Source organism: Melopsittacus undulatus, chromosome 3, assembly GCF_012275295.1.
Source record: "Melopsittacus undulatus isolate bMelUnd1 chromosome 3, bMelUnd1.mat.Z, whole genome shotgun sequence".
NCBI classification, from domain to species: domain Eukaryota; kingdom Metazoa; phylum Chordata; class Aves; order Psittaciformes; family Psittaculidae; genus Melopsittacus; species Melopsittacus undulatus.
The window spans coordinates 46,552,603-46,618,046 of NC_047529.1; the positions used below are offsets into that span (position 1 = coordinate 46,552,603).

At 39.7% G+C, this 65,444-nt stretch overlaps 2 protein-coding genes across 4 annotated transcripts; one reads left to right on the forward strand and one right to left on the reverse strand.

Annotated features, from left to right (window-relative positions):
• The first annotated feature begins 37,423 nt into the window (after window positions 1-37,423).
• On the forward strand, window positions 37,424-49,733 carry IRAK1BP1 (interleukin 1 receptor associated kinase 1 binding protein 1). 3 transcript variants are annotated; one of them, XM_005153303.3, is made up of 4 exons: window positions 37,424-37,787; window positions 44,200-44,265; window positions 48,429-48,559; window positions 49,414-49,733. In XM_005153303.3, the coding sequence occupies exons 1-4, from the start codon at window positions 37,506-37,508 to the stop codon at window positions 49,682-49,684; spliced, it is 750 nt and encodes a 249-aa protein (XP_005153360.1). In that variant the 5' UTR covers window positions 37,424-37,505; the 3' UTR covers window positions 49,685-49,733. The 3 variants fall into 3 exon arrangements, with proteins under 3 accessions (XP_005153360.1, XP_033917158.1, XP_033917157.1); XM_034061267.1 differs by having other exon boundaries at window positions 37,424-37,685; XM_034061266.1 differs by lacking the exon at window positions 44,200-44,265.
• A 525-nt stretch (window positions 49,734-50,258) lies between these two features.
• On the reverse strand, window positions 50,259-60,515 carry LOC115947197 (uncharacterized). The gene is made up of 8 exons (XM_031052771.1): window positions 60,466-60,515; window positions 59,521-59,608; window positions 58,606-58,773; window positions 57,278-57,367; window positions 55,306-55,382; window positions 54,398-54,561; window positions 52,220-52,330; window positions 50,259-50,426 (listed from the first exon to the last, which is right to left on the reverse strand). The coding sequence occupies exons 3-8, from the start codon at window positions 58,728-58,730 to the stop codon at window positions 50,331-50,333; spliced, it is 663 nt and encodes a 220-aa protein (XP_030908631.1). The 5' UTR covers window positions 58,731-58,773; window positions 59,521-59,608; window positions 60,466-60,515; the 3' UTR covers window positions 50,259-50,330.
• Between the last annotated feature and the right edge of the window lie 4,929 nt (window positions 60,516-65,444).

Consider the following 65,444-nt stretch of genomic DNA (forward strand, 5'->3'; position numbering starts at 1 on the left):
GACCAGTTCTGTATCGCATTCTGTTTTCGGCAGGTTGAATCTAGAATAGCCCCAGTGATACTTTGCAGCAGATGAGTAATTCTCTTCTGCAGTGAGTCATGGTAAACCACGTCCAAACATAGAAGTCCCATTTCCACTCAGACAGAAATGTTGAATTCAGCCTTCATGGAGGGAGAGTGCAAGAAAAAGCCCTACTTTCACTGTGTGATTGCTGCAGTGATAAAAAAGGTGTCCATAAATGCTTCCTTCAGCAGCCTGAATCAGACTTAAGTGAAGGTATAAAAGGCTAGACACAAGCCCAAGTGGATCTCCTGGCTTTGTCTAGACAGGAACAAATGCGGTATTTATACCTGCGTCCTCAATGTACCCTAATGTAGGTACCTGCCTTGAACCAGGCTCAGCAGAAGCTAGAGATATCTACTTCTGAGACTCTAATCCCTAAATCTGTATGGATGAGATCTTGTAAATGAGATAAAAACACAAACCCTATTTAAGCAAATAAACAAATCCACTCCTACCGGTTCCATCCATATCCAACTGAAATTTACCATCTTGACCTTAAATTCAAGGCTTAAACAGCAATTTGAATACTGAACTCAATTAACTTTTCTTCTTGAGATATAATCCACTAAGAAGTGTCATTTGGTTCTGTGCAGCATGTGTGCCCTCAGAAAGAGTTTTCAACAGAGCTATCAAGCTTAGCAATACAGTTTTACCCCCTTTAAAGTACTTGATTGAAGCTTGTTCAATCCACAAGACTTGCACCTCCCTCAGTTCCCTGCTTGCCAGGACTGGCAGCACAGACCTTTTCAGGTCATTCTCCTGACCACAGCCTGCCCCACATAATCCTCAAAAACATTCCCAGGACAGGGAATTTATATTGTGCAGCCATGTTTCATTTACACACAACAGTCCTCCAGAAAACATGAGGCAACTTCTGGAAGAGTGAGCCTTTGTGTGGTTCAGTGTATGGCAAGTGTCTCAAGCTTTGTTTTCATCCTGCTCCCAGTTCTGTGGGGCTCTGGACTTCACCAGAAAAGGTTGCTATTAATGATTCAGCTCAGGGAACTCCAACTGATTTAAAGGAGAAAATATACCCTTTGAAAAAGATATGATGGGAATCTTCTCTTTCAAATCTCTCAAGACCTGCTTCTGCTGCGATATCCATCAACCAAATAATGATGCTTACATGTTAACAGCAGTCATGGACAATCCACATTACTTATTAAAGGTGTTTTCTAATGATTCAGAAATACCATGCTGGGCCCACAGATAATTTATATCATCTTGTGATATCAACTTCACCTTCCTTCCTTTCTTAATCCCTCTTTAAACCTATTTGTTATATTTTTTACAAGACCCTGTCCTCCTCTGGTGCTGGGGCAGCACGAGGTGCTAGTCAGATGGCACTAATCCTGCAACTGAAGTTCTGCACTGCTATCTGTGGGGTGTCTATAAATGCATACTTATATGCATGTCTAAATGCTAACAGGCAAGTGTGCATACATACATATTAATATATGTATATACACACACCTCCACACATACCTTCTCCATTCTCAGAAAAATTACCTGAAGCTTCCTACAGCTGAGCTTTCAAACACAAAACAATTGACACTTTATTTACATTTTAAAATCTTAAAAATTGAAAGCAAACATCAAAATTCTTTGATGGAAAGAATATGTTGATTGTAAGGGAAAAGTATTACTTCTATTAAATACATGTAATTACATTACTTGAGAAATGAAATACACTTAGACCAAATAAGATATTACATATGTCAGAACTCTCTTTAAGGAAAATGTTCAAACACAAAACTTGTAATACTTTTATTCCGTGTAAGTCAGACAAGGTAAAATGAAATGTGTCATCATTCTAAGTGAATTTTAAGAGTTGCAGAATCACTGCTTGTTTTACTACCTCCATATACATTGTAGAATTGCTTACAATATGAAAGATGTTTACCAATAAAGTGCTAGGTAAAGCATGACAAGCTAAGTCGAAAATGGTTTTAGTGCTAGGGACAGAGGGGGTTTATTGCTCTGGATGACAAACAGCCCTCTTTGAAATCAGTTAGAGGTTTGCCACCATGACCTCATCCAGGCCACTGTGCTGGAACACAGACCAGGATCTCAGTTTGATATCTGGCTTGAATACTTCAACAGTAACACTAGTGGCAAAACTAAACCCAAGCAACAGTGAAATGCCACCTCATTATCACGCTTGCCACATAAATCTTTCTGTATCCTGGCAAATTTGCATGAGCAGATACGTATTATGGATGGATTCTGGTCACGCCTATGCAGGTGACTCCAGTAAAGCCACTGGTGTATGAGATCAGCTTTATTGTTCACACAGCAAGCTCATGGTTCACTCATGAGTGCAATACATTGTTCCACAGGCTGGTCCCTACACAGAGCCTATTGCAGTCAAAACTACAAACGTCTCCATTTGGATGCCCAAATTCAGTGCTTCTTTAAGAGGTTGTTGATGACTTTTCTCCAGTGCTGAGTAACATCAGTTGAGATGTATGCTTTGGCCATGAACATAAAGGACAGCAGCATGGCCATTAAGACTGCGGGTGGCTTCTTGACAGTCTCCAGCTCTGAACACAGTACCACTTTCCCTCCCTACCTGAATGCCCCTTAAAGGTTTCACATCCATATGAATGTTAGATTATTTAATAAAAGCAGCTGCATGGAACTGAAAAAAAGTATGGTCTTGGGGTTACAACAGAGATTTAGAAAGCCTTTGGAACTACCTGCTCACAACCCCACACATGTTAGAGCAGCCTTCCTGTTCAACACTTCCAAAGACACCCTGGCATCCACAGACGTTGCCCACCCATAGGACTCTCAGCAACATACCAGCAACCAGAGGGAAGCAAAAGTGATGCAGTGGTTTGATAGTATATTGAAGTTTCCTCAACAAAACTGAATTCCCTAATGCCTGGAAAAAAACCCACAAGTGAGCTTCATGCTGTCCAAACAGCATGAAGTTGTCTCCTAGAGGAAATACCTCTGTTCTGCACTGCCCTTCAGATTCCCAAATAGCATTTCCTTTATCAGGTAACAAGGAGCATCCTCAAAATTCACTGTTATCACAGTCCATATGAGAGAATATACAGGTCTGAGACAAACAACGTGTCAAGCTGAGTTATGCTAAACAGAATGCTATACGATAAATTAGTATATTATACTAAAACCTTTGTTGCTAGAAAGCCTCCAGACATTTTACTATGTCTCAGAACTGATCTGAAGGTGAGGATTACTCATTACCTTCTGTAAATCAGGCTAACAAATCAGGTGTACACAGTAAAATGGCTTTTTTATTAGAAGCCCTCAACTGTCACATAGATTAAGCTGCTGCTCAGAGGACTGTAGTAGCCGCTGTGGCTGAGACATTCATTCTTAGCTCCTGTTTCAAGCCATTTGTGGAATTCTGGGAAACAGCATCAAAAGTACATGGCAGGAATCATTGCAATATACTCAAAGACAAATAAAAACTAGAACAGCTGCACAAAGTTGATATTTCAAAATATATAAAAGTTACAGAAATCAGGTGTTAGGGAGTTAAAGCCTGGGAAGAGGCTTGTAAAAGCTGCATAGAGAAAGGTCAAAGCTCACCTCTTTCCATATGCTTTTTTTCTAGTTGTCTGTTTCTTGGACCACGCAGCATGTTCGCCACCAAATCTCCTGGCTAAAACCTGAGCTGGCACCTTGGACCAATATAGTAGAAAAGCTCCTAAATAATATTTATACAAGCTTCTTAAGCCAGACTTGACATGCCTCCAGAATGACATGAACCAAGTGATATTCCAAAATATGTCTTGCAAAAGCACTATAACCAACAGAAATTACTTCAAAATTACATTATATGTGCCTCTAGATTTGTAACTTGATTCAGATTGAATTAGGTTCCACTGAAAATAGCTGAAAAGATTCATCCTTATCTGATGCATAAAGGACATTCATCCTTTATTTGCTAAATCAGAAGGAGAAAGAGCCATCTCCTGGTCACTTAGGAAGAAAGCCAGCCCTCAAGATTCTCCTTCTCTAGAGGGGAACTTGAGGGTATTAGGCTTTCATTTGGGAATCTGAGGGTGTTAGGGAGTCACACAGACTCCCACAAAATTCCCTCTGTATTATCTTGCAGTAAAGTCTATGTCCCCAGAGTTCATCTGCTTGCCAAAGGAGCGAGCCATAGGAAAAGGATTTATTTTATCCCCATTTAAACACTCATGCACAATTAAGTCTGTGCCATGCTCTGCTGCAACCAAGTACATGGGAAGAGCTGTGCAGTGCTCCCTGAGTACATATTGCCACAGGGGTGGTGAATGGTAAGCCAGGGTTGGGTTCACTAAAATTCCTTAAACTGGAAGAGGAATGAACCCAAAGTGCCATAAGCAAATCCCTGGGGTTCACCAGTCACCACTCTGGCTATCCTTTGTGTAGCTTATTTCACAAGGTATTAAAAGAAAAAACAAAAAGAGAGAGAGACCTATTCACTTGCAAAAGCTGATAAAGAAACCTAAAGGATACTAAAGTTTCTCTGCAGTTCTCAAAGCTATGAAGGAAACTAAAGTTTTTATGTAGGTTCCCTAAGAAAAGAAACGTAATAAATGCCTACTATTTGGTGCAATGCAGTGTACTCCAAGGGCAAGAACTTTTGTTCTTCAGAATTATTTTTATAATGTCATTTCTGCCAGGAATGATTTAAGAGCTTACAGATAAAGCAGTGAATTTCATCAGAAGCAGAGAGATCACCTCAAGTCTCCTTTGGCTTCTCGATTAATAAAATACCCTCCCCAGCCCTCTTCAGCATCTCACTAGAACTGAATCCCACTCAGAAGTGGGGCTTAAAAGGAAATTATTTGTGCCTCACTTTAAAGGCCTTCTTTTAAAACTTAAGAGAGTAAACATAAGAGCATTTAGCAGAAATGAGTTAGTTTCACTTTTAAAACTGTCTAAAACTTAGTCAACAATCTTAAACCATGTATATCCAATCTGCTCTTCTGAACAGCTATTACTACACAGCACCACTGTGCCTGCTGCAAATGAGAACAAATAGTACCTCATATTTTCAGAAAGTGAAGGCTGTCATAGTGTGTAAGGTGCGTGCATGTCAGAATTGCTTCTTGCCATTGCCAGGGGTTAACTGCTATTCCTACCTGCACTTAGGAATCCTCTCTCAAAAACTTATACTTCTTCCAATGCTAGATACAGCAGAGTATCATCTAAAAACTTCAATCGAGCCAATTACAAAGGGATTTCAACACAGATTTCCCTCTCTGGGTAGGACTGAGTCTTATCCATCAGACACTACCTTCTCCAGTATCTGTCAGTTCTTCTCTAGTAAATTCAAATAAGCAAAGGAAAACTGAAGTTAGGAAATAATTTGTAATTCACTCCTTCAGTCAACAGAAAGCAGATGCTAAAAGACCATGTGAATGGGATCCTTCCTCATTATAATCCTTCTGCATAGCTCCAATAAGGAAAAGGAATCCTAAATATTGCACGCTCCCAGCCATAAGTCGCCAGAAAAGCACTATGCTGAGTGGTCAGGGGCTGGGCTTGCAAAAGTCCTTTTGTCAGGTGCAAGGGTTCTACCGAAGTCCCTGGCATTCCTCGGGCACCACTCCAGCTATTCTTCATGTAGCTTATTTTGAATATTTTTTTTTCTATTCCACCAGGATCTTTTCACTTGGAGATGCTCGATCTGAAAAAATATATTGTACAAGTCTCCATAATCTCCACATTCCTCTTACTCTTACCTACAGAAAGCAGAGGAGTAGCATTGTTGGCTCTGATAAGGAAGGCCTCAGCTCACACAGCACTTACATCTCCTAAGAGATATGTTAAAGAAAGAGAAACTCAGACTGGCACATGTTCGGAGGATACTGCTTAGAGTACTGAAGAAATGGATATGTATCTTCTAAGGGGACACTATTACAAAATTGCTTATTCAGCTTTAAAAAAGCAAAGATGTCACATCTTGAGACAGGGCAAAATTGTGCTACAGACACATCAAGGAGAAAGCCCAAAAGAACTTTCCAAGCTCACAGACAGTGTTGGATGAGAAGAAAACGGCCAGTAAGAAATGAGATTTCCAGCTATCTGGAGACCAAAGTTTCGGAACACATTTCCAGGAACAAATACTAGGAACAAAACACAGCCCCCATTAAGTTTCCAAGATAGGGCTGAATGTGTTTGCAAAAGGTAATTATTTGCATACCTTCTCACAAGGAAATCTGCCTTAGTATTCTACCCACTCTTCCCAAGCTAGGAATAACATGCAAACATTTCTAGGCAATGAGAGCACCCAAAGGCTGTTCGAACAAATGTCCTTTTAGGAGAGCTATCTACATAGGGCATATTGATGGGCAAGGGATTAAATTAGTGCTCAATGCTGTATATCAGGAGTCCTTGATCATTTCTTCTTATCATGTAATTTACACATTACTACCGTAAATGCCATTTGTTTGACCATTGCAGTATCATTCTTTGATAAGCATGTGTCATTAATGCACACAAATAAGGAGCTTCCACCTGTCTGCTAGCAAACATAGCCAGAAATTATTTACAAAGGAGTCATACTCAGTCTGGTTCATACCATAATGGATCACCTGCTTAATTAGTGGACATCTTTCCTTCTACCATGCCAAGCAGGCAGAGAAAGATCCTACTGCAGAGCTTGTACTACTTACTGCATGCTGGGTAATAACACAAGAAGATCTCCTGCTATAAGACTAACATAGAGATGTGTGGAATTGTGTTTATGTGCTTCCTTCAAGCACCACCTTCTACTTACTTCTTTGTAAGTAGAAGGTTAGGGTTAGGGTTTTTAGGGTTAGGGTTTTTAGGGTTAGGGTTTTTAGGGTTAGGGTTTTTTACTGTTCTTTACAGGAGCTAAAACCCAACTCTTAGGAAAATCAAGGCTTGGGAGGCAAAAAGAAAGTCTAAGACAGTGACAAAAGCACTAGTAAAGCCTGAAAGCAGGACTAGCATACAGCTTGACAGAGCCACAGCCTGCCACTGATAAAAGATCTGAGTTACAGCAAACACGTGAGTTCTGTGGCACAGGCCAGCCTTTGGTCACCCAGTCAAAGGCAAAGAACAGGGTTAGTTCCACATAACCAACAGAATGGATATAAACATAAATATGTTAAGACACTTCGGTCAGACTAAAGGTCCATTTGTTCCTGTAGCCAGTCTCTGGCAGTGGCTATCAGCAGATGCTACTGCCAGGAAACATGGCACACAGAGAGCCCTGTTGACCACAACTCATCATCCCAGCAAGCAGGTGTTTGAAGCTCTGTGCCAGGGGACAGTTATAGCCTTTCTGCTCCAAATCCATTCAGTTTGCTCAATACATTTCTACTTTTACATCTGATACATCATATGGCAATGAGTTTCTGAGCTGCATCACAGGCTGTGTGAAAAAGTACTTTCTCTTGACTTCAAGCCAGATGTCTAATAGCACCATTACACTGCCCACACTGCACAGGCTGTGAGACAGAGAATAGTCATCCCCAAATGAACTGCAACACAAACATCTCAGTAGTCTCTTTTCCAGGCTAAAAGCCATAACTCATTTAATCTCTCCCTGTGCAGAAGCCGCTTCAGATTTCTGGTTAACGTTATTGTCCTTCTCTGTATCTTTTCTAACTCCAGTATACCTTTTTGAGATTAAGGGATCAGAAATGAGCTCCCTATTCAACATCCCATATAAGTAATCATGACAAAATGATATTTTTATCCTCATTCCTTTCCTTACAACTTCTAACATTACACTTGCCTTTCAATTTTCATTGTTCATTATAACAATTATTTTTTTCTTTTCAGAAAATTCTGCATAATAACTTCAATTTGTTACAGCTAATAGGAAAATTAGCAGTTTGCACACACATTTGGTGTTGTTTTGCACAGGTGCATTACATAAAGTATATGGGCCCCAGAGTTCATTTGCCATTTTTTATTTTACAGTCAATTAATATCAAGTAATCCTTCTAATGCTCCTTGCAGTTGATCTGAGTTTTAGCTGTTCTGAAATGTTTTGTGTCATCAAGCAGCAGTTGCCACCACATCACTCACCCCCCTTCTCAGATCATTTATGAATACACTAAACAGCACAGAATCTGGAGCTGTGGACACTCCTCTCTATTGTGAGACAAACATCATTTACTCCTACCCTGTGGCTTCTTTCATTAAACCAATTATGAATCCGTGACATCCTAATCTCATCAAGAGCCTTTTGTAAAAACTATTATTGAAAGCTTTTTGGAAATTTATTAATTGCATCACCATTATTCACATATGCTTCAAAGAGCTAGATGAGATTTGTGACATCAGTCAATGAAATCTCCCTTGACTCTTCTCCCTTGTGTTGTATTTCACCTGCTTACACTTTTTTATCATTTGTTACAGCTTCCACTGAATTGTCCAGCACGGAAGTCAGAGGTACTGCTCCACAGTTTCTCTGCAGCCCTTTGAAAAAAAAAGATTGGTGTTTCATTTGCCACTCCCCAACAATCCAAAATAAAAATAAAAATAAAATAAATTTTAAAAAAAAGAAACACATTTTAAACAATAGGTTTAAACAATAGTTTAAACAACTAATTGTTGAGCTAACTCAGCCCTGAATTCAGTGGTACATATTTGGTTCATGTTGCCTGATGTCATCAGTTTGATTCTTCTCTTTCCACTGACTTCTCTAAATCCACTTCTGGTGTCACTTCATATTGAAAGAGTGCTTCAGACACACCTCCTATAAAGGAAGAACAATTGGGACAATTATCTCAATTAATGTCAATGAAAATAATTCATTTTAAGATTAATTTCCCACTTTCACTGTGCTTCCTGTAAATCCCTTCTGTTGAGGCTGAGATATTGGCATCTTCATTTAAAATCAGTTACTTTAGCTCACATCTCTTCAGTTTTAGACTTCCCCTACCTTTAGAAAAATACTCATATTCATATGAACTTTTCCAGTACATGTGAACTTGATCAAGCTGCCTATTTCTGTGTCTCATGCTTAAATAGACTTTTTTTTTAATAACTAGCAATGAAAACAGACAGCTCTTTTGTCCACACACGATCAGTTATACTGTCTCGTGTTTTGCAGTATCCTATACATAAGTGTAGGAAATACTCCATCTCAGACGATCTAACAACCTCAATGAAGAAAGATAACATGACAAAGAATAAATTCAAGACAGCTAGCGCTTTTACTCTTCCGTAAATTAGTCGCTCCCCTCCAAAATAAACTGTATCTAAATTAGAAGGCTAGGCTCTATTATTTAGGCACAGTCTTAAATAAGGAAGGTTTATGTTTCTGATCTTGAGTTTATCAGAGGTGTCGTGGTTTAAACCAAATCCGCACAGTTCACTCACTCACTCCCCCCCTTGCTCCCCCAACTCCCGGAGAGTTAGAAAGGAGAATCCCCCACGGATTGAGATAAGAATGGTTTAATAGCTAAAGTGTAACATAAATAACTACTGACATTACTACTACAAATAATAATGATACAGCCAATAACAAGTGAATAACAACACCCCACCAGCCACAGACCCATAACTCACCCCACCCTGCCCAACCGAGCACCGAGCGATACCTCCTCCATCCCCCCAGAGCTCCAGCCCTTCTGGCTCTCTCCCAGTTACATCCTGGGTATGACGTGCTATGGTATGGAATACCTCTTTGGCTAGCCTGGGTCAGGTGTCCTGTCTCTCCTTCCTCCCAGCCTCCCCTCCTCCCTGCAGAGCATGAGCTCAGAAAAGGCCTTGAACAAAAAACACCCGAGCAGTAACTCAAAACATGCTCGCTATCAAGCAACTGTTCCCAGCCCGAAAGTCAAAACACAGCACTGCACCAGCTACAAGAAGGAGAAAAAATGACTGCTACAGCTCAAACCAGGACAAGAGGTCTCTGAAGACACAGCAAATGTTCAATATAATATTTATATTGCCGCATGCTGTGATTTGTCCTGTCTGAGAGACCCCAGGAAATATGTCTCTGCTTACTTGTAGTTATGAAAGTATTTAGGCTGCCATTTGTACAACAAACCAGTAGAAAGGAATGAAAGCACTAAACCATCCTTCTAAAACCACACAAAATACCCCGGCTGAAATTAAGACCACCATTTCAGTGCTCCCCTGCGGAAAGGAAACAACGTTATCTTCTCCAATGATACCTCCACAAGGTGTCAACATTGGATATTGCTTTAATGATGAAGCTGACACATATTTCTGTTTGCAGTTCAGCATCCCCAAATATTTGTCATCAGTATTTGCTTCTTGTTACTTCAAAGTAAATATTTTCTAGTAGCATTATGTCTAGATATAATGGCAGTCTTACCCAGGCCTTTTAAAAAAATATGATGATGAACTTCTCAGACATATTTACGAGTATCTATTGAGAAGCTTCTGACTCTAAACAGGCTTACATTGATATTTTATTTTATATACTGTTGTATGATATAAAGCATTTTTAATTAGGGCCACCTCACAAGAAGTCCATGTGGGAATGAGTTGATTTGGAGCTGCCTGACTGCTCTTAGGCTCCCTGCCTCAGGCACACAATCATCAAGCTGCATAACCACCTGGGCCACCACCCAGGTATTAACAACTCAAAACTACTGTTCTGCTCACACCCAGGTATCTGACAATAGCAGTGAAAAAACCCTCAAGTACAGACACACATATATTCACATATATCACTCTTACAGCCCAACAACCAACATGTTGCTTACAGGTTTGGCTTGCGCTAATGCCCTGCAGAAGATTTTCTCTATTATTAGAGAGAAAAGGTATCTCAAAAGCAAGCACTCTGGTCACCACTAATAGTGCATGCCTGCATGCTTCTTGAGCAGCTCACAGGAAAACCACCAGACAGCAATATGACACCAATGTGAATGTCAGCAAGCTTATCCAGAAAGAGAGCATGCACACGGCATCACTGGGACACAAGTTTAAGTGCTCACTTTGCCTGACTCACTACTAATCCTACTGGAACTACGTATGCAATTAAGGTCTAATTGTGGATAGTTTGATGAAGTTCTTAGACTTGTATACTTCTGGTCAAGTCATCAACTGATGTAAATTAACACAGCTTCAAATTAATTAGTTAAGTGATGCTGAAGGTCTGGCTCCTGCTATTTGTGTGTTTTAGAGGGAAGGTAATAGAGACAAAGAGATTTTGTATGAGAAAGTTGTCTCTCTACATATTAGAATTCTTGTCAGCAGACTAATAGGTAAAGTAGGCTGGTAAGTTGTAAATTATTTTTATTTTCACTAAGTTATTTTTATGGCTATTCAGGAAACTAATTAACCATGGGTCAAATGTCAAACGTCAAACTTTTATCTTGGTATTTGAAACTGATTAAAAAAAAGTAGAGAATTAGGCATGCAAATGGTGAGAATTTAAAAGTCATTGTAGAAGGACATTTAATATATTTCAGTTCTTAGTAAACAATCAAGAGATGATTTTCTGCTAATCTATTTGGGAAAAAATGTTGAGGTGCATCAAGTCTGAAGATGGTTTGAGGAATTAAAAAGGATGTATGTACATAAGCAGATAGTTAATTTCTAAGACAAAGAAGCACTGGAACACCCTGCTTTTAGCAAAAGCAAGCACTGTCACCAGTTGTCCTTAATATACCTGAAGAGCAGCTTGAGCAATTTAAAATGAGCTTCAGCTGAAAAGCAGGAGAAGCTCGTTTCCTTTCACAGAAAACATCCGTTTTAGTAGTCATTGTTAAAGCACAAGTCAACACTAGAGCACCTCTGCTATGAAGACAGGCTGAGTGAGTTGGATTTGTTCAGCCTGAAGAAGGGAAGGCTCAGGGGACACATTAAAGCAGCTTCCAGTACCTAAAGGGGGCCTAGAAGAAATCTGAAGAGGGACTTTTTACAAGGACATGTAGTGACAGGACAAGAGGGAATGGCTTTAAACTGAAGGAAGGGAGATTTAGATTAGATATTAGGAAGAAATTCTTTATGGTGCTGCACTGGAACAGGTTGCCCAGAGAAGTTGTGCATGCCCCATGCCTGGAAGTATTCAAGGCCAAATTGGACAGGGTTTTGAGCAACCTGGTCTAGTGCCCATGGCACAGGGGGATTGGAACTATATGATCTTTAAGGTCCCTTCCCCCGCAGATTGTTCCATGAGGCTATGAACATGGTCATCTGGGCTTGGCTTATTTTTTAATACAAAATAGCTATCCCAAGTAGTTTATTATATATATGATATAACAGTATTTTCAACTGCCATCACTTTGCTTTGTCTTTTCCTTTCTTCCAGAAACGGATATCTCCCTCTGAGACATAGAATACTACAGAAAAAGTTTTGTTTGGCTCCAAAAGGACAAATACAACAACATTGACTGCCATATCCCAAATACATCATTAGAGCTAATGCAAGCCCACTGCCAGGACACCCAAAACTCTTATCTGATACTATTAAGTCTTGCCAGTGTTCTTCAGCTGAGGACTTTCAGCATTGTCACTGGGGTAATAGCTGGACTTGATGATCTTAAAGGCCATTTACAACCTAGTTGATTCGATGATTCCATAAGATCTTCATATGGCCTGAGCTACAAAAGAGAGGAAAAGCCATAAACCAAGTGTTTGTTTCAAAGTACGCTGTGCAGGAGCTGCCAGAAATGCGTCACAGCACATGACAGTCCTGAAGTGCAGTGGAGAGAACATTTCTTCTTTCAGCCTTCTCAGCACATGAGTACACTTAAGGTTTTCCATTTTTATTTCCTTCCTCCCTCACTCCCTTTCTTCCTCTACTTCCCTCTGCTGTAAAATCTTTGTGGGCTGTACCACAAATATTGTGTATCTATTCAGAGAAACCCTTTGCAGCTGCAAGTGCTGATCTGGGAGAAGCAGCTGAGTGTGAAGCCAAGCAATAGTTCTTTTAGTAAATTTTCTCATCCCATTTGACACTTCTTCGGGCACAACAGCTTCAGAAGATGAAGGAGTCTTCAATACTAGCATTCATACAAAACATTTTGTTCCCCACTGACCTTAAGTCTTCTATGTCTGTGGAAGATGCATGGTATATAATAACAGCAGTGCTCGGGGAAGTTCAATCCAACCAGTCACAGTTTATATGCAGGTAAATGCATTTTATTAACTGTAAGCTTTCATTTTTTCTCATGGGTTCACAGATGCCTCACATGACATTTTTCTAAGGAGAAAATGGAACTGAATGATCTTTCAAGAAAAGAATCCCATAAAGCTCACAATTAATTCAACACCATAGCATGCAGAACCCAGGCCTGAAAGAAAACATCTTCAACATAAGATCAAAAACTACTACAAAAGGCTGCATTTTTAAAAAGAAACGTTCTCTTCAGGAATCAAACTGCTTCACAAGTTGACAATTTTCTGTGTTTATATCCAGTAGCTTCCCTTTGAAGAAACTTTTCACATGGAGATCTGATGGAATAACTCAACATTAAAAACCAGGAAAACTATTAATTATACTTATTATTTTGAGGGTTACAAAAATACAGTCACAGATAAATATCTCAAGTTGTGCACTAAAGAAATTAATAGTCCCTGTCTTATAGCTGATATATGAGAGAGCAAGGGAACAAAAATGTACAGGAAAGCAGTGCAATAATAAGGAAAATAAAATTCCATTAATTAGCATCCTGTTTCATGAGTCACGTATAAAGGAAGAGCAAGACAACCAAGTATTTCTAAAAGTTCCCTCTTAAACTGAAGTGTGGTTACATTTGGGCAGGGACATTTGAAACAGGATGCACACACGCTGTCAGCACCTGCCAAATGCAGCCTCATCATCTGGGAACAGCACAAGATGGAGAAGGAAGTAAAATTACAGATTTAATCGGTGTTGCCTACAAAACAAAAAGCACTGGTAAGTAAATCAGTGAGATGACTGAACCATATTAGTATAAACATACAGTCAGACAGTGAGGGATATCAGCAGAAGAAAATTCTTGGCTTTCGAACATTACCGTCATACTGCATGCAGCAGCTGTATTACTTAGCTAAACTTAAAATTGCAAACACATAGCAAACTTAAAGCTCAAGTTCTCCTTAAAATCAGACAAGAAGTGGTGTTTAGATTTTTCATTAGGCTACTACACAGAAGTGAATTTCATACAAAATTTATATCATATCTATATATCCATTTCTCCTGCATGTTTGTACCCAGTGCAGAGCACTTTGTGAATGATAGAGCTTCCCAAGCACACAGGTGCTCTGCAGCTAACTCACAACAGACATTCCTGTGTGGAATGTGTGATGAAATCATGGAGTTATTTCTTCAACATTAGTTAACAGCTCTCTGGTGCAAAACACGCACTTGTGGTAGGTTGCTCATAGTATCTGTCATACTGCTATGCCCTGCTCTGTGGATAAGCTAAAGTCATCAAGAGATCCATAGCAGCTATTTAAATGTTAAATGAGAAAAATTTCATATTCATCAGTTAAAAATACAAAGATTAAATTGTAAAGGAAGAGTCACTTTTTTGACAGATGAAAGAATTTGAAAACAATTGCTGAGACCCTTATTTTTGTCTCTAGCACCTCTGCCTTTAGTTCAGGGTTAGACTCACAAAATTTTACCTTTCTTTTTTAAGGGTGATGGTGCTTCAGAAAAAATAAGTTGTCTGGGGCTATTTCCATGACTCCTGTCATGGTTGGAACTTACCTTATTGGGATTAGCTGCCCAGAAAAGACATTGGAAATATGGGTGCTGCAAAACAGGATATACCTTTATTCAGTTCCAGTGGCATGACATATTCGCTGCTTGAAAGAAAGGGTTTGTTCAGTGACACTGCTGTAGTCTGATTATGTGACACCATGTGGTACAAGGAATAAACAGATATCAAAGACCGCACCATGAATGGACAAACAGCCAAAAGCTTCAGCAGAGATTCTCTGAAAAAAGTGGGACAAAAATATGGAAGAAACCTAAACAGCATGTATCTCCGAGTAATGTGTGCCAGAAAAACGAGGATTGTCAAAGAAGAGGTTTAGCTCTTTCAATCTCTAGCTGTGAAGTAGATGTGTTTCACAAGTTTTCAGTTAATTTGGGCAGATAAAACTACAGTGGGAAGGAACTCTGCCTTCCATGCAAAAATTATACCCGTGGCTGGCCCTAGCCTGGACATTCCAGTGGTGGACAAGCTGTTCTGCTCTTTTCCGAATCCCTGTTCTACAGAAACACCTTAATGATTAAGTAAGACACATGCAATTTTAGGCAAACTTTAAAAGAGACATAAATAGCAGCCTTCTTTTCCTTCTGCCCCTCTTCCTTCTCTTCCCTTTCACATGTGCCAGAGCATCTTTTCTTGTTGTCTGGGACACTCAGCTAGGCGGTGGGAGGTGGTTTGAATTCCTTCAGGTGGAGAAAGGAAGGGAATGGAATTGCATCCCATGCTGACCGCTCAGAATTACACAATAAAGACCATAGAGAAAGAAGATATTACTACTTTCTCTGGTTATGTCTGCTAGGACATGAGTGTTGCTCCACTTCTGAAGAAAATTTCTGGGGCAAACAACTTAGTCCAGCCTGTCTGAAGGGAAGGCTGCAGTCACAGGTTGGATGTCCATGGGTTCAGACGAGGATGAGGATGTAAGATGGAAGTTTATTCCCAGTTGCTCCTCACAGTGATTCATGACCATTTTTCCCTCCAAACGCTGACTGTGCATGCCTCATGAGGCATCCACTCCTCTGGGGCAGAGAACAGACACTGTCAGGCCCTCCACTGTGGATTCCTGTATGGCAGTAAGAGTCTTAAAGCTAGACTGTATACACACAGAAACTCATCTCTCTTGCTCCACATTTTTTGCTGAACCTAGGTTCATGTCACTGCATTGTTTCCTTGACATTGACACACAATGAGTATAGATAGCACACAGAAACCAATGACTGCTGCTGATGCCAAGTGGGGACAGAAAGGATTTCCATCACCACTAGGGCCAGGCAGTTTAACATTCTTTGAGCACTGTGTTTTCTTTCTTGAAAAATATTAGGATATTGACATTGAATTATCCTTGATTTGCATATAAATAAACTATATTGTGTGGTGATTTTTGCTTGTTTTCTTACATACTATTGTTGCCATAGTCTTTTGAGGTTTACCATCTGTGCCCAGAGCATTAAAGAACTCATGGGAATGCAACTTATCTTCATTTTTTTTGACATTTTTCATATACAAAGTTCCCTGCATAGTGACAGCATCAGTATTGTTAAAAAACAGCAGGAGAAAAACCCACTTAAACTGGCAATTTTCCATAGAGTAAGGCACATCCACAATATACCTGCCAGATAACTTGCTCTGTCCTTACCTGTAAAGAACATACCTACAGGAAGATTTTCCCTGTGGTCATGGCATGTCCCATTTCCTGAAATTCTGCTACATTCCTACAAAAGAGAAATATTCAAACTAAAACAGGGGAAGTTCAGCTTAGATATAAGGAAGAAATTCTTTACTGTTAGGGTGGTGAGGCACTGGAATGGGTTGCCCAGGGAGGTTGTGAATGCTCCATCCCTGGCAGTGTTCAAAGCCAGGTTGGATGAAGCCTTCTGTGATATGGTTTAGTGTGAGGTGTCCCTGCCCATGGCAGGGGGGCTGGAACTAGATGATCTTAAGGTCCTTTCCAACCCTAACCATTCCATGATTCTATGATAACGGCTTTCTTCACCTTAAATATATACACTGAATTTATATGAAGGGCTAACATTTCCAAAGGCTCTCCAGATGTGTGAAAGCCACCTGTACTTTCAGTTGCAACTTCCTGGTACACACAAGAAGAGTTACTGCTTACCACATTGTTCAGGCTGTGTAACTGCTCCTATACATACGTACTCATTTAATTTTCACACATGCAGGAGGAAGACTGGACAGACATTTATGTTCTCAGAACTGGGATCCTCCTTTGAGATCAATCATATTAAGGAACTCCCAGTGTGATTCACAGTGAACCCAAATGCTGATTCATAACAGACATAGAGTGCAATTTGTCTCCTGCCACTTCAGCTGTCCACAAGCTCAAAATTTTGGATAAGCAAGTCTTCTCCTATTTCCTCCATATTCAAATGAGTAGTTTTTGATACAGGAACTTTCTGCTCAGTGATTCATCAGCATCTCCTGTTTCAGGATGGTCTGAGACATTTTCTATCTCTCTGTCCATCGAATAAGAGCCTAGATCACTTTCTTACTGAAAAGCTATTAACATTAGGACAGATGAATCTTACACCCAGTTAAATCATTGTTCTTCAGTTCCGGTACTGGTTTTATGCCAGGAATGACACTATGACATAAATCCAAGGGAACTTGTGTAAAGTAACACTTCTCTGAGAGTGAAGAGTCCAACAATAATCTCTAGTCCAACAATATTTATGTACTTATAGCTAGAAAATAATTAGATAAAATGCATGACCAATGATATGAGAGACACCTTTCTCCTAAAATATGCTCTTACCACTACTCAACAGTGTCAGGTCCCTTTTTCCCTGTGTCCTTGGAAACTTCCACTCCTGGATACTCAATAGTCCAGCTGCAACGGGACAACTGCAGACAGCATTTGCCTAAAGTGGTTACTGGCCCAGCAGAAAGGCATTTTCCATTTTGCCTGGCTGAGAGAGCTGAATTGCTACAAAAAGGAAAAGCATCTCAATTACTCCCCAATAAAAACATGTGCTTCCTATCCAAAGGCTCATCATCTAAGTCTGAGAAACAGTTTTAGGCTTCAAATCCCACTGTCACCTAAGCATCTAAGCATCTAAACAACTAAGCAACTGAGACAGTTCTATTTCCACAGGCTCTTTCAATATATCACCGTGGGCTGTTTACTGCTAAAACCAATCCTAGATGCCCAAGGATCTCTATTAAATTCAGAAGGAAATTAAGTATTTACCATAAGCTTACAAATTGTACTTCCAGAGCAGGTGCTTGTGCTTGTTTCTGGGTCCAGTGTGAAACACGGTACAGAATTTGGGTGTCTGGTCTGTTCCTGAATTGCTGAATATCACTTCCCTAGGAGTCTAGAGACACCTTGTGTGGAGACCACAGATAGGTACTGATGAACCCTTTTACAGATTGTAAGTGCAAAATCCATTAAAGAAGCCATAGCAACCATATTTTCAACGGACTGCCTTTTGTAGTGAGATAAAACATTTCTTTAGCTGTGTTACTGTATAGGCAACCTACTAATCTTTAGGTTTATAAATAGGAATTTCCTTCAGCCGTGCTATAGAAAAAGTATAAGCATCCAAATTGAGATTGATTTGTTCACTGCCCTACTATAGACATACCATGTAAGCGAATTTCTTTGCTTTCTAACTCAGCATCACTATTAGAAAAGGAATTCAGATGGTCTGTTGACTGAAGGTCTATTGGCAGATGGAGGGAAAATAATTTTCCAGACAGCCTAAAGGCAAAGATTCATGACAGCAACCTACAGAACAGTTGTAATAAACCCTCTCAACAGCCAGGTGCTACACGGCTCATTGCAGTACAATCTAAGGGAGATTAACGCACAAAATAACTTTTAACATGGGTAATGCTTTAGAGGATCCTAATCCACCAGACACAAGGTTTTCCTCTGTCCTGCCTAGTGGGTATGTCTACAGCACAGTTCAGCACAGGACAGAATTAGACAGGATTGCTTGCTGTAAATCACACAGTCCCTTACCAAGACCTCCTTACGTGAGCTTTTTCTCACTTCTGGAAACTTGATATAACATCACCAGGGCACAGATCAAGAGTGATCAATAGAATAGTCCAGCACATAAATCTTTATTCAGACTTCTGAATCTGACAACCTACAAACAAATAGCGTAAAGTAACTGAAATTAGGCACCCACACTGGCATCGAGAATTCCCCACAGAGCAGCATTCCTCAGCCTACAGTCTGGAAAAGGTAAAGTATACATCACCAAAGAAAACGGGATGCTTTTGATATTATGCAGAGAACTGCATTTCAAGGGCCTTCTAGCACAAGGGAACACAGCTCCTCTAACCTTCAGAAAGTGAAGCATTCATTTATGCTGAAACCTTTCATCTGTGAAGCCACTGCTGGAGTTATATCAGGCATTCGAATAAGGACACAAAAGCACATAACCTCCCCATTCAATATTTGGGTGACTCTTGCAAATTGTATCAGCGAACTCACTTTTAGCTTTTGTAAACATCAAGACAATTGGTGTGTTATGGAAGAGTTTATAACTAATATTCAGATACTTGGCTTGCAACTTTTAATCCCAGCTATTAACCCTTATAAACCAGGGTTGTCTGTGTTAGTCTGAACCCAAAACTGAGCCAGCAAATTTGGTATTACATCCACCTCACCAGAACATTGCACCTGCATTAAAATAATGACCTATCATAAAAGAGGGCCTAAAATACTGAACAGATCAAAATTATATGCACAATATATTTTTTTAACTTACATATTCATAGAATCATAGAATAGTTAGGGTTGGAAAGGACCTTAAGATCATCTAGTTCCAACCCCCCTGCCATGGGCAGGGACACCTCACACTAAACCATATCACCCAAGGCTTCATCCGACCTGGCCTTGAACACTGCCAGGGATGGAATATTCACAGCTTCCCTGGGCAACCCATTCTAGTGCCTCACCACCCTCACAGTAAAGGACTCCTTCCTTATATTAAATCTAAACTTCCCCTGTTTAAGTTTTAACCCATTACCCCTTGTCCTATCACTACAGTGTGTCCTATCACTATACACACTATCACTATAGGCCCCCTTCAGATACTGGAAGGCTGCTATGAGGTCTCCACTCAGCCTTGTCTTCTCCAGGCTTAATAGCCCCAACTTTGTCAGCCTGTCTTCATACAGGAGATGCTCCAGCCCCTTGATCATCCTCATGTTTAATAACTTAGTTCATCTAATGAGACTAATGAACAGCACACTATTTAACATGTTTGTTGAGTTACTGGAGTTTACAAAAAACTTCTGGGATCAGTTCTATTTTATATAAAAAATTCAGTTGCACTTTCCTTTGTGCAGGGGATATCTGCCAGATCTCTGTTTGAATCACATGTTTATATTTGTGGGAATAGATATAACTGGTTTACATAAAAGTATTTCTAGATTCCTGTTTAAACCTAAGGAGGAAAATGTGTATGTAATTTGCAGAATTAAATTTCTGAAATGTGTTCTTCTTTTCCCTGTATTTTTCAGTCTCAGAAACCACATGGATTACAGGGAAGAGCCTGCTCAGCAAGACTAGTTAGTGCATTCTCTACTGCTGGCCTCAAAACCAACTTAAGAGAGAAGGGAAAAGATGATTTCTTCTTGATAACACATGACATAAATAGGACTTTAATTTTCCTCTGGCATTCTTGCCTTTGTTTGAATCATTGCTGTACACAGATATGTTTATAAGCAATGAAAAACAGTGTTAAGTTTATTCAAAACTAAATCCTACAGATTTGGAGGAATTAGTGCAGGGTTTCAGAAAGGATAATGAAAGACTGTTTTGATGAGTACCATCAAGATATTTCTGAAGACCAGAAATCTAGGCATTTTCATAAAACAACAAAACAGAAGAAAAAATTTACTTTCATCTATTTTAACATTAAAGCATTTCCACAAGAGCTTGAAATTCTGGCTAACATCATGGAGAATAGCACTGAAAAGAAACTAAATTTTTTTTCATATTTGGCAAATATTTTCCTGATAAGCATTTTAATTAATCAATACTAATATTTTAAAATATTTTACAGTACACAGTGGACTGTTTTATTATTTTATATATTTTGCTTTCTGATTTTGCTGACAGCTCGTATTAACTTCAGTAAGAAACATGTGTGTAAAACCATATGAAAGGGCTTACTGTATTTTTGTAAATACCCATAAGTGCAGAATCAAACATTAAACACGTAACTAAAAAGTAATATTTCTATTTGTTACAGAGCTGACCTTTTCTTAATAGATAGTATAGACAGGATTCACCTCAATTTGCTACAACAAAAGTGACTTTAATGTACATATCTGATTCTAGTGAAGAATCTGGCTCCATATGTATTTAAAGAGCTGTCAACTTCAACCTACGTTATATCCCACCATAACGTTCATAGTCTTTCATGAACAGATATATTTTATTTGCAGTTATTTCTTCTCTTTTCTTGCCATGCAGTAACAAACACTTCATTTTCTCTCAGTGAAAAAAAGAAGGAAAAAAGTAGAGAAACCAAAGTCTGTATCTGAAGTTATGATCATTTCCAAAAAAGATCATGTGTGTCTTATTACAGATTACTCCATTCACACAACTAATTTCTTGAGACTACTTTTTTTTGCAATGAACTAAAATGTAGCACTTGAAAGAAGAGATAGAGTCCACTAAAAATAATAGTTTCTATACTAATATACTTATTTCAAAACTGAGTACAAAATCATAAATTAATTCAATATCCAAGCCTACATTTTCAAAAGCAGCTAAAGATTAACTACCTTTGTAGACCAAATATATATTCAATTAAATTTAGAAGATTAAATATCGTTGACGGTCAATGAGATTGAGGGTCCAGTACAAAGGTCTGGTTCTTAAAAGTGCAGTATTCTGGAGAAACCCACTCTGTAGCCACACATACTTTTAGGAGGGAAATAAATTTAAGAATCCATCTACTAGTAAAAAGTATCTCCTTTGAAAAGGCAAGAAAAATGACCTCACACCAACTCAGTAACCAAGCTGTCTGAACAAATTAGGTGCCAGTTTTTCTCCTCTATGGCAGTACATAGATAGAACCTTTTGTTCTGAAGTACTTTCCTTCTGTGTGAAGGACACAGCTATTCTCTGTTCTTTATAATAAAATGAGAAAAGAGATTAAATTATTTCTGTATATATTCTCCTGAATAAATGTTGGGCCAGATTGCCCAAAAATACACAGTAAATACAAGTCAACTTTGTCTGTCTTTGATTTCAACAAGAATGCGTTATCTGGATGACACCTTTAATCCAGTCTTAAGAGCAGCAGCTCAGATACAAGAAAACCATATTTGAATTAATATTCATGCTAACTTTTTAGAAGAAGTGGAAGGAGTAATAGGAGATATTTAAACTATTCAGGAGGAAAATAGAGCTGTAGTTGAACTCTGAGCTGTATTCTCACTGCAGGTAATTTGACTAAGAAGTTTATTCAACCGGAATTATTATCCCTGAATCAGAAAATCCTGATTTTTCAGAGAAAGGGGAACTTATTTCCAGTAAAATGATTAGATATCAGTTTCTTAGCTTAGATTTTCCAGAGGAAAGCACAGTTAAGATGTACCAGAGCATCAGAAGGATGCCTTTTCAAGCCAGCAGACCTACCTGCAATACTGTCTTAATGGCTAGAAGAAAGAGGAGAGAGCAAGAAAGAGCAGTAGCAACAGCCACTTCTACACATTCCCTTGAGAGGGGATTTTCTAACTTTATCATCTACAAGTCAGATGCCTAAATGTCAGTTAGTCCCCTGGGTCCTTTATAGTTGAAAGAAAGAAAGAGGCACCTCTAGGAGGCAATTCATCTCATCCTAAAGTAGGTATCTAAGACATATTAAATAAATTACTATTTCATTTCTTTCTTATCCTATGTTTAGGAAGGGAATATGACAAGTAACTTTTAGATGTCTGAGTTTGGTAATATGAATCCTGCCTTGTTGTCATTTTTCACTCCACTCCGAAACTCCACTTTGTGAATTTCTTCACCTTTGTAGTATTTGGTCTTGTTTGCCTTTCTTGGCACTGCTGCCAAGCTTCAGGATGCCTGACCTGACCTCACTCACTGAACCAAACCCACTGGAAGATCTTTGCTGTGGACAATTTTTGGATCAGACCTTAAGGGAAAACAGGACAAGCGCACTCATCAAGATTACTGAACAAGAAGTCAATCTACTTCAGGCTCTGCAGGAAAAGTACTTCCTTGAATCTTTAAGTTAGAGCCAATGTATTGATTAGCCCACTTCAGTCCAGCAGGTCAGCAGCTTTTTTGACCTTCTGTCATACATAACTTGATAAACTGCATCAAAATTGCACCATATGGTTGTCATTCACTTCTGGCCAGTAGAAAGTCCAATGAGAGGTGCAAGACTCTCTGAAACCCCCATTACAAGAGTGTGCCTGCAACAGTCTGATAAAAAATGGACTTTTAGCCTGATTTCTAGAATCCCCCCTGTTCTGGAACTAATCAGAATTTTATTAGATTTGGCCAACACATAAAAATGTAGTTGTTTAAACCTATACCCATGCTTGTTGTTGAGGGAAAATCATATGACTAAGTCATTTTATATTCCCCTCTCCTGACAAGAGGACCACGAACAGTCAAATATTTCTAGTATGATACAGCAGTATCCTAAAAAAGCAATTATACCAAAAGTTGCTTTCAGTGACAGCGTATGAAAATTTCCTCAGATTTTCCACCTTAGGATTAATGGCAAAAATTTTTGTGCTGTGCATCAGAATAGCTTGCATCATTCAGAATTATGGGGAAGAAGAACCAGAAGATAAAACAATCTGGGAAACATGCTGTCACCAAACATGAGCTGTAAATCACCGTACTGCACTGAATATTACAAAAATAGCAAAAAAATGGACCTGACTTGAGAACAACCATTCTCTCTGCATATATGAGAACATGCATATGTATAAAAAACTTGTTATACAGGTAATTATTATTTCCTTCTATTAACAGAATTCCTGTTGGAAGACAGCTTTTGTCAGAACACAAATCTGAGATTTGGAAACTTGTTTGTAAGTTGTGGTCAAAAGCAGCCCACACCTGAAGTGAATGCATAATGATGGGTAAACAGCAAAGTCCTCAGAACTCATGGAAGCCTACCCGAGAGCTTCCAACTCTGCAGATTCAAAAGGCTAAGAATAGGAATAAAAAGCACCACTGCATCTGAATTTGCAAGAACTTATCAAAATCATACTGGTAATAATAATAATAATAATAATAATAATAATAATAATAATAATATTGAGAACCCACCCACAGTTTACAGTAATTTCTGAACAAACTGGAGGAAAACAATTCACACTTTTAGTTCATTTACCTACCAATAAATATGCTCCTATCCATCTATCTATATGAAACTATGAGATAAACACACCAAGGTGAAATTCATTAAATCAACCTTTGATGTTCTTTACATAATTGAAACAAACCCCAGGGATCTTCATCAATTTCTCATCAGAATTAACAGGATGCAGGCACAGTAAAATGTACCATTATTATAATTTCATTATTATGCCGTGCCATGTGTTTAAGATTACAATGTAAAACATAAATATTCCAATCTCTCAGTCCAATATGGAATTTAGCACCACACAAAAATACTACCAAAAGGAACAGAAAGTAGTGACCTAATTCTAAAGGTACTTTGTCTATAAAACTAAACTGCTATACTATTCAGTTGCATTTTTAATATGAAGGCTAGTTATATCAGCGCAATATTGTGTCACTCTATGACATCTAGTTGAGTTTGCATCATGGAGTGGTCTCTCATCATATTAATTGGATTCCTTTTAGATAAAAAGTAATTGGAAGATGTCCTCCAGGACTTCAAATCCCATCCTGAAGTAAGTGTTCAATCTACAGGACCACATAAGGCTTAGTTTGAAGTACCTGTGCATAGTTCTGGGAAGTGGGTTCTCAGCACCAACTGCTCTGCTCCACAAATACAGCTAGTGGCTCCCACTACTTGCCTATGAAGATGCAGCCTGAAAAACTCCTTAGTGGAGCAGAGGTGGCATAACCAATCCCCAAAAGAGTGACAAGAACGCAATGCACAGACTGTGCTACTAGTGCCTCTCAGTTGATTGAATTATGCTTGGAAGCTAGGGCCTGCCTTCAAACTGCATTGAACAGGGGAAGATTTTTTTCTTAAGGTATTTTTTCTACTCTGTTTTAAGTAGCCACTTCATTTTTAATTAAATAAATATATAAATCCATTCTATTTTTATTCTCAAGAAACTGTTGGGAGTTTTTTGTTGTTGTTTTTTTGTTTGGGCTTTTATTTCTGTTTGGGTTTAGTTTTTTTAGTTTAAAAGCCCTTTTGCCCTTCAGGGAAGCTCACTACAGAGAAAAATCCCCAGCAGATTCATTCCAGAGCTCCGAGCTCTGTCCAGTTGCAGTTCCCATTACACAAAATTCTAAAGGAGCTTTCAACTAATGGATCATATGGTCAAATACTGATAGATTTATGACTGCAATCCTAAGGATCTAGGAGCTGAATCCCCCCTTTTTACCAGTGAAATGAGAGTATAATCCATGCTTTTCTGGATCGTTGTTACTCTTCCCACAGGACACTGCCATAATGCCTACTTACAGCCGTCTTACTGATACAGAGCCCCCAGCTAGTGCATCATGGTCTACAATGCAGAGAAGCTGTTTATGCCCCACATAATGAAACACTGTACTGAAAAGACACACAATAAAATGCCCACTTGAACTTCCCAAAAATATAATTATTAAAATATGCTGAAGTTTCATCAATTGAATTTTGCTTTTTATTTCCTGAAATGTTAAACCTTGACTGGAAAGAATCAGGTACTTATGAACTGCAGCAAAACAAGATCTTAACTTGCTAGTGATTACATTAACACAGATGCTGAAAATAAACATTTTGCTGAATGAAAGTCCTCATGAACTTATGCAAACATAAAAATTTCTTCCACATGTACATTTCCCTTCTAAAAGACAGCTTAGGCAACATGCCAGTCACTTTAGAAAATGTTTATTGCTCGTTGCTTTATGTTAATTTTACTTTGTTCACATAAAGACCTTTTTGGTAAGTGATACGCACATTTATAAGGCACTTTCAGACCCAAGGATGAAAAGCACTAACTAAAAATGCTATCATCATTTCCACTGCAAAGGATTCAGAAAACATGAATCTTTTTGTTTGAGAGGAACATAAAGTATACACAGAGGCTACAGAATGTAGTTTTAAAGAGTAATGTAAAGCCATCACTGAAAATTTCAACACAGATCTAATGAAATCATTGACACTGAGAAATTACACACCTATTATTTTGCAAGGAACCCATATATTCTCATTTTAAGCAATGCTTAAATTGGAGAAATCCTGCTGCAATCAGTCTCCAGAAATTTAGTCCTCTCTTTTTCTCCAGCTTTTTTTCATATAGTTATCACAAACAGTAATTATATTAATATTCAAACTCATTTCTTTGACTAAGAAAAGGCAGCTCTGTGTCTCCCTAGGTCATAAACCTGGACTGAAAGATTACAAGAAGACCCTAGAGCCTAGGCGCCACTAGAACACCTAATGTTCTAGTGTCCCCAGGGCTCACCAGCTGTACCCTCCCCAGGCCAAGCAAAGCTCCTGGGCTTTGGCTAGATTGTCAGCATGGGTCTAGGCCCACAAAAACCTGTCCTCCACACTGGAGTTTGATAGTGGATGATTTTAATAGCCTCTCGTTCACTAGGGAGGCTGTAAAGCTGACATTGAGGATGTAGTTGTTCCGACCTACTTTGTTCCTACCAGCACATGATGCCATATTTAATATGACTCTAAATTTGGAGTCATTTTCATATAGCACAGATAAAAAAGTATGAGCAGTGAATTTCAAATGCTTCCACACAGATGGCAATGCAGTGCAAAATACTATTCCATTTTTCCACACTCAGATGAGAAAGTATAAATGTCAAATAAACTGGAGATTCTCCTCTGAGGAAAAAAAAATGCAAAAAAAGTTAGAAACCAGTGCCTAGATGGAGCTTAGCAACCCCCATTTTGTCACTTGTTATACAATCATGTTAGTTGCAAGCCAGTGGGTTGATTCCCTGGAGTGTGTCACTCCACTATATTTTGCAATCTCTTACTGCCATCCTATGCCATTTTTTGTCACTGCACAAGCCATGACATACAAAAAAGTTGCTGAAAAAATGCTTTCTCACATATAGCATTTCCTTTCCTAAATGTTTGTCATCCTCATTATCATCCTACCCTCATTTCTACACCCCCAATTCTGCAAGAAAATATTGAATTTTGAATTCCCTTTGAAGTTGATGAGAACCGAGAACCCCCAGCACCTTTGAGGATTGTGTTAGAAAAGCTAATAACAAGCTCTCCCCTTTAAAACTATTTCTTCAGTTGCTCATTGCTTTTCAAACACGTGGCTTGATTCTCATTTGCACTGACTGACTCCACATTTCCATTCCAGTACTGCTTAGGGACCATAAAGTAAATGAAGATAGCCCTGTACTTTTCCTACTATAAAAAGATGCCTATAACTGGTGAAAATAGATTCAGAATATACATTATTCACTCAAAAATAATTTGCAAAACTTGTTGGTTTAAACAGCATTAAATGACAGAACACCAAAATGAGTGAGGCACAAGAAACAACGGTGGTCTATATTGACCTTTACCTTTAAAACTTTATTTCGTCTTTCAAAAACTACTCTAAATGACTTTACGCACTTCTGTGAGTGTCTTCTTTGTCAAATTTTTGGGGTTTTGGTAAAGAAACACTGCTGGGAACCTAACCTGCAAAGCATAAATATATAAGTGGGTTTTCTCCTTTTCTGGTCCCAACAGCTCTAACAAATGTTCTACTAGCCAAGATATTTCCCAGCACTATGTTTAAAAGTCACTCCATTTTAGTTCTGCTCTAGACCTTGATGATTAGAGGTTTGTACAGAAATTATATTGTGGCTGATATATTAGAGCAAATAGATTTGTTTCTTTCCTTTTCCCTTCTCCCATTCAGCTGTGGGTTTGTTGTTGTTGCTGCACTGATTATAATTAAAATAGAGCTCAGCTTCTCAGTACAGTCAATGTAAACAAACCTTCCAAAACAAAGCAAATTCTGCAATCACATTTTATACCACATAAACTCAATTTTCATAAAATGCACTGACTTCAACCATTCCCAGCTATTGTAATCCCAAAGCACAATGTTGCAAGACAAATAACATTGTTATTGGTCTTTTGGTATGTGCTACAGTAACTCCTTTTAAACACACTTCAGTGATCACTCTCAATGAGAGTGCAATCAAATGAGAGCTGCAAAGTATTTCATTGTTTGGCTTTCCCTAATCACAGATTCATAGAATCACAGAATCACAGAATGGTTTGGATTGGAAGGGACCTGAAAGATCATCCAGTTCCAATCCCCATGCCATGGGCACAGACACCTTCCATTAGACCAGGTTGCTCAAAGCCCCATCCAACCTGGCCTTGAACACTGCCTGGGACAGAGCAGCCAATGCTTGTCTGGGCAACCTGTGGCAGTGCCTCACCACCCTTTAGTGAAGAATTTTTCCTTAATATCTCATCTAAATTTACCCTCTTTCAGCTTAAAACCCTAATGATTATATACTATCATAGAACCTGGGGGAAAAAGCTCTGGTAGAGGCATAAAGTCATCTGATCCATTCACTGCTAGAGCAATTTCTTTATCTCACTTAATAAGCAAAATTATCTTCTTCTGTGCTCAGTTTCCTAATTCTAGTATTATCCAAAAAAGGACAACTTGATGTGTCTTAAACAAATAATATCCAAAAGTGTTCTCCACTCTTGGACATCATTTGGCTCTCGTCACAGCCCTCTGCTCTGTGGCATATTCCAATATGGGGAAATCCAAAGTTGTAAGTTACCACTTTCTGCTTATTTGCAAGGAGAAAGAGTGCAGAATCTAATCTTAAAAACTCTCAGAACATGCCGGATTGGTATAAACAGAACCATATGGTTAATCTTGCAATTATATTATTTCATTTGTATAACTCACTGTGGTCTGTATTTTTAAATGAGACCTAATTCACCATTTCAGGTGCAAAACAGGGTCCCTACCATAAAAAAAGAAATATTAGAGTCATACTCAAGGTCATGAAAAATACTGGTGCTTTTTCCACACGCACACACAAATCTAAACCTAGGTAATTAAAGATTGTATTACTACAAAAAAGAGGAAGAATAAATATAGAGAAAAGTGATGTACATTAACAAGGCAAACCTATTTTTCACTGATAACACTGGTCTCCTGAAAACAGCAGAGAAATACAGCTAGCAGATATGAAGTTCAGCTAATATTAAAATAGCAAAAACTCTTTCGTTTTTTAAACAAAAGGTAGTATCATAGAATCATAGAATAGTTTGAGTCAAAAGGGAACTTTAAAGGTCCAACCACCCTGCAATGAGCAGGGACATCTTCAACGAGATCAGGTTGCTCAGTCCTGTCCAACCTGACTTGGACGTTTCCAGGGACGGGGCATCTACCACCTCTCTGGGCAATGTGGTCCAGTGCCTCACCACCCTCATCAAATAATTTCTTCCTTGTATCTAGCCTAAATCTCCGTTCTTTTTGGTTTAGACTATTCTTCCTTGCCCTATCACTACAGGCCCTACTAAGAAGTCTGTCCCCATCTTTTTTATAAGCCTTCTTTATGTACTGAAAAGCAGCAATAAGATCTCCCCAGAGCTTCAGTTTCCAGGCTGAACAATCCCAGCTCTCTTTGCCTGATATGTTATATATAATACATTATTATGCACTCAGGGGACAGAGATTATTCAGAAGGGAATTCAGCTTCAAGCTAGATCCATAGACAGTTCAGAGGCCTGCAATAAAAATAATTTGCCAGCTTAACTTCAATACCAAGCAAACATCTATGCTTTAAACCACACCTGATGCTTTTGTAAGGCTGAAGAGTATTCTACACATCCCCAGGTATTTGTAAAGCGCCCAAGGTAATTTTAGGCAAAAAAAAAAAAATGTTTCATTGTACAGAGAAAAATACAGAAGTCTCTCTATTGCACTTCATAAAATATAATTTATTGTCTGAAAGAAAAGAACCCTCAAGTTTTTTTCTATGTATCTTGCAAGGCTTTTGGACTGATCCCTGTTGTTTGTTATTTTACATAAGTGTTTAAAAATATTAGTCCCTCAAGGTTACAAACTACAATGCCAGTCTGCTCCACTGCACTGCTACTCCACAACTGCTTGAAAGTTTCTTTACAAGTCACCTCTACTTCTGAATTAATTTAACACTTAATAGCAATATTTCAAATCTCCAGATTCATAGTCCAAGCATGCTCACATTCTCGAGATACAGCTTTCAGATAATAGACCCTGCTACCTTGCAAGAACTATTGCCCTGATACCATCTGCTTTGACAGCTCTTGTTCTGTCATCCCTTGTTCTGGCATTTGCTGCGTACTGTCCTACTGTCTCTGCAGGTCTTAGCTACCCCATTTTCTTTCTCTGGCACTTAGCCAGTTGCTATCAGGGAGCCTCCAGAGCACTTTAAAAGCATTTTTATAGGCAATTTTTCTGTGAACATTTTCTATTGACTGATCTTTGAACTGTGATTTGGCTTTTCTCCTGCAGTGTCACTTATATTTATACTAACCTATTCCTGTAGCCATTGCAGTGGCTATTCTAAAACTAGCTGTATCTCAGACAGTCCTGCAAAATTACTGATATAATTTCTTTAAATCTCAGTTACTAAGTGGTGCATTTTTGATGTGTGTTTACTTACCCATTCTCAAGTCATATTACACTGCTCCTTCTATTTCAAACCCTAGAAAAATCTCCACAAAACCAAACACCTTGCTGTTTTTTTTTTCTTTTAAAAAGATGAAGATCATCCAATGACCAGCCTAGATTCAGAGTTTTTAGCTTTTTCCTCACCAATTGCATAATAGCAAGATGCCGCTTGCATTGACAATTTGATAATGAAAGACTAAGGTCTGTGTATAGTCAAACGATGTATTTTTTTTGATGCAGGAGGTTCAAATTATAGGGTCAAGTCTAATAATGACTGCCTGGGTCATTTTATGAAAGCTAGCATTTGTTGCATATCATACCAAATTATTCTTGTGCTTCAAGACATTAAACTGTACCTTGCCCTGCTGAAAAATAAGCTGTTTTTTCTCCATGTCATAGTGTTGTGACATTGGGATAGGTTCAGTATAGTTAAATAAATAACATGTAAGGGAAAGAGTACTTTTAATTTAAAAAATCTAATTCAAGATTAAATAGACAATTTTTAAGTACTGATTTTTAAAAGTCATCTATTTTCCATTGTGTAATTTCCATTTCATTAACAGAAATGTGAGCAAGGAGCAATAGGACAGATAAAAGCTGCCCTGAGCCCACACACTTATGAGTTTAAGGCTTGTTGACACATCAGACCATACCCAGAAGCAAAAAATAGAGTCTAAGAACTGAGCTCCAGAACAAACCCACTTGGGATAAAAACTCCTTTCCTTTGCATTTTGAAGATGTGACAAAGGTCTCTGCAATCAGTTGTGAGAGAGGGCAGATGAGGAGATGGTGCACAAGGAACCTTGTCTGAAATTAGGTAACTGTGCCTGTGGAAAGAGGGAAACCAAATTCTCTTACAGCAGTGTTTCTTCATTGTTGCTGATTATAATTAAGTGCTGAATCAGTGCATTCCTTGAGTATTTGGCAGAAAAGGATATAAGCAAGTAAGGGACAGCTGAGGACAGCTAAGGCACAAGGAAGTGAAAAAACCTCTAATATCAGAAGGACTTTTTAGAAGTAGATAGCCTAAAATCGACCAAGGACTGCTTGAAAAAGAATAGACTTGTTAATTTCTAGCCTTGTCTAATCTGCATTTTCTGTTAATCTAGGTGTCATATAATTTCCCCTGGGGTTTTTTTTAGCAAGCAGAATAATCAACAAGTAGATGCCCAGGAACAGTAAGAGGCCCTCAGTAATATTAAAACTTTCCATCAAGATTACACAGTCTTCTAAAGTTCAGTCAGCTCACTTCTAAACTTTTGAAAGTTGTACGGCCTCTTTTACAGAGGCCACAACAGAGGCATTTCTTTTGGTCTTAAAATCCAGCATTCTGTAATTCTCCCCAATTATAGGGTTGCCTCCACAAAACTTGTTTAAAGTGTTCCTGCTGAACATGTAATTTCTGTAACTGCCAGGTTCCCAGTGGTGAAATTACGCTGCTTTGCTAAAAAGGAATATTTGTGGGCAGTTAACATTAAGATGTTTGGCAGTGCTTATATATGAAAAGCATATGCTTATGTTTCTTCACAATTATTGTGAACTTCTATGAAAATATGAAATTTCAGACATGAGAAATTATGTATTATTTCCTTCCACAATTCATGAAAGCTCAGATGACATTGTAAATAACATCAAATGAAGACTTAGTATAAAAATTGTTAGGCATGTAAATTTTAATTGAGCTACTTATAGTGTCTTAAATTACACTTTAATTATTAGATTCTGCAGGATTACTATCTTTAAGGTACAAATTTATTTATAATTTATTTTTTAAATATTGCTTCTTTTGACACATAAATTTTTTGCAACATTTATAATATTTATCTTATTATAAATAAGATTTATTGCTTACAAAGAATAATTCCAGGCCATTTTCTCACAAATGCAACACTGAAGACTGTTTCAAGGAGTCATTTAGCCTGTCATAGGATCATAGAATAGTTTGGGTTGGAAACGACTTTAAGATCATCCAGTTCCAACCCCCTTGTCATGGGCAAGGACAGCTCCCACTACACCAGGTTGCTCAAGGCCCCATCCAGCCTGGCCTTGAACACTGCCAGGGATGGAGCATTCACAACTTCCTTGGGTAAACTGTTCCAGTACCTCACACTCACAGTAAGGAATTTCTTCCTCATATCTATTCTAAATCTCCCCTGTTTATGTTTGAACCCATTAGCCCTTGTCCTATCACTAATGTCCCTGATGAATTTCCACAATGTTCATATCCTTGAACAGCGACTGTGTCTTTTTTCACTTTTAGATACTACTGAGCACAGGAGACTTTTCAGTGACATCTACCACAGAGAACAGATGTAAGTCATATTTATACTAGTCTTAACCTAACTTTCTCTCTGACAGCATTATTAATATCAGTATGCTCCATGATTTAGGGCTTCATCCAGTTGCAATCAAAGACAACCACAGTGTCATAACTGATTTCAGTAGCAATTCTATTAAGTTCCATACAGTTTTACAGAAATCATCAATAATGTTGTTCTGATGTTTTTGTGGGCTTCAGACAAATAGACTAAACTGACATCAAGGGCTAGCTACAGTCCAAGAACAATTTCATTGCTCACATTGCATGTTAAACTTGACTTAGAAAAACAGAGTAAAGAAATCTCCACTTTGATTAGCAGAACCAATTTAAAACTAGAAAAAATCAGATCACATTGAAGCACAGCCTGAGTCAGTTGTTTTGTACGGAGCTACTTCAAAAATCACTTTGTCTTGTCAAATCACTATCTGGTAGGAAGTCTGGGAGGAAAAGGAGTGACAGATGTCTTTTCTGAATCTGTGAGATGCTGAGCTGTTTAAAAGAAAGTAAAAATGTGACAAATCCATTTATATTTTCTAGCAATGCTGCCACGTCCTGTACTTGGGCTACAGATTCTACTCATAGAAGTATGTCTTCCAGTAAGGGACATCTGTAGCATAGATCCACTGAGCAACCTTCTGAGCTACAGAAATTGTTAACAACCCCTGGAAATTGTGTAGGCAAGGTCAGAGTGATAAGACTGGAGATACTGCTCTTTCACTATAGAGCTCTGTATCTTGTTAAAGGAAAAACCTTTGTTTGGCTTAAAAATTCACACCATGTCCCTTCTCCTGTGAGCCCTACTATGTTCCGCTCAAGTCTCAGTAAGTCTGTTACTTTCATTAGTCCATGAAGGAACTGAGGACACACATTTCTTTAAAATAGGAGATTTCACAGAAAGCACTTAAGTTCTGCATTGGATCCAGCTTATTTACTAAATTTTGATCTTGGAAATAAAACACCAGCAGAGAAATTTTGTTCTCTCTTTCTTCAACACGTGTTTCTTCTTAAAAGATAAACAATTCTCAAGCAAAAGTTTGGAACTCTTTAGCAATCATTATTTTTTAAGAATTCAGTAATTTAGACCTCTGACAAGTTAATTTCAAATTCTGAAGAAGAGTTTTCTATCTGCTCAGAATTAACCTTCTCAATTTTGACTCTCATATGGTTTTGAAAAGGTAACAAATCTGGCTTACAGAGTGATTGTCAATGCCATGCAAGAAGTGGGTGACTGACAAACTTGCATAAAAACATTGTAAGGAACAACCAATTAAAACATAGATATAACTCACATAGTGCCTCCATTCATTAAATGCTTTACAGTACAGTAAGCCAGCATCTGAGACACATGACAGAAAGACAGCAGTGAACATGGCTAGTGCAAACTGTCCTTTCACAAAAAAAAAAAGCATTTGGCAGCAGCTTTAACAAGAGATTTCCTTGTCACAGGCATTCCAAACCTCAAAAATCTTATTTCATTAAAGAAATCCAGCTCTGTTGCTAAAAGCCATAAGCAATGTAGCACTTCACTGCTACCATACAGAAATAGATCCAAACATGAAACCATCTGTTTCCTAAGGAAAAAAACAAATCCCACACACAATTTAGCACCTTCTCCATCTCTTCATAGTCTGTAGTTAAGTTTTCAATTTTTTAATTCAACCATAAGTTAGCAAAATGATATTCACAATTAAATTAGCTTTTTCAGTTCTGAAAAACAGTTTAATCCATCATTTTCAAAAACGCCTCCTACTCAAATTCTAAGTCAGAAAAAGCTTATTATCCACAGATTTGGCTTTATATTCAAATTCTGAGTGACAGACTCAATATACTTAAACTGGAACTTTACAAAGTGCCCTTAAGGAGTGCAAACTAAAAATGTGGCTGTGTTTATTAACTTATCCTTAGTGCATGGGGGTTCTTGTAGCCACTCAGTAACGCTTGACCCTGTTTCAAAGAAAAGTATTTTTCTATAGATTAATTTGCATCTAAGGTCATTTTATAACTGGCTTTCGAGAAGGTCTTCTAGGATTTATCCAATTAAGCTCTTAATTATGATACCTGTTTGTAATAATTCTACAAGACACACTGCATTCCCGGAAAGTTAAAGATCGTACAGCATCAAATTACGAAGCGCATAATACATGAGATTTCACTGCACATCTACGTATATGCATGCAACTACTCCAACAGATCTTGTTTGTTACAAGCTGTCTTTCATAAAGAGGAAAATCTCTTCTTTACACTTCTTTAAAAGCTTATTGATGATTGCTTGATAAAGCAGCATTCAACACCTAGCGTGTGTACAGTGATACCACTACATATTAAAGTAAATCCTCTACGAACACCTTGGCTAAACAAAAAAAAAGAAGTACTGTTGTGACAAATTACCTTCAAAAGTTTTAATTCCCTATTTAATGAAAGAATGTATCTCTGTGGAATATGCATTTATAATTCCCTCTGTATTCATTTTCCTTTTATGTTTTATTTCTTAAAGTCATCAGTGCGTAGAATTTGTTCATGTAAGCTCCTGAATTACGTTAAACAACTAGGCACCAATATTCTGTTACAAGCTTCTTCCTGTCTTGTCATATGACTTTGATCTAAGTCAGTTACACTCAAAATTTTAGGTGTCTCTACTTTTAGTTATTCATGCTGAAAAACACAGAATGTCATCTCCAGGGGTAACAAATACTTAACAGGCTCAATCCATTTCATTTGAAGCTTTAAGTGTTCAGCAAATCTGAGAGAAAAACAGGTTCAAAGGCAGAAGACTCAAAAAGTCAGAAGGCATACAAAAGTCACTGATACCTGTTAAAGCAGATCTGATATTAATGACTGGAAAGGAAGTTTGTAGAGAAGTTGAGACATGAAACACATACCACACCAAGCAGATTAATGACGGATAAAAAAGACAGAGATTCTATTCCCTTAATATTTCTCTTTCCTGCCACCTCTGAGGGTTCTGCATCTAACTTGCAAGATCAGGTCCTGATGTCTTTGCATGTCATGTTTTCACCTAGGAGGGTTTAGCAATATTTATCTATATCACATCATGCAGACTTTCTAACGTTTGCTATGTGAATTCTGAAGGCTGCAAGATCTTGTATAAACACACAGTACTGTCAGCTTCCAGACCGTGTACCAGATTCCAGATTTCAGGTAATCAAAACACCATGTTCCACAAATGTAAACAGGAATGACATTACCTGAGTCTTTCCCAAAAACCTTTATGCAAACGAGACCAGACATACAGAGCTAGTCGCTGAGCTAGTCATTTCATAGTCATTTGCACAGGCTGGACAACTGAGCCGAGAGGCATCTCATGAAGTTCAACAAAGGGAAATGACAAATCCTGCACCTGGGGAGCAACAGGCCCATGTACCAGTGCAAGCTGTGGCCTGACTGGCTGGAAAGCTGGAAAGGGCTTGGGGGTCTTGGTGTACAACAAGCAGATCGTGTACCTGCATGGCAAAGCAGGCCAACAGCATCCCAGACTGATTAGAAGCATTGCCAGCAGGTCAAGGGAAGTGTCAGCACTGGTGACACACACCTGGAGCGCTGTGTCCAGTTATGGGCTCCTCAGTGCAGGAAATACTGGAGAGAGTTCAACAAGAGGCCATAGAGATGATTAAGAGATTGGAACCCTTCTCCCATGAGGAAAGGCTGAAAGAGCTGGGACTGTATAGCCTGGAGAAGAGATGGCTAAGGGAGATCTTATCAATGTGTGCAAATGCCCGATGGGAGCCAGGCTCTTCTCAGTGGTACCCAATTACAGGACAGGACGCGGATTAAAGCACATGAAACACCTTGTGAACATAAGAAAACACTTTATTTTTACCTTTATTTTTTATTACTATTATCTTTATTTTAAAATACAATTTTATTATGTATGGTCAAACACTAGCACGGATTGGCCAGATTGGTTCTAGAGCATCTGTGCTTTGAAATATTCAAAACCCAACTGGATATTGTCCTGGGCAACCTTCCCCGGCTGACCCTGCTTGGGGCAGGGGCTGGACCCCCTTCCAAGAGGTCTCCTCCCACCTCAACCATTCTGTAGTTCCCTGAGGAGCCAAACTGCACCTCTCTGCCTTTCCTGAGAGCAGAGGAGGGCAGCATTAGCAGGACCGGCACAGCAGACCTTAGCAAACCCAACATGTGTGCTGCTAGACTTCTCCACAACCAACCAGCAGCACTGACAATAGAATGGTATTTAATCACCTCTGCCTAGGTCCTGCTACAAGCCAAGGATGTGCTGCAACACATCCCAGTCTTCCCCCCACAGATGGTAACTACGGCCCTTTCTCCACAAGTCCTTCTCACACTCACGTTGCTCCAGACATTAATATGCTGGAAAAAAATACGGTAAAAGGGCCAAAATGGCAGTAACATGACAGCTTTTCCTCGGGGTATGTGCACCTACAAGTCCCTTGGTACAGCCTTCCTATAGGCTGCAGCCCGGCCAGCGCCGCCCTCCCTCGGCCACCGCCATACCGAGCTGCCCGGCGCTTCCTCTCCGGTACCCACCCTAGCGGGTGAGAGCCTCGCTCTGGCGATGGCCGCGTGGTGGCGGTAGTGAGCAGGAGTGAGAGTGTCACGTGGGTCTGCTCCCAGGGTACAGCGGGCGCCCTGGCGTTGGTTGCCATGGTGCCACTGTGAGGGGAGGGGGCTCCGCCGCCATGGCGCTGCCTACCGCGGCCCCCTCCGGCGTCTTCGTCGAACTCGCCCCGGCCCAAGCTCCGACTCCTCTAACTGCGGCCCAGGCGGGACGCGGCGGACCCCCGGCTCCGTCCGGGCGGGAGGTGCATGTGAGCGGCAGCGCGGAGCTGAGCGCCGGCCCGGACCGGGCGCGGGTGTCGGTGCGTCTGAGTAGCCGGAAGGAGGCGGCCGGGGCGGCGCGGAGCAGCGTGACCCGCCGCCTGGAGTACATCGCCCAGGCCGCCCGCCAGCGCGGCGTCCCGGTGAGAGACACCCCCGGACCTCCGCCTCTTGCAAGCGCCGGGGGCGGAGCGGGGGCCCCTCTGAGGCGGCCGGCGGGCGGTTTCCCTGGGAGAGGCGAAGAGAGGAGCGGGCGGGTTAGCTCTCTGCTGCTGGGTCCACTCGGGGCCTCCCGGAGCCTCCCCTGCCACGCTCGGCAGCCTGTGGGGTAAAAGTGTCTTCGTGATGGCGACGGGAACGGGGCAGCCCTGAGTGGAAAGGCGCCAGCTGAGGGCCCCCGGGGCGGTGCTTGCATCGGCCTGACCGGCGGGAGGCGCAAAAGTAACGGGAGTAAAGGGGTTTGAAGCTTTCGGCCCTGTGTCTCAGGAGTGCGCTGGGGGACTGCTGTGAAAGCCTGCCTATGCTTCGGAGCTTACAAGCTTTGCTAGCCCCGGCAGAGAAGATGAAATGTCGCCATCGGGCTCTCCCAACAGGCCGTTTGCTTGGCGTGGGAAAACTAGCCTCCTTCGATGGAGCTTTGAACAGCCTGGTCTAATGAAAGGTGGCCCTGCACGTGGCAGGGGGGTTGAAATAGATGATGTTTGAGGTCCTTTCCAACCCAAACCATTCAATGAATGCAGTCCTAAAATGCATACGCGTGAAACTGTTAAAGTGGTACGCAGCAACATAACCTGTCCGTGTATAAGTGTATATATACCTATGCGTGTATAAGTGTCAGTATAACTATGTGATGGCCATAGTTTACCAACAAATGCCTGCAGAATTCTTTCCTCACTCTTTTGTTCGTTTCACTTAAGTAGAGAGGTATGAAAAAACATGAGACATGGTCAAGGCAGCCAAAGTGGCACAACTTCTTTTTAGACTCAAAAGCTTAATTTACCGTAATAAGATTTTTGGCCTCGGGAAGTAATTTGTGACAATGAGAAAAGCATAGTTTTGCCTTTAAAGCCTTTTGTCCATAAAGTTCTAAAGCTTTGTAAATGCTCATAAGGGTGATATTTGTCCTAGCAATTATGTCGCTGATGTTTTTTTATTTTGTAAAATGCTTTTGAATAGTGTCCCACACCTAGGACTCTTTTTAAAAACAGAGCAAAGCTGATCTTTGATGGAATAAGTGGTTGCTTTTGCAAGTTACTTACTCGTGAAGCTCTTCAGGAAGTTTGTGCCTTTTTACTGTATTCACAAATGAGCTGGGGAAGCAGGAGGTGACAGCTTGTCATCAACACCACACAATTTAATGTAAAAAGCAAAGGATTGCACAAGGGCACATGGTGCTGTGTGGTGTTACTGTGCAGCTCAGGATTAGTAAATGCAATGTAAAAGAATAAATTTGTTGGCCTAAACAACGATGTGTTTACAGTGAAAATGCTCACATTTCAAATGCTGTATGCATTTGAAGTGCAGTGCCCCAATAAAATAGGATTTACTGTTTTCTTAAATTGATAGTGACAATATCAGTGATTGTCTCTGTGTTTCTAAATAAAGCATTTGTTCAGGAATAAAGAAGGCAATAAAAAAGACCCATGATTTACAAAAAGGTCATATTGGAGCTATGGGACTAGAAGGTAAGGAGACATGGAGACTGCTGTGGGCTAGAGAGCTGATCCTGCTCCATACGTTTTTCCAGAGCGCATGGCTGGGTACGTGTCTGTCACAAGAAGCACAGTTCTGTTACCATCAGAATTACTTTTTCAGTCAGAAATGGTGCATTTTTGCATGAGATTACAGGTTGAATGCCTTCAGTTTCTATTAAGTGAGTTAATAGGAGTTTAAAGTCTGGCGGGATGGAGCATCTCATCTGAGGGAAAGCTGACAGAGTTGTGGTTGTTCAGCCTCGAGAAGAGAAGGCTCTGGGGAGACCTTAAGAGCAGCCTTCCAGTTCTTAAAGTTGGCCTATAAGGACAATGGTTATACTTGGGTACATGCAGTAAGATTCAGAAATGTAATGGGAGCATGTGAGCGGTGGTGGTGTAACACAGGTGAAGAGGTGACTGTTTTTACACTGTGAGAGCATTCAGTGTCTTATTATAATTATAATATTTTCACAGTAATCTTTTGTTGTTTCAGAGATGCCAGGCTTTGGAGAATGAGAATGTTCTTTCAGCTTACTTGGGAGACTGTGAAATACTGCTTAACTTGTGGGTTTCTCAGTGTTAGCAAAGTGTTAGCTCTAGGGAACTCCAAGAAAAACCACGTGAAGTTGGGGTTTTTTTTCAGAGTAGTTCCCTGCAGTATAATTTTTTGTGCTTTGTTCCATCCAATTTTAAATCACTCAACTGCTGGAGCTTTTATTTGCCTTGCAGCTTTTCTGCTAACAACTCTCACTACTGGCAATTTGTTCTTAACCACATTTGCTAACATCACGTGTAGCTAATACCATTCTAGACCATTGTAAAATTAATATCTCTTCACAATCTCCATATGGTTCTAGTTGTTGCAAGCTTATCTAAGGCCTCTTTATAAATCAGATGGCTATTCTATATATTTATTTTAATTAATCCATAAAACAGTTTCCTTAACCCTTGTTATTGCTATCGTAGTAAGCCTGTGAGGAACCAGATCAGAAGCACACAACCTCTGCAGCAGCAGGAGCTTGCTTTAGCAGCTTGTCAGGATGCCTATGGGCAGCACCTCATTTCCATATATATTTACACAGGATTTTAATCAGAAATAGATGCACATAGTGGCATTTATTTATAGAGTACTGTAAGTGTATGCAGCACTACAGAGCACAGAATCTGCTTTGAAGGCTGCAGGGAAAGTAAAATCAATGGGGAATCCAATCTCTCTTACTCAGCCCAGCTGCTCAAAAGCATAATTTTTTTCCCTTTCCCTGAAAGCAAACTGATTTTATATTTACCACCTAGCATTTATTCGGGGAGTAGAGGTAACACTTGTGTTCTTTAATCGCTGTATCTAATAATTGGCATTGGCCATCTTGTTTAAAAATAACAGTGGTAGTATTTGTTGTACCAGTCAGAGTGTTATTTAACAAAACAAACAAACCAGCTCACAAACTATATCCAGTGGGCTCTGGCTTAGAGTTTGTCTGTACTAGGATATAACCTTGGATATATGTGCAATATCTTCCATATTTTGAAATTGTTATTTAGGAGTCACAGCTATGGATGCACATCCAGTCAGTGAGTTAAAAAGAAAGACTTTGTAGTTTTGCTCACTCAGTTACAAAGTCTTCCCATTTCAATATATCCTTGAATAAGAAAGGTATAAACCTTTGTAAGGCATCACCTTTTTTAGACTACCATGTATTTTAAGAAATACCCCCAAAGTATCTTTACGTTTGCTGAGTACAAATCTGCTTTTTATCTGTCTTAAAATAACTGTTCCACATACTTCAGTTGTTTCTTGAATAGACATTAAGCAGCAGAAACTTCTTCACTGTAGATTTTTAGGCTGTTGTTCTGTCCAACTAATGCCAAACAAAACAGAGGGAGTGAGGGGATGGGAGGCTGGAGCATGGGTACCCAGTGCCTAACTGGGATACATGCTGACTACAGCTGCTTATCATCCTTACCTACCCAGGGACACTATGATATTAGGAGATACGAGCATACATCGAGACTCTCAATAACCATTTCTTTAGTACTAAGAACAAAAGTACTTTAGGTTGTTTAAATATGTTTATTTTTCATAATGTAAAGTCATATTGGATAGATCAGTGCAAATGTATGAGTAAATTTTAAGAGGTATTTCCAGGTGTCTGCATATTTTTTTGTTTATAGCTACACCCAGCAGCATCTTACTACAAGGGTGCCTTAGTGTGTATTTCCAGACTACCAACACTTCCTTACTAAGGCTAGTCTGGTGTTTAATGACAAGGTCTCACAGTTTCGTTTAAGTCAGTAACAGGAACAGAGCATGTAACTTAATCTGCAGATGGGCTTTCTCATACTGTATTGTTATACAGCTGTTTCCTTGCAGCGTGCTTTTGCTAACTTACCTATTTTTTCCCCTGTTTTTCCCTGCTCTCTTCCTGGATAAAGGAGCGATCATTCCTGTAAACAGCAGTGGTGTTGTGAGGATGGACACGATGGTCCTGTGGAGAAAATATTGTTCAGAAATAGGTAAATATGTAGCAGATAGGTAGGAGGAAGGGCTATATAAGATTTTGTTCTGTTGAAAAGGAAAATACAAGGCAAAGCACAGGTCTAGACTAGATGTTAGAGGCTTTGTGGGATAATGACTGTCTTTTTAATTTTTGGTTTTTAGAGTATCTGCAGCAGTGATGGTTTATGTCACTGCTGACTTGGAGAATAGGCTGTATAACCAGAATACAAACGCTATTCTGTAAAGAATTGTTCAGTGGCTTTGGGGTTAATTGAGTTCTCATGTAACAATAATGTTATATTAATTTAATTTTCTACCGTGATTTTGGCCCACAGATTTAGAAAATGGAGAAAGTTACTGCAGAAGTCCTGCATACATGACACATTGAAAGTGTAGCTTTCCCTCCATCGCAGGGAAAACTTATTTTTCCTGTGGCTATTGAAACCAAATGGATAGGCCCTCTGACAAAATATGAGCAATAAACATAAGCAGTAGGGGGAAATAAAAAAGCCTTTTGCTTTTGATGTAGTCGAAGTTTTGATTCCAACTTAAAATTCAGTCATCACCTACCTGTCTTTTCCATACACAGGAACAAATTATCTAACAGGAGATGTATCACAGGAGGCCACCGGGTTATTACTTCAGTGATTATTTCGTCTATTTATCTTCAGTAACACGTATTTCACAGCTACTGTCAGATCTGGTGGGATAAAATTTAGCTGCGAGGGAATTTTATAATAGATGGCACAAAATGATCTTTCAGTTGATCTTGCAATAGCGCCTGGAGCCACAGGATGGCACTGTCCTTAAATACACAGGAACCTCGCGGAGGGCAAAATCAAACTGGAAGCTCGAATCTGCTCACCCTGAAAGAGGACTTTTTAGAAAAGATGATTAAGGAGTGGGGACAAGGGAATGCAGATGCAGTTTTTCCTTTCTTACGTTTTATTACAGCATAGTTATTTCTGTGAAATATGAGTTGTAGAAGAAAGCTTTTCTCTGAGGTTATTTATGTAAGATATGTACAGGCTCTAGAAAAAAAGGTTTCTTGTCAGTTCTAATTGGATTCTATCATAAATAGTAACATTTTCTCCATTTTGTAAGTTAAATGACTTGTTGGTTCTGGACTCACTTGTTCACTCTTTAGCAAACAAAAGCCAGCCACGTAAAAGGAGAAATACAGTTTTTAGTGACTAACTGGCTCTGGTCCTTGCCCTTACTGGAAGGGATTATCCAAGAATAGGACTGTTGTTCTTGGATTTGAGTACTGCGAGTCAATCAAAAAAATGACATTTCAAAATTTGTTTCTTGTAGGCTGCTGTGCAATGGTAATTATGGATCAAATTTCCATATGATATTTTAAAAGGAAAATGCTTCTCATGATTAATGTAATTGTTTAAACTTATGCATGCATGCTACAGGAGAAACTTGAAGATTTGAGCCCCCGTAGGAAATATTCAGACACAAAGCATCTTTTGAAATGTCAGTCAAAAATGAAAGCAAATATTGTTCTCCTGTGCAAATAAATTTAGTAAGTAAAACTTTTTCAGTAATTGGAAGGCTTAGTAGCTGCTTCCCTATGACTCCTGGCTATTAAATGCGAAATTATGTTTACAATTAAATTTTAAACTTGGCTTTTTGTCGTGTTATAGTAATTTCACAATAAATTGTTCCTCCAAACTGTTTACTGAAAAAGCAAGTGTGTGAAAGAAATATGATTGTCAGACCACTAGCAAGCTTGTCACATACTCAGCCACAACCAAGATTATTCTGTACCTTAGTTCAGTATCTTATTTATAAGTCACAGAGGATTTGCTAGTGCTCTGTGTAGCCATTATGTTGAATAATGTAGCTTCTGTGAATGCAAAAGTGTCACTGGTGGAACAGTTTTTAAAGGTTATCACTCTGCCAGAATAACCAGTGCTCAGTCATTGTTCTTATCACCTTGTTACAAGCCACTGCTGTTAAAATATCTTAAAATAGGGACCTGAAATGTATTTTTCACATCCAGATTTTCTGAAAGCAATTGAAGCTTCTAGATTTTTGAACCAGGTGAATTCAGTGTCACACTTTGATACACACAGCTTCTAGCTAGCAGTCACTTTGAAGACCTAGTTGTTCTCTTCAAGTGAAAAGCTGTAAAATTGTGTTATAGAGCTACTGTATAATTTCAATAACATCAGGAAGTCTTTAGCATGCAGCTAGTTTTTAACTGGAGAGTTTTGCATGGAAAATTCTGTATTTCTGTTGCAAAGTCATAAGTAATAAACCAAAACAGTTCAACCATTACAGGACACTGTGTGCATACATTTGCAACAGGTGCTTTATTTCAGTCTTTTAAGATTCTGTTCTTGTACTTTGTTTTAGGAAGAAAATATGACTGTAACAGAGGATTTTAATAGAGTAGAAAATACTTACCAAATGGAAGCAGAGGTACGTATTCAACCTAACCAAAAATATTAACAAAAAGAGAATAAGAAATACCTCAAGGATCAAGGAGGACAGACTGCAAAGCCTGTTTCCTCATACTGAGGAGTAGGTGTTCTTTATAGTAAAGGCAGCACAGTCCAAAGAAGCTATTGAGGATGGCAGTTTAAAGCAGATTTCAGCTGCTGTCTTCTTTCATGTGTAGAACTTGTTTTCTGCTACTATAATAGAGAAAAAAAAACCCTTTTCTTCTCAGATTAATGCGTGCTTTTTAAGTGTTACGCGGTGCTACAGAAAGGAATATTTGGTTCTGGAGCTCTACAGCTGTTGTTCTGTGGCAGTGTAAGCAAACCCTAGATTCTGCACTCTCCTCCATCCACTGCCCTTCCTACCCTCTGCTTCTTGCAAGGAGCAGTACTTATGTAATCAGGTGATAGGTCAGATCAGAAAACATCTCCAGCTAATAGCTCTTCTTTTTCCAGATTAGTTTTTAATTTTTTTTCATTATTTTAGCTCCCTGAGCTGGAAGCAATGCAAGGCAGAGGACAAGAGTAGGTGGGGGACAACAGTGGCATGGCAGCCTTAATCTAGATTTGCTTAAGCCACACTTGAGCAGCACCTGGACTTTGGTCTATCTTACACGACTCTGCATTAGCTTGCTGCAAGTAAAGCAAAGCTAATTGTTACCTAGGTAATTGACTTTGAATCCTGCAGGTAAAAAGTGCTGTATGAAGCTAAGTATTATGGGAATAATCCCATTTAACTTCAGAAGTGGCTCAAGAGAGTATTGTTTTGCATGTTTGTTCTATAGTAACAAATAAATGCTGTGAAATGCTGTGAATTCACCTGTGCTGGAGATATTCATTGAGGCAAATGATATATTTTCAGCCAATAGATCTTTTTAGACCATGAAACTTTAATGACCACCCAACAAATTTACAGGTTCTTATGAAGAAAATCTGGAAGCCAGCGATAAAATGATAGTTTAGTTCTATAGAGATGTTATTTACAATCTCCTAAACCAGGGTTCAGCCTGTTTAGTTTCCTTGCTTTCAGGTATATTCAGGTATATAAGAACTGAACAGGTATATTCTCATCTAAATAACATCAATAAATACAGAAATAATTGAGAATTTGGAGAACAAATTTGGGGGTTTTAGAATGAGTCTTAAGGTACTTAAAGGGTAAGCATCAGTGTTGTGTTCTGATTGACTTTAACTTCATAATGTCAACACCTACTATCATGAGAGCTTAAATCATCATGTTTTTTAACAACTTAATAAAACCATATTGAATTATGACAAGCTAAGGCTTACTTCAGTCTTCAGTGGTAACTTCACCAATTGTCTCCCTTCTGCTATTCATTTTTATACAAAGATTGTAGGTGGAAAGTTAATTACATGGATTTAGTGTTCATTTGTAGGCAGCTCAAACCAGGAATAATTGCTGTTCAAGAGCTGCATGGTTGCCTAGGTCCTGAGTGTCAGAACTTAAAAATCTAGCCACAGTATTGATGTTTGAGCTGCCCTGTGCATTTAACTAGCAGTATGGTCGCTCTTTATGCAGAGATTAGTTTCTCCTTGCTTCTCCCTTTATCTGTGTACTTGCTTCATTAGTGCAGCTTCATAAACCGATGAAGTTCCATTGACCAGTGTGTTTGCATACTTCAGCAGTATAAATGAATTTAAAACTAACTTCTACTCGCTTCTTTACTAAAGAGTTTGACATTATATTTGTGTTTTACACAAATGGAAGTCATGCATTATTTCCTTCTACAAACTTTTCACCGGTTATCTACTATAAGTCTTTAAAAGACTGAAGCAACTCCCAGATAGCTCTTTCAAGGTATAATCAACAATACAAGACACACTTTCAACTGTAAGGAGATAAACATTCAGAAGAATGAAGTTGTGTATGAGATAACAAAGCTCTATAGTGTCTAAATCGTAATAGTTCATTTATTGCATGACACTCTCATGGGATGAATGCTGTGTTGGGTTTTTATATTTATTGGTCTACTCACCTCCCTATAACCTGTAGCTTCTTGTCCTTCACAGCCTTATCCAAACCTTGCAATGTCCTTAATGATTTTACATACCCTTGTACTCTTTTTTCACACTTTTTAACCTTAATCATAATTGAAGAAATGGAAATGCTGCTTTGCATTGTAATGCTTAAGTACCCCCTGCAAATGTAAGTGGAATTTATTTTCAGCTGATTTTTGTAATGGGGAAAACCCAACAAAATTCACTGTTACTGCTCAGTTGTTTTCAGCCCCTGAGGGCACCTAGTTAAATTCTTTGTTTTAACAATAAATTTCCTGTGTGCCCAAACTGCCCCAGTCTGAGCAGTTTATCTCTTGGTTAAGACTTGCAGTTCTTTTGTTTGATCATTCTTTTGTTTCATCCCCTTGAGAGAACTAATCTCATAAACACTGATAGCAATCTGGAAAACACTGTGACAAGTCCTCACAGTGAGACTTCCAACTTTTCACAAAATACTACATGACAGTTTTCTGGCAAAACAGCACAAGAGGATGCGTGCTTTTTATATATGGCAAGAACTCCCACTGAAGAGAGAAATCTCAATTTGGTCTCATCTTCAGTCTTTGCTCAAATTGATACTGCGCCTTGCAGAAAGCAATCCAACCCCTGAGTTACAGACAGAGGCTGCGGAGCTGAGGGGAATATGCAGACTTGGTGCAGTTGTGGATGACACACATGAAGTAGAAGATGGAATTGCCCTGGCACTTCACATTGGTCGGTTTTTAAGGCTCCAAGTCCAGCTTTGCCTCAGTTGTGTGGAGAGCTATGGAGCCAGTGCCAGGATTCAAGTCAGGATGAGCTTACACGTACTGCACCACGAAGCTACCAAGGGCAGTAAGACGTGTGCAGTACTTACTTTGTGATAATCGTCAATATCCATTTTTTACCTGACCCTGTATATGAAGTAATCCCCTCCTCTCTCAACAAGAGATTCCACTGCCTTGAATTTTATCTCATTTGCCACAAGGTAAGTCTATGATATACACAGGAAGTTACTGCAGTGCAACTGAAGTGCCATAGCTTAGGTTTCCGTACCATGTAACTTCACTGGGATAGATGGCTGCATGCACTGCAGCCATCATGGGGCTGACTGTATGTCACAGGGGTTTGCAGTAGAATTTTCTTTACCACGGGTTTTTTTTCTTCCTCTCCTGTTGAAGGTGTACAAAAAGAAAGGAATGAGTCGGGAATAAAAGAGAGAATGAGTCCAACTTGGTGGTAAGAGCACTGTACTCAGAAGTGAACACCAAGGGATTTAGTTCTCCCAAAACCAAGATTTGGGAGCCAGGATTTCTGATTCTGGAATGCTGTAGCAGCTTAGTATCATTGCTTCACTCCTGGTGACTGTGCTCTGCTACAGGAAAAGGGTGGCTCCTGCCTGGAAAGTCAGCGCCTGGATTGGCACTGCCCCACAAGAAAGGTGGTATGACTCTATATCTGTCTGGGGCTGACAGTGATGCCTGCTTTGCAGCACTCAGGAAAGCACTTGAATTCCTGATGCATCTGTATGTAATGCTTCTTATTGCCAAAGCCACAGATAGCTAGATGTTTAAATTGGTTTTAATCCAAGTCTTAAGTGCCCAGTTCTCTGTAGGCACTGAAGTGAGTCTTAAGCCAATGCAGGGTTTTGAGCTCACTTGCAAGCTGGACTGGGCTACCCTTAGTTTATTCTCATAGTTTTGGTTTCTTGAACCTAATGCTTGGAATTAAAACGCCATTTTCCTTCCTGCACCACGTTTTCCACATCATTTTGCTTGAACTTCTGCATAATTAACATCTAGTAATCTAAAAAAGGGTAGAACTGTGATGCACCTGGTCATGTGTCCCAAAGAGCACATTCATTCTTCAGATTGTCTACATACCAAGAATGCCGCACTTCCTCACAAAAGAGCATTTCTTAATCCTCAATTTCAAACCATTTTATGAACTATTTTATGTTGCAAACCTAATTACAGTCTCTAGGGCTATATAAAAGTGTTTTAATTAAATAAATTTGGTGTTATATACAGGACTAATATGTTTACTCAGTTTTTACATATCTGGCTTTATATTGATGTATATACAAGTGTGAAGTCATAGGGAGAAAATGAAAAAACTTTGTGTGCTGTCTGTGTTCACTCCCAGGTCTGTATCATATTCAGTGACTTTGGAAAAATGCAGAATGTTTGCAATCTACTCGTTGAAAAGTTAGGAACCTCTGTTACCATCAGTCCGCCCCATTTCTACCATACACCAGAAGCTGTGGACACCCTTCGGTAAGTTCTCACTCATGCCAAAGATTGTACAGCCTTGTATAACAGTTAATAGGAATACGTAGAATACATAATTTATCCTGTTTGTAGTGGGAGTGAATTGTTTTCTTCATACTTATTAAAATTTATGTTCAAATATTTCAGTGTTTGCTTCAAACATAACTTAGAAATTAATGGTTAGCCTAGAAGATACAGCTTGTTCTTTTGACAGTGTCCATGTGCAAAAGGAGAATGTAATAAATGGAAGGATAAGCTACTGTGAATATTGGGTCAACAGAATTTGACTTTTGTCACTACATCAGCACATGTAGATTTAATTTGTATTTATTTGTGAAGGTACAAGTGTGTTAACAGATGCTGGTAATTCAAAGTACCCTTGCTAATTCCAATTACTCTTAGCTGCTGACGTGATCTGAAAAGAACCATGTGTGGTGCTTGCTCAGCATCGAAACACACTACTTTGAAGCTGGGAATCTTGATATTTTAGGTGTTAACTATTCAAAGTGCTGCTTCTATTGACATTGAAGGGGCAGAGGGAATTTTAGTCTTGGTTTGTGTTTTGCCTCTTTAAACAAAGGAATTATGCCTGGTTCAAGAAGCAAGCTCAGCTGGCTGCCGCTCACAGTTCTGCAGGTGTCAGAGTGTATCCCAAAGACAGGAGCTCAGGCCAGTGTGGTTTAGGAGCATCTGGGATACTCCTAAGCTATCCCACAGAAGCTGGGGGCAGGTGATGTGCTTACATCTGTGCAGTTACAAAAGCTGAGGCTTTAAAAAGTAAAATAAAATAAATGCTTGGCAGGAATACTTGGAATTCAGTTGGCTCTGATTATTATTGTGCTGCTGCTTCTTCCTCTCAGCCGTCAAGTCTGCGTTGCTGCTGTTGCAAACACCCGGCAGAAGGCCCAGGAAGTCTGCCGGCTCTTTGGCCAGTCATTGGGAAAACCTTTACTAATAAGAGAAGAAGAAACAAGAGAATGGGGAGGCCACACCGAGAGTCACCTGCCCAACTCCCCAGATTTACTGACTCTGCAGGAACGAATCCAGAATGCTACAGCTTATGCTTCTTGTAGAGTGTTCGCTGTGTTTGAGATAAAGGGAAAAGAAAACAGAAGAAGCAAGTTGCTCTAGAAATCTTCAAACCCTGCATATTAATAAATTTTTCATGCTTTTTTGAGTTTGTTGGGTTGTGGTTTTTTTTTAACTTTATTCCTGTGGTAGCAAGTAGGGTTAGAAGAGGATATTAAGAATGAGGTTCATGTAGTGAGCACAGGTAGAAGGTTTCCAAACATACCTGTCCATGTGCAAAAAAAGTAGGTGAACTCTTCCTTTGCATATCTCATTTGAAAGCAGCATAATGCAGGCTTTGATAGAGAGAGTAGCTGAAGTATTGCAGGATTTACTGAGTACAACTCTCCCCAGAAATATTTCAGTTCCTGTTGGCTTTTATTTAGCTCTAAGGTTACAATTAACTCTGAAAGTACAGTTCTTAACTATTTAGTTTCTTCCTCTGCCCTTGTAAAAGGGACACATACTTCACAGGCAAAACCTTTGGTACTTTCCAGATGAACCCAGATCTAGAAGGAAACTAATCCCCATCCTGTGTCATGGTAAATTGAACACACAGTGTGTTCACCTCTAATGAAATGGATTGTTCAACATAAAACATACCTAGGAATGTTTTATTTCATCATAGAAAAAAATATACATGAGTTTTATTTGCTCCAATTTAAAAAGGAAATACATTGTCTGGTTGTACATTACATGTACAAACCCTTCAGTCATGAGGATAGATCTTTTTCAACCAGGGCTGCATGATGTATTTTGATCCATCATATCCACTGAAATAGACTTTCATATCAGGGTGGTGTACCTGCAAAAATAATGTTAAGTTGAATAAGCACCAGAATTGGCAACACAAACAGACCTAAAAGAATCATTACAATTACTACAGGTAACTTTGAAAACTCTTGATGAGTTTTTAAATACACAATGTACATGGAGATTCTTTCAGTGGGATTTTCCATGTATCTCAGTATGTATCTGTATCAGCCTAATTTATGTCATCAGTACAGTGGTTTTCTCAAAGTACTCTACAAATGCTGAGCACATCTCATGAGATGCTATGTGCTAGATTTACACCAGCATTGATGTTTTAAAATCAGCACTGTTTCTTACTGAAGTAGTTGCCACTCACGCGTTGTTGGCAGAGCTATTTGTTATTTTTAACAGTGGATCAGTCATCCAGTCCAATTAGGCAGTGGGAACAGTAAAGAAGCAGTTGGGGAAATGGCGAAGACACACCAAGGCAATGGCCTTAGGTACCACAAATGCACAAAGGGCAGTCCAAGTTTCCTGCCTTGTCATGATGCAGGAAACCTGATATGAGCAGCTTAGAGCTGCCAACTGGGAAAGGGTTAAGACGAGTCTAAGCATTGTCTCCTCATTCTCAGCTCTTCAGGAAATTGCCTATTAGGCTGCAGGAAAGGCTGAGTGAGGGCAATCACAGACCTTTTGAACTTGAGGCATAGGCATGACTCACCAGTTGTAATTAATCTCAACAAGCTAACTTTCAAATACCTGACTTTCTGAGCTTGTTACCATCAGTTTTCCTAATAATCTATGGGGAGAACTAGCCTGTCATGCAGGTGAATGAAGCAATCTGACATTTTGAAGGCTAATTTACTAAATGTTTAAGATGAGGTATCCGTTTCTCCCCAGGGACAATAGAGGTAACCGAAGGTAGCCAGCTGACTGACATAATGAAGAGTGCAGACACATAAGTTAGAATTGTCAGAACCCAATTTTAAATACTGATAGCACTTATCCTGGGACAGCATAGTGCCTGCTCCTAAATTCAGACATGTTAGCACATTTTATATTACAATCAGGGGCTAAAACAGCAACAAGGACTTGAACTAAGGCTTCTCCCACATAAAAGAGGTGATTGTGTCACACTGTTCACCCCACTGATTGGGGGGGGGAGGGGCTTGTCCTTTATGTGCAGTGGCACAGTTTCAGGACTTCAGGCCAGTCTGACTCATACACTTCCTTTGGGGGGGTTCTCCTGAAAGGCAGAAGATGCCAATTTGAATCTCCTCTATTTGACTAGAGCAAGCATCTCCTCCTAGAGGAATGGTTCAGCTGCTTGCTGTTACTTCAAATACAGATAGTACCACTATCCACAATTTAAAAGAAGGCAACTACAGGAGTAATGGTTCCCTTGCAAAAGCTGTTCCTATGTGGCATGAGTGCCTGCAGGTGGTTTTCTGAATCAAAGTCTCTGACTAGCATAAGAATCAGGTGCACTTGCATAAGCTAGAAAGTATTAAATGACTTATTCAACTTTGTCAGGTCAGTGAAACCCTAAAAAAATGTCCATGTCTGCAACAGCCTCTATGTAACAGAAGTCAAGCTGCTACAACACTTACAAAACTAAGCAAGCAGTGGGATACTCTGAAGGAGGCAGTACCTGGGTTTGGTCATTCATCACCTTCCAAAAACACATACTTGAAAGTACAGCAGTAATTTGTTTATCTATCTGCTTTCTCTATTAGTTTTCACTAACTTTACAAAATTGATAGTATCTATTAAGCCAAAGGTCAGCCAGCTTTTAAACACACAGGATAGCATACAAGTTGCAACTGAATAAAAAATAAATAGTACCTCCAATCCCATAATAATTGTTATCTCTTCCTCAGGAATGTAAGCTGTAGATTTGCCAAATCCATTTGCTTTGTTAATTAGAATTCGATAGTGAGGAGTACCTTTTAGATCCTGTAAAAATAGAAGGAAAGTAAATAGCCTCAAGGGGACATTCTGACTAAAGATTACATTTATATTAACTCTTCCTAGGCTTACAGAACTTAAACCCACTCAATATACACATACAGCAAGTTCAGTTTTACGATCTTGCCAACATCAATTTGGAAGATTAAATATAAAGCCATCAAACCTGTAATACATGAAGCTCATGCCACATCTGAAACACTTTTTAAGAGACAAGATTTTTATTCACCTTTTCTCCCATAGGTCTGGCAAGAAACGTGACTTAGAATATCCCCCTGCTTTTGCATATAGGTCCCATAACAATTTGTTAGTCACCCTTCTTCCTTCACAAGTGGCAGCAGAGAACATCAGAGGGAAAGAGGCAAATTCAGACAGTCTTGGACCCATCTCTGGAAAGAGCTCAGGAAGCTTCTATGGATACAGCAAAATCTTGCAGCCAAGAAAGGAAAAGGGTAGCCTACTATTATTTTTATAGTGCCTATGAAAACAAGACTTGGGCCACGGTCCCACCATGCTCACTACTACACATAAACATTCCTGCCCAAAGTAATCCACAGTCTAAACAATAGATGCATGCAGACAGGTAATGAGTTCATGAAGCAGTTAGTATTGATCCACCTGGCCTCTGCTCAGCAATTTAGTAAAGAACTGAAAGTCAAAGAAAGGCAAAGGAGAAGCTGGGCTGACATCTTGGCTAATGGTTGGAGGGGACTTGCAAGGACCAGGCTTAGCAGTTGCCTTGCAAAGGTCAGAAGGCATTTTGAAGAGCTGATGCAAGTAACATGATAGGCGAAGGCAAGTTAAAAAACAAACAAAAGGCACACGCTTAAACCACATGTCATCACTATTGAAATTAAAACAAGAAAGATGAACACCAGGTCAGTGGGAGAACAGAACCATATAACGTACATAAAAAGAATGCCCTTGGGGGAATTCAAGGGTGTTCAGTTGGTGGCAACAATACTGAGGGCAGAAAAGGAGAGGAGAAAAGAAAGCAAGGATGCAGGTGTTTCAGAAGCCCAAGATGAGTGGCAGGTGGCTAAAATTACAGCAGGGAAGGAACACAATGCACAGAACAGGACCGATCGTCTGCTCCCAGCTGAACGCGAATTCTCTGCTACAGACGGTTTCTCATTTTCAGTCCTCTTTGACTTAATGACTAGTGCCTTCCTGCCACTTGAGCAGCATGGCAGCAGCCAACCCACAGAGTATGCAGCACTCTATTATCAGACCAGCACTGTCAACAAAGATTTAGCATCTGATTTTCAAATATGACAAGGACTTGGGCTAGAGAATTTCGAAAGCTTCAAGAATTCCAACAAAACCATTTTAAAATAGATTTCCATTCCAATACCCAGATCCCCAACTGCTTTCTAACTGAAACTGATTAAACAGAATGGATTACTTGTGTTTCTTAGGTGCAATGGAGATGTTACCAATTATGGGTGATCACTTAAAAGATGATTTAACAAACTCTCAACTTTAGTACACACCACAAGAAATCCATTCAAACATTATTAGGAAAGTTTTTTTTCACTATAAGGATGGTGAGGCACTGGCACAGGTTGCCCAGAGAAGCTGTGGCTGCCCCATCCCTGGCAGTGTTCAAGGCCAGGCTGGATGGAGCTTTGAGCAACCTTATCTAGTGGAAGGTGTCCCTGCCCATGGCAGGGGGCTTGGAACTAGATGATCTTTCAGGTCCCTTCCAACCCAAACCATTCTATGGTTCTGTGATTACAGGTTGGCAGCACTGCTTTAAATACAACACTGTGTATTAAAAGTGGGTTATTTTCATTTGAGACATGTCCAGTACAATTCTGACCAGCAAAGCTTAACCAATCAGTGATGCAAAAGCAGAGCTCTACTGTGACAGTAATGCAGAAGCAGAAGAGGTGCTGCACAGGTGATATGGGGTCTTACGTATTTCTCAAAAGGTTAAAAGGAAGTCTGTCTGTAACAGTGTTTCTGAGGGTTTTTTTTAACCATAGTTACTTTTTTTTAACCATAGCTACTCTGCGTAGGCATTAATAAAGCAAGAGTTTAACGCATTCAAACCTGTTTCACTGGAGGATATTTCTGTTGCAGCCATTCTCCTGGAGTGTTAGCTTTCACATCCCATCCAATAATGACTCCAGAGTAGCCAAATTTCTTGTGAACTATTACCTGTCCCACACTGAACTGAATATATTCAGGCTTTGGACTGTGAACGTGAGTTGATTCTAGTTCAACATAGAAAGAAGACTTATCAAGGAAAAGTGTTTGATCAAGTATATTAAACATTGAAACAGAAATTCTCCTGACTTCTACCAGTTGAGAACTGACTATTAGATTAATATGTGACGTAAACAAAGGAACGGGTACTTTGGTTTTCCCACAGAATATTACTATGATATTTGACAAAACAGCATCCACCAAGGAAGGCACTTTCCTATTTGTATGCCTTTGCTTTTACATAGGGGGTCTTAAGAGAATTTTGGAAAGCATAAGCACCTGAATGTATTGACAATTACTTTTACAGTGCTTACACATGCTAAATGGTTTTGCTGTTATTTTTTTCCCCAGTTTAGCCCATGAATTCTTCTATTCAGTTTGACTGCAAGGATTTTTTTTTTCCCAGAAGCAGATTTATCAACTGTTTCTTTTTCCTCTTATGAAACTGATTCAAGTGAGTTCATTTGAATCAAGTCAAAGCTATACCAGTCCTTCATACATCAATATTACCATCAATTTCATACTCTCGGATGTATTCAATTAAATAGATACATAGACATAGTATAGCTTATTGATGCTGTTACACAACACAAGGCAAAAAAAGCTCTGGATTTTAGTGTTTCACTTACTGAACATTATCAATATTGCTTATAGAACACGCAAATGTATATTAAGTATTATAACCCACTATAGAAGACCTTAAAACAACGTCACAAGCAAAATCCAAAAAAGGATTGCAAAGACTCCAATACCTGCAAAATAAGAAGGGGGTTCTGCTTCATTGTCACCACTTATAGTTTTCTTATAGTTTCTTCCATAGTACCAATTCCTAAAATGTAAAATTAGGAAGTAACCCAACAGTCAAGTTTTTTAGAAACAGAGGTTTAGGATAATTTGTGTTCTGGTTATTAAAATCATCAGCATTTACAGAGGGATACTGCAAAGCATTTCATATAAAATTCTTCACAATTTGAAGCCCAGATAAGTTTTACATTAAAATTACTTTTAAAGAGTACACAAGACATAGAATTTGTTCCAACAGGGGAATCTAATTTCTTTGGATATGTAATTCTACAGTTGCATTGAAATTTTTATATCTGAGGAAACCCATTTATTTTATACACGTGAACAAATATTGTTCTAAACTCTAACAGAGTGATTCTTTAGTATCTTCTGTAAAATCTTTACAGGCTGGTTACCACTGGTATGGACAAGGTGCCTGGAAATGACCCCCAGCTTAAAGCTACTGTAAGTTTAGCTTTTCCTTCTGCACTAGGCTGAATTTCATCTGAATGTAAAGGATGGGGACTACAGGAGGGGCATCTTTAGACAGTAGAAATGGCTTCTGTTTTTCATGCTGTTGTGAAAAAGGATAAAGAAACAATGATCAAACGAAACATTTACTAGGGGAGCTTTCAAATATTCCTTCTGCTGGCATTGCAGCAGGAGAAGCCAACAAACAGACGTATTTGGGTTAACATTCTTCACCCACACCAGCCAGAAACCCTGCTGGTGTCAAAGAACTATAGGCTGTCTTAGTCTTCTTCCTCTTTTACGGTGTTCACCTTTCAGTCTTACTCTCCTCACTCCACCTGCAAGAAGGCCAGAGAAGGTTCCATAACTGTGTAAACAAGGTGTTTTTTGAAAGTCTTGGTTTAGCTCAAATCTGTAGGAAGTCTTAAGGCTGAAAAATACCATTTAACAGAAACAGGAATGGGCAAATATCCTGACTTTCAGACTGCATTGTTGAAAACAGCAGCTAATATAGGAGGTCTGGAAGGTTTCAGGTGTCACCGCATTTTTAGGATAACCAATTCTTTACATTATAAGATATTCGGAAGATGCAAGCAACTCAAACTGTATAAAAATACTATATACAAATAATCAAAGGATCATTCGGTCTTCAAAGGCTTTCTTTTTAGATGTGCCTGGAGTTTTCCACAAGGTTTCAAAGCAATCTGTGGTGAACCTAAGAAAATAACAGATTCTGTTTCCATTCATACACCATTCCCCTAAGTTTTCCTGGGTGCGAAACTAAGTCTGAATCTTTCACAGTTCAGAGGACTTCACACTCACGATTATTGTACATCATCAGTAATGAAGGTTCTTTGAAGGTCCAGACAAAGTAAAACCTTTGGAGAATTAAATCTCACAAACAAGTCCTTTAACCTCCCAAAAAAAGTCCAAGAAACAACCTTCTTAAATTAAAACTGCATATACATAAATGGATATAATTTTAGTTTTTCTAGACCAACTGTCGCATGCCCAACAATTAAGGTTCCCCTTCTTCCTAAACCCACAGATTTCCCGTCTGAGTTTTCGAATTCAATTTCAAGTTTTTTTTGAACTACCACATGCAGCATAGGATGTCCATCCCACGTTGTAGGATCTGATCCCACAAACATGTAGCTGCTTGTAATTGCTAATATGGTTAAATTGTCCTGACTCCACAGTCAGATAAATTTAAAGTAGAGGATACTATGTATAGAATTACTGCCATGATTGACGTTTCATTTCACATGGAGCTCAAATTGCGTGTTTGTGTAGAATATAGACACAAGATTTTCTTAAAACTGGTAGAGTGTTCTAAATCGGTGTCAATAAGCAAGCAAGAGACACTTTCTTTTCACTACTCATTTCACCCCTACAGAATCCCTTTCCGTTAAGAAAAGGCCACGTCTGAAATTGATTCTTAAGTGTAGACAGTATGTAACATCATCCTACCTTGTCTTTGATAGCCACAGCTTTAAACGATCTGCCCACGCATCCAGACTCAAGTAAGGTTTTGTAAAGCTTCTCCAAGAGGCAATGACCCTTTAGAGGTAAAAGTAATTACCACATTGGTTTAAAAACCAACCTCTAGCATTTTTATATATTTTTTTACTATTTAAACTTTTAAGGCTTAACTTCTGTAGCAAACAGGAAAAAAAGTCAGTGGCCAGGAAAAAATTGTCTTCAAGATTAATATCCAGACTGCAGGTAAATATTCTTTGAATCATCACTTGCATCAGTAAATTGTATACAAGTTTTGGAAGATGACATTTTTCATGACAAGGTTACTTGTTTTCTGTACTGAGAGCATAGGAACTGCTAAATTACATCAAATTCTTCAGTTTCATCTGTTACTTGAGAGTACTGAGAATGAGACATTTCAAACATGGTGCATGTAATCAAAAGGCTATTAAAAACATCCTAAAAAAAATTGCATAAATCTAAACAGTTCACAATTGCCTCATATCACAAAACTTCAGAGTTATTTAAATCTGTGTCTTTACGCACAAAGCCATACTTAGTTCTTTTTTTCATCTTCTGCTCTCATTAGTTCACATATTTAAGTTCTACAGATGAACCACACAACCAGTGCACTACACAGGCTGCACTGTTAAAACTAAGTCTCTTTGCATGGCTCATCTTCAAAATACCAATATTTGCCAGTGGTTACCACTAGCAAATACTTGGATTGATGTAGTACGCTCCACTTTACATTTGGAGATAGATACTCATGACCCTGTCAATACATAACTTCTTAATTCATATATAAAATGGCACAACTTATTTAACTCTGGTATTACGACGGCCTTAAGTAATTTGCTATGATTTTTTTTGCTGCTTAAGGCCCTGCACTTAGTCATACTATGCAAAAAAATCTATTTTGACAGTCAGTGTCAAAAGGTAATGGAAAGTTACAGTCTTACTAATCGAACACTTCATTTCTCCCTTTTTGAAGGGACATAACCCATAGTAACATATTTTGAAATGTCCAAATTCAGAATGAGATTGAGAGACAGTTGTGTACTCACACAGATTGTACACAGATTTTTATGTAAAGAAAACAATGGTCATTATTCAAATTTTGAAGGACATCTTTTTTTGATGGACAAATAAATAGTCACATTAAGCCACAAAAATGCCTGAGGTGTGACTTGAATGTTATTTTAGTGTAGGAATGGCCAATGTATCTCCCCCACATTCCAACTTTCCAAGACAAAGTGTCACTGGGGATGAGAAAGAGAACTATCTTTATAAAAAGCAGGGAAAGAGATACTTCCAACCTTTCTGTTATTTGGATGCGCTGAGCAGAGTCTGTTCCATACCACTGGGATATGAAATATTGTGCAGGCAGCGCAGACAGCAGTGCACAAATCTGCAGAGCTGCAGCCACATTGATGTAAGGCATTCCAACAGGAAGTTTCTTCAGAAACAATTCCCTGCTCTCTACTCTGAAAATAGAAAGGGGGAGGAAAGAAAAAGGAGAGACAGAGAGCATAGCAGTCAGATTTGCCAAGTAGACACCTTCACAAAACAAAGAAAAATAAAACCTGGTTAAGAGTTATACAAACATCTATTTCATCTGGAAATAGGAAAAAAAAAAACAAAAACAAAGAAAAAAAGGGAACAGGGAAGTTACGTGGCTGTCCAGTTTGTAATAAAAAGCTGCGCTAGAAAAACAAAATTCATTGTGCTAATTTATCATCTATTTAAGTTTATTAAACATGCCTGACATATCAGATTGATAACTTCAAGAAAAATCTATTTCGATTCAGTGATTATTGCACATATGACAGAACTAAGGGCAACAGATCAAAGGCATGTACACCATCATACCAAGATGATAACAAGATGTGCCACAGCCCCAGCACGACTAGGAAAGGATTTGACATTATCATTCATTTCACAGGCACCTGCACACCTTACCAATGCATTAAGATATTTATGACTTTCCCACCTTCTTGTCAAATTAAGATATTCGCCTGCAGCTGAGGAGCACATTTGCTGTCTTTTTACATACATGAAGATTTTTCAACCCAGAGCTAGGATTCGCTGAAATTTGAGATTTTATACAAGCATTCTTAGAGCACACAGGCTTATTACAATGTCCAGAGAGTCAGCTATATCCACTCTCTGTTCTGTCTTATTAGTCTGCAGTCGTGGCAGTTACAGCTACTACTCTCTACTCAAGTACTCACCTTGCAAGTACAAGCAAATTGTTTCAGTTGTTTCTGAGTTGCTTCTGGTTCCTGCTATTTTGTGTCAGCTACAGAATAATCCGGGTTGCTGCAATATACACAATACACGTGTATGTGGGAAGTTTGACTTATGAAACCACCTAGCAAAAGTAGTCAAGATCACAGGATAATGCTAAAGTAGGCCCAAGAATATGCAAACCTCTGTGCACGTGATGAAGAGTTAATCAAACCACGTTTTTCACTTCTGCATTACCTGCTTCAGAACCAACAGCAAAGAAAAACGCATCTAATTTGAGACGTTACCAGTAGCTGTACATCTGGAGTACTTCTTTACTCATGAGTATCGGGGGGAGGGAGGAAGAATCACTTATCAATCCAACAAAGTGTCCATCAGCACCACCAGAATGGCCGTACCTGCGGGGCTGGAGAGCCGGTCAGGCACCCCGGGGAAGGTTACTGCTTTGCCCACAGCACCTGCCCAGCCCGACGGTACCGTCCCGGCGGCGGCAGGTGCTTCTCCTCTTTCTAAAAGCAGGTTTTGAGCAGCTGGATCCACTGCACAGAAAGGATGTGGATGCAGACAGAGACAGCCTTGAGCAAGGCTGCAACCCCACACAATCAAAATACTTTTGCGCCTACTCTAAACACCCGAAAACCTGTTCGGAAACAAGCTAAGCCTTCACCCCGGCTATGCTGATGTATTCAGACCAGGCAGGGATCGAGCGCAGGGCCCACCCGCAGCACCCCTAGTGCCGACGAGCCCCTCGACCAGCGGGCAGGTGAGGACAGCCCCGCAGCCCTCCCGCCCCGGCCCACCTGCCGGCTGAGGTAGCCGGTCCGGAGCTGCACGGCGGCAGGTGCCGGTGCCGCCCCGGGACCCACTCTCCTTTTCTCCCTCTCACCCCTGCGGCCCCCAGCCCCGCCGCCACCCCGGCAGCCCCTCACCTGTGGGCGGCCGCAGCGTCCCGCTCCCTGCGGCTCCGAGTGGCAGGTGCCGGCCCAGATCCGCTCGGCTGGGCTGGGAGGGGCGGCAGGTGACGGCCGGCGGACATCTTGTGCGGCTGAGGGGAGCGGTGGGACTGGGCCGCTCTCGGCTCCGCGCCCTCCTCGGTACTGATGTCTTGGTGCCTGAAGTGACCCCGAGTGGTAAAGGCTGTGCCTGAGCCCGGGCCAGGCTCTCAGGCCGGGGGGTATCCCCCTTCCCCCAAACTGTTGGCCACCTTCCCCTTGCAGGGAAAGTGTATCAGGATTTCTCATGCTCAAAATGCAATAAAACAAAAGCCTGGGGGCAGTTGACATCCTTACCCTTTCTGAGGAGGTATAAAGAATTTTTTTTTCTTATTTATTTTTGCAATTTTTTTTTATTATTATTATTATTTATTTTAGTCACAGAGTCACCATCATAGCCTGGTTTTGGTTGGAAGGGACCTTAAAGCTCATCCAGTTCCAAGCCCCCTGCCATGGGCAGGAACACCTTCTACTAGACCAGGTTGCTCAAAGCTCCATCCAACCTGGCCTTGAACACTGCCAGGGATGAGGCAGCTACAGCTTCTCTGGGCAACCTGTGCCAGGGCCTCACTACCTGCACAGTGAAGTAGGTCTAAACCTACCCTGCTTCAGTTTAAATCCATTTCTCCTTGTCCTGTCACTACAGGCCCTTGTAAAAGTCCCTCTCCAGGTTTCTTGTAGACCCCTTTAGGCACTGGAAGCTGCTCTAAGATGTCTCTGGAGCCTTCTCTTGTCCAGGCTGAATAAGCCCAACTCTCTCAGCCTGTCTTTGCAGGAGAGGCACTCCAGCCCTCTGTGGGTCCAGTCATGGAGGTCAGCCCTGCAAGTTATACTTGCAACTCCCTTAAGCAATTTTTTCCTGTGGACAAGCTCCTTCATCAGCTCTGAGCAGAGGTCAGAAGGAAGCTCTATAGTGAGAAGTTCACGCAAAAGGCATCCTGTTTTAACAGAAACTTCAACCCAGCCTCACAGCGCACCTCTGACAACCCTGGTGATATTTCAGAGAGCACTTGGCTGGGGGCCATGAGCCTTTTTTTGTCACAGGTAGGTAAAGACATAGCTGGAACAAAAGTCTCCTGCGTGGTTTCGATGCTGCACGTGTCAGCCATCAGGCAGAGCCTCCCTCTGGGCCTGTGACCAGGAAGCTGCTGCATGGGGGTCAGAACCTGTTAATGAGTCAGCCATCTCTGTGGTGTAAATTCAACAGTGCTGAATTCAGATTTGTTGATGACACCTAAATCAGAGCAAACAGGAGAGGAGAGGCTCAAACTGCAAAAGACCCAGGCAGGTTTAGCGCAACAGGAACATTACAAACACCACAGGAAATGCAGCAGTAGCAAATGTTGAGTCTCACCAAGGGAGAAGAAATGTTCTAGTCGTCTCTTCTCGCTTATCTCTGTAAAGGGCAGTACTGTGGAAAAGGAAAATGTCATCAAGCTGTCGCTTACTCTGGGTTGTTTCTTCAGTAACACATCAATAGTTACACACTTTTCAAATGAAAAACTTCAGAAAGTCCTTTTTCCTTTAGGCATATGCTAAAAGCAAAACCAGTCTCAGAAATAGTTTGAATAATACAGAAACTACACCATGTGATGGTATAGACTGAAATAGCCCCTTGCTTTCTGTTGTGGGCAAAAATCAACAATGTAGAGTATAAATAGTGCTACCAATAGTGGCGCAGTATACAATGTTACTAGACACTTAACAAGCCATTATGTTTCCTCTTCATTAACAGGGCCAGTAGTGACAGGACAAGGGATGATGGTTTTAAACTAAAAGAGGGTAGTGTCAGACTAGGTATAAGGAAGGCATTTGTTATGATGAGGCTGGTGAAACACTGGCACAGATTGCCCAGAGGTGGTAGATGCCCCATTCCTGGAAACATTCAAGGCCAGGTTAGAAAGGGCTCTGAGCACCCTGGAGTTGAAGATGACCTTGCTCATAGCAGGTGGGGGGGGGGGGGAGGGGGGGGGTGCACTACACGACCTTTGAAGGTCTCTTTCAACCCAAACCATTCTATGATTTTATAGATGGGGAAAATCGTGTACCATCTCCTGCACCATGTCTGACAGGGCAGAGGTGTTAGCTCTTAAGCAGAGCACACTGTTGGCTGCACCAGTTTGACACAGGCAGTTGTCTCAGGCAGTGGGTTCGAGCCTGAGGCCCATGAAACACATATGAAAAAAAGCAAGCATAATATCAGGAAGCTTACATGCAGCACCCTGGGGCAGGTGGTCAAACAGGGATAATCCATTTTGCTAGTGCATAAAGTGCTTTGGGTTCCTGTGTCTTGGATAAGCAGGAAGCTAAGGAAAATAAGCATCAGGATTTGACACTGCTGCTTTCCCTTTTCCATTGCTTGTGTTGCCACTTGTTCTTCCTTTCCCCTGCCAACTCAGGGTCTTCCCAGAGACTTCCTTGCTTTGGGACTGTCTCAGTTTGTCAGTTTTAAGGTTGTACAAAGATGGTGAGGGATTGGCAAAAATTACAATAGTGATTTCAAGAGAACTGCAGTTATAGAAAATACATCATGTGGCCAGGCTTCTGATTTCATTTCCTGATGGATTTAAACCTGTGCAAGATGGCAAGTGTGCCCAGTTGAAAACTCACATAAACACTACTAGACTAGAAATACAAATTTAACCTGAGAAAAATTTGTTTTTAAAACATAACCAATCAAGTTGTTTCTCTATAGATAAAATAGAGCAGAAATAGTTTCAGTTTGATAATTTAACTATTACTCTTCAACACAATTGAAATTTCATTATAGGGGGAACATAGCAGCTTAAGTTTTCTGAGGGTGTTTAGGAATAGCTTATCTCAAAGGTGTCACAAACCACGGACACATCAGCACAAGATGCGATGCCTGTTTATCCCCTACGTTGCCATGGCAGTAACAGAAGAATGAATTTAGGACCTCTTTTAGGAGCTCCACTTCCCCTACAGCCCAGTCAGCATCAAAAGGCAAAGCAACTTGCGATAATAGGAAGGAATAAAAATAGGGACAGAAAAGCACACTTAGCATCTGGACTGCTGTGAATGCAATTTCTAGCATTTAAATGGGCTAGCTAGATTTGAAGGTAACAACTGTTTGAGAAAGCAGTGATAGAGAGGTAGAGACACTTATGCTATTACTTGAACAGAGACAATTTCCTGCAAGATGGGAATATATTCCTACCTAGTGACAGAAAGGTTACCTGTGCAGTGGGAAAGACTCTCCATACATTCATGACATAAAAAAATCTAAAGTTATCAGTGATCTGGTGTGGAAGCTCCAAAAAAAGGAGCTTTTACAACCTTTTGTGTGTCTCTGGATTTTGTTAGAGTTCTCTGCAGTCATCTTCCAGGCAATAAGAGCATGGCCAGCAGGGAGAAGGAGAAAAGCTTCCACTATAACTATGTTAAGACTATTCATATGCTTATATACTTTTTTCCTGTAAGGAACAGGCACATAATCAGTGGGGTGTCAAGTGGTTGGAAAGCAATCTAAATCCAGACACTTTTTTTGTGGATGATACATGAAGTGGTGCACAAATAGTTTTTTTTTTCTCTCTCTCGTCTTTTTCTGTTCTTGGCAATGGTATGATTTCAAGTTAAGATTGCTAAAGTCAACCTTTTTATTGTCCTGAACTAAATAAGTACCTTTTAAAAAAATTAGAAAACATTTTCTTCCTGTAATGTTGTAAAGATCATTTGAGCTTTGTACACAGAGAGTAGAAAGACTGAGGAAAAAAAAGAGAGCTGCAGTGGTTAAATATTAAATGGCTCTCCTTTTCCCTGGAAATGATCTTTCCTACAAAGTCAAGGTGAGAACCCTGCACAGTACAGTCTGTATTAAATCTTCCCAAAAAGAAATAAATACTGGGCATTTTTTGAGCCCAGGGTTTTCACTATCAGTATCTCTATGAAGGACTCTAAGTTCTGTACAGCTGAATTTCATGCAAGTTCTACCAGATATGTTTGCCTACAATAGCAGCAGCTATTTTGTAGTTACTTAAACAGACTCTCCCCCAGATTGGAGGCACACACAACACACCCGCTGCAAGGAAAGGAAGGCGTCAGTGGTCAGAACTGATTTTTGCCATGAGCAGAGTCAAACTGAATTCTCAGTCTTCCATGGAAGACCACAAAAGTGGGGCTGATAAGGGCCTTAAAAGCAAAAGCAACTTCAGTCTCTGCCAAAGCAGGCTGTGTCAGGGGCTTAAGAAAACGATAAAATCAATTGTGCCCTATTGCCTACTGACATTTTGTCTCCCAGAGTCCTGGACTTGGGTGGGAGCAGCTGCAACACCACTGTACTGTGATTTCTTTAAGGAAGTAAAATTAATTGAAGGCCTTTTAGTTCATAAAGGTTTTGATTTATTAGAATACCACAGGGAGGGAATCAGAGAAGTATTCCTGATGTGTAAGGGGAACCTCAGACAAAATGCTCAGAAATCATTTTGGATGTTTCAAACAGGTGGGGGGAGAATGACACATGTCAAGAGCTACAATCTTGGGGTGCTCTGGCCTGTGGAAAGATCCCAAGTTTAGGAAACTATTTCTTAAATAGTTGCATAAATTTTCTTGCATGCATAAAATTCCCATTGTTTCCAACTGTCGTTTTCCTCCATGCAGAAACAAGAACTTCCAGATGTGCAAAAGAACCAAATTTCCTTTAATGAATAAGATACAGAGCTGTGAAACAGCAGTGATTACCAAGCTGCAGAAAACCAGGAAAACTGTTTTCTGTCCTGTAAAAATTCCAAACAGCCTCTTTCATGAAGACTGAGTTTTCCATAAACCCAATAGAATCAAATCGCATGCACAGAAGGAAACTGGAATTCTCAACCAGTCTGTGAAACCTGGGATAAGGAAACTTACTCAGCAGACTGCAATTCTGCTAGGAGTCCTCCTGCTGAGGAGAGAGGAGGTTT

Excerpts from the sequence above, each read along its gene's own strand:
- IRAK1BP1 (XM_005153303.3), top strand. The coding sequence starts at position 37,506 with ATGGCGCTGCCTACCGCGGCCCCCTCCGGCGTCTTCGTCGAACTCGCC. Across the intron at positions 37,788-44,199 it reads CCCGCCAGCGCGGCGTCCCG|GAAGAAAATATGACTGTAAC; the intron begins GTGAGAGACACC and ends ACTTTGTTTTAG. Across the intron at positions 44,266-48,428 it reads CTTACCAAATGGAAGCAGAG|GTCTGTATCATATTCAGTGA; the intron begins GTACGTATTCAA and ends GTTCACTCCCAG.
- LOC115947197 (XM_031052771.1), bottom strand. The coding sequence starts at position 58,730 with ATGCCTTACATCAATGTGGCTGCAGCTCTGCAGATTTGTGCACTGCTG. Across the intron at positions 57,368-58,605 it reads CGCATCCAAATAACAGAAAG|GGTCATTGCCTCTTGGAGAA; the intron begins GTTGGAAGTATC and ends TTACCTCTAAAG. Across the intron at positions 52,331-54,397 it reads AATATCCTCCAGTGAAACAG|GATCTAAAAGGTACTCCTCA; the intron begins GTTTGAATGCGT and ends CTATTTTTACAG.